At 40.6% G+C, this 72,089-nt stretch overlaps 2 protein-coding genes across 9 annotated transcripts; one reads left to right on the forward strand and one right to left on the reverse strand.

Moving 5' to 3' along the window:
* Positions 1-6,349: 6,349 nt before the first annotated feature.
* LOC142087825 (ubiquitin carboxyl-terminal hydrolase 12-like) lies at positions 6,350-38,622 on the reverse strand. Of its 8 annotated transcripts, none has more exons than XM_075162491.1 (10): positions 38,392-38,622; positions 33,743-33,793; positions 24,545-24,625; positions 20,034-20,247; positions 18,847-19,073; positions 17,548-17,624; positions 16,580-16,663; positions 15,729-15,926; positions 13,786-13,864; positions 6,350-8,719 (listed from the first exon to the last, which is right to left on the reverse strand). In XM_075162491.1, the coding sequence occupies exons 1-10, from the start codon at positions 38,437-38,439 to the stop codon at positions 8,618-8,620; spliced, it is 1,161 nt and encodes a 386-aa protein (XP_075018592.1). In that variant the 5' UTR covers positions 38,440-38,622; the 3' UTR covers positions 6,350-8,617. The 8 variants fall into 8 exon arrangements, with proteins under 8 accessions (XP_075018592.1, XP_075018595.1, XP_075018599.1 ...); XM_075162495.1 differs by lacking the exon at positions 6,350-8,719 and adding an exon at positions 8,726-11,928; XM_075162490.1 differs by lacking the exon at positions 6,350-8,719 and adding an exon at positions 8,726-11,963.
* Positions 38,623-44,500: 5,878 nt separating this feature from the next.
* Positions 44,501-55,438, forward strand: LOC142087524 (ras-like protein family member 11A-like). Its single transcript, XM_075161825.1, has 4 exons — positions 44,501-44,843; positions 46,262-46,318; positions 48,721-48,803; positions 52,750-55,438. The coding sequence occupies exons 1-4, from the start codon at positions 44,699-44,701 to the stop codon at positions 53,215-53,217; spliced, it is 753 nt and encodes a 250-aa protein (XP_075017926.1). The 5' UTR covers positions 44,501-44,698; the 3' UTR covers positions 53,218-55,438.
* Positions 55,439-72,089: the final 16,651 nt, after the last annotated feature.

Raw genomic sequence — 72,089 nt, forward strand, 5'->3', positions numbered from 1 at the left:
AGCGGACGGCAGCGAGGGTTTGTTTGCGGAGCACCCATGAAAGGTGGGACCAAGGCTGCCGGGCGAGCCCAGGGCATGGCAGGAGCCCCACCACGGCAGCCTGGCTCAGCCCTTTGGGGCTGTCTCAGATTTGGAGCCGTCCCTCGCGGGCTCGACACCCACCCGGCAGCTCGTGCCCGTGCCCCTACTGGTCTGGCAGCCACGGCAGAGGCACCCCAAGCACCTTCCTCCCTGCCACTGCATTTACACGAGCAGGCAAAACCAGGGGCATATTTTTCCCCCCAAATTACAGTATTTTCATCCTCCAAACCTTTCAAGGCGAGCGTGACCCTGGTGCACATGGAGTGTGACGCAGTCCCGGTGCCAAGTCCTCACCTTCCCCGTGTCCTGCAGCGGGACGGGTGCTGGCCCCTGGCCCCTGCTTCCCGTGGGAGCGTTTGAGGAGAAATGGCCCCAAAACAGGGCGTTTTGGCTACCCCAGATGCCCCAGCAAGGGACAAAACCTTGGTGCGGGAGCCGAGCTGTGTCTGGGCAGTGCAACCCGCTCAGCAGGATAAATAAAGGAGAGTTAATACACAACAGGAGCCGGCTGGACATCCCCCAGCCAGACCATCCAGCTCATCCCTCCATCTACTGCTCCTGACTCATCGGCAGCTCCGTGGCGGCTGCCGACAGCTTTTGAGAGCCCCGAGTAACGCTGCAGCGAGGGCAACAGGAGAAAAAGAAAATGCCCGGCTTCTCCCGGCACCCGCGGAGGAGGTGATGCCGCTCGAGCGGCGCCGGGGAAGGCAGCAGCTGACGGTGCCGACTCGCGGAGCGTTGGCTGCCGAGGGGGCGAGCGGCAGTTTGAATCCATCAAAGACGTACAAGTGGAAGGGAGACCTCCCTAAACGCTTCCCACCGGGCTTGGAGGAAAATCAGAGTGGAAATGGACGGGATGAAACCCAAAGCAAGACGGCGTAAATCATCCCTAAACATACGGCGGAGAGATGGAGAAGGGGTCTGCGGGCCAGGAGAGCGGCTGCTCGGTGATTTTGGGGCATCCCAGCGGCTCACACGAGCGCTTGGAAAAGAGCCGGATCCCTCCCAGCAAGATTCGCCAGCCCGGCGTGTTATTTTTTTCAGTGCCGAGATATAATTAGTGTCAGTTCTTCAGGAGCTGTCACTCACCATCACGCAACGTTTGCTTTTCTTAGGAATATGACTAACTGGCAAATGATTAAACACGCCCGGGAAGGAGGAGGGGGGAAGTGAATTATTTTTTTCCTCCCTGGGAAGAAAAAAAAAAAAACAACTTCAGGAGCCACTTTGTAGTCCCAGATCGTGGAATAAACTTTAACAGCGCCCGAGGAGGGATGCATGAGGCACCCGCCAGTCACGCCGGGCAGCCCACGGCTCCTCCCAGCACAAGGATGCTCGGAGCCACGGCCAGGGTGGGGGGAGTCACCGAGATGCTCATGACCACGGCTGCTCTGCAGGGACCACAACAAAAAGTCAAGGCACCTTCCTGCCAACCTCCTATTTTTCCCTTCCCGTTTCCCCCCGTCGCTTGCACCTACAGACGGTGCTGCAGAGGATGCTCTCGTTTGCAGAGCCCTTTTAACACAGCGGGTTTCTCGAAGCTCATCTCGCCAGCGTTGCTTCGAGGAAGGATGCCTCTCCCGAAGGCAGCACCGCTCTAATTACTGCCCTTTAGCTGCGACCCGCAGCCCGCGCCACAGCCGAGAGCCGAGCTGCGGCCTCCGGAGAGCCCGAAATCAGATCCCGTTCTTTCAGATGGGTTATTTCGGAGAGGTTTTATGTTTTGTTGGCAGGTATTTTTAGAAGAAGATAATGCGGTTGCCAGCTCTCACGGGAATCCTTCTGTCTCCGAGTCATTGCTGTTGAAGGACTTGGCTCAAACTGTGGAGAAACAGCGCAGAGAAACTGGTTTTCCCAAATCCAGTAACCGCCTCCTGTTGGGGGATGAATGGGAAACTTTGGCAAAACCAAAGCTTGACCTTCCGCCGGGTCTGAGGCTAAAGAAACAGAGAGGCCCCAAAACCTCAAACCTAGGTTTACCTTCAGTTTTATACCACCCATGAGAAACCAGGCAAGGAAGGATAAAACCTCCATTCAACTCTGCTTAACTGCACCTTAGGGCTAAGTTAATGAAAATATTTCAATTTTGCTCTGTCTGGTGGCTTCACGCATCCTTTAATGCCCCTTCCTGGCCTGAAGACTGGCTCTCCGATCCTCACTACCCCCCACTTGTCCCCACATTTCGGGGGACACCCCGAGCGCCCGGCAGGAGGCTTTGAAGGGTGCCAGCGAGCGCCCTCGGCGCAGGGGCACGGAGGTGTCGGGGCCGTTCCTCCATCCGCGTCGGCAGCAGGTACCAGCGTGGTTTGGCTCTTTTATGCTGAAGTGATGGCAATGAATTTTGAAGGAATAAACTGGATTTTTTCCAAACCCGTCGCCTTTCGCTTGGAGAAATATTGTGACTCAAAATCTGAAAATGAACAGTTTAACGTTTAAAAAAAAAAAAAAAAAGAGAACTTGGAAAGGATTGCCAAGAATAACACTTCCCCCCCTCTACCCCGATGCAATGTGCTGCGCCCTCGCCGGGGAGGAGCTGAGGGCTCGCTGGCACGAGGGTGGAAGCAAAGGGACCCGGAGGAGTTTCGTAGCGGAGCGATCTTTTGGCACTGACGTGTCAAGACAAGGAGGTCTCACAAGGTCTGAAATCTGTGCTGACACCGATGTGAGGTTCCAGGCCAAATACATTTTTCCTGCTGGCTTTGACCAGGGTCTATCACAGCAAGACCTCCGAGATACCAACCCTCTGCTCCCAACCGCCTCTGGGCACAGACGGCCCCGCACAGCACAGCTTCCAGACGTGGTTTCCCTTCCTTCGGGCCATCCCTTCCCTCCCTCCGTTTCTTCACGGCACAGTCCCTGCTTTCTGCTTTACAGCGCTGCACCGACTTGTAGATGCAGGCTGCTTCTCACGGAAGGAAACAAATGCATTAATAGAGTGCTAATTAGGATACTTAATTACAGACAAAGTTATTCAGCTGCTGCTGAAACCCACCTGCTATTTTCTTTTGTGTCTATACCTAGGGGTAGACAGAAGAAGTAGCTTCAGCCACATTTGACCTTATCTTCATCCATGGCCGTGGTCTGGGAGCAGGCTGAGGTTCGCTCTAGCTGGCCAGCGGGAGCTCCTGTTAGCTTGTCCCTTCTAAGTCCAGGCCTTAAAGCCAAGAAAACATCTTCTTCCACCTCTACACTCCAAATAAAAAACACCTTGAAAAGGAAACGAACTCTGGGTAGATCTGAGGACGTTCCCAACTCCGAACGCAGCTCTCAGCCCCCATCCTTGCCCTTCTCCGCTTCCTTTGCAGGCTTTCTCTTGTGCACTGCCTGTGACTTGGAAATCACCAGGGAAGACCCAGCTGGGACTATCTGAATGCTTTTTACACAAATTGCAGTGTAATCTGTGCCTCCGCTGCATGCCCCGGCTTTGGTGCAGCTCCCTGGGGCTGGATCCAGGTGCAGGCAACGTTTCTCAGCAGCGTGGCATCAAAAGCATTTTGCCCTCAATAAATCTGGGCCAACGTATCTAGAGTAATACTTTGGGGGCTCTGATATTTTAAGGCCTTCGTAAATCCTTTCTTAGCTTTGCCCTTCAGGTCCAACCTCTTGGGGTTTCTAAGCTACCCTCTATTGCAAGGCCCCTGTGCTTCACTCCCCGTCCAAGCTGACACTGGCTCATGGGTCCGGTCCCCACCATGCCACGTGGGTCTCAGGTGTGGTCCTACACCCATCATCTCCCCTGTCCCAGATCCACCTCTCCAGACAAACATATCCTGGCATGGCACGAGGTGCCCCAACAAAGGGATGAGGTACCCACCACAGCTGCTGGAGACTCTTCGTTTTCATCCGGAATTGGCACGTTCTGCATCAAGGCAGCGCAGCAGCCTCACGCTCTCCCTCGTCGGAGGCCCCTGGCAGCTCACTCTGCATTCCTCTCCTTTGGGAGGCAGCTCACACACCAGCCTCTGAACGGCATTCAGCGGTTCTGCCGCTCCCTCCGTCACCCCTTTCCTTTCGGGCACCACAGCAGGGAACCGGGCTGGCCACCTCTCACCTCCTCAAGCATCACGGTCCGCCTCTCCAGGCCCAGCTGATCTCATTACACGTTCTTTTCAAGAAAAAGCTTTGCAACCAACAAGGTCCTAAAGTCAGATTTTCATAATCTTATGCAGTTTTTAGTAGTTTCTGGAGAAAAATCCAGAAGATCAGACTGTTTCTGATGAAGGGGAAAACAATCACATTGCTGAAGTGCTGATCACCACTGCAGTGGTTTGTATTTGTGTTTGTTATTTGTGTTAAGGAGCTTTTAAAACAACTGACAACCGCTAAACGTGCTCATGGTTAGCAACCCAAACAACATACTGCCACTATGTAATTCCTCCTTCCCTTTCAGGGCTCTCCCTCTCCTGCCAGGTGCCAGCAGACACGATGCAGACACTGCGACAGGGTCACACCAGTAACACCTGATCCGGGAGGCCCAGGCTGCCCGGGCACCGACGACGCTCTACAGCCCGTGCCACCACGTCTAACGCTGCTACAGGCTCCGCTGCGCACACAGCCTCTAGCAGCGAGAGCCTCGCCCCGGCCCAGGGCTGCTTGGTTCTGCTTCAACACAAAAGAAGCTTCCCAGATGTGACGGAGCCAGCAGGCATCCCCTCCAAATGCAGCTGACACAAAGGCCAGTTAGTTAAAATGAGCAGCCAGATGGTAGAAAGGATCAAACCCTTTTCCTTTGCAAAGCGCTGGCTTCAGAATAAAAGGCCAAGATGACCCTCACGCTATCCCACCGATACCGCTTCATTTTTAACCTTACGTACTCTCAACTGTCGCTTATAGACATCTAATCCCATTCGGCTGCTGCTTTCAGGAACCGCACAAAGCGGGCTGGCTGGGTAGGTGGAAGCAAATTCTGTAGATAGGACTGATTTTGCAGGAGCGGGAGGGAAGCAGACAGAAGTAGCCCGAAGGTTAATTAGTGCAACAACAGTAAATCCTAGCAGGACTTTACATGTTGAGAATTATGTTTCAGGGGATTGTTTCCTTTTGATGAATGCCGAGGACTACAATGGGAAGGTTTTACTTGTCTCAGGGGCCTTTGTTAGTCTATTTTCTTTCTTGTACCAATCAAATATGATTTGTTTTAAACATATCCTAAACTGAGCTGGCATGGTGACTTTAAAAGCTCCGGCTGGTAACTAGAACATGCCAAGCACAAACACCAATTCATAAACGACATCTGTATCTGAAGTCTTCAGGGCAGAGCCTCTCGCCAAACTGTAGATCTACTGAACTGGAAGTGAAATAGCCACACAGGTTGCCTTTTGCTTCTGCTGCTGGTTAGCAGAGACAAATAATCATGGGATGGTCTTCACCCTCACTCCAGTGCTACGTTCTGGAGAAGCCCTGAAGTGACAAGACCAGCCCCCAAATCCTAGTATCAATCCTGCCTTACTGGTACTCAAAGCTAAACATTGCTTTCAGATGTTCTGATTTTGGTTGTTTGCCCTCAACAAAATTAATTCTGGGTAATACCCTCTCTAAAGCAACTGAAAGTCAAACTCACGTTCACTAGAGTTAAAATTAGCTCCATTTATTTATTGCTAATGTGTGACCCAGCAGGACAAGGACCAGACAGTATTTTGGATTTAAAATGTTTTTACAGAGCAAGCTGTCATTTTGGAATCTCATTTGCTTCTGCTGCATTCTGACCGAGTCCCATGAATTCCTACTCACAGGAGCAGCCTTTGATCAAATTTCCCCCATATAAAAGTGAACTCCAGAGAACAACACAGAAATGAAGACCTGTCCCGCAATGAACCTGAAAAGCTCCAAGCATATGGTACTATTTTTGCTTTTAAATGCCTCTGTTCCAGATCAGTCAGATAATATTTGCAACAAAGTCTTATGGAGTCCGACAGCAGGGGATGAAAGAGGGAGAAGGAAAGAGGAAATCACAGAGAAAGGCAACGGCAGAGCTACAGGGGATGGTGAACAGATTAAGGAATACCAGCAGTGGGATGGGTGTCAGGGGAAAAGGCCCTGTGTAACCTCTCCTTGGTTTACCAGCACATCAATTATAATCTATGACACTGAATTATTCATTTCTCTCGGTTTAAACCGCTTATGCACAGGTTATATGCATGCAAATACAGCGGGGTCAGAATCCCTCAGCCAGCCAGCCCGGAGGGAGAACCTAAGGAGAGCGAGCGACTAACCGATTACTTTTATTTCTGCCTCGGATTGCAATTCAAGGAAAAGCATTTGGGCCATGTGCCATTTGATCATACATGACCTTTATTGGAGACAGGTGGGGTCATTTATTATACAGAAGTAACATCACACCATTCTCTTCCAATTTAATTCCTTTTAGTCTCCTTATAAATCTGTAGCAAAAGTGCACTTTTAACAGTTTTTAATCTATAGTATATATCTTTCAATATTATCTCTCAGTCAGGTATTTTATTTGTAAAAATGTATCGCCAGATATACAAAATACATGTCTAGTGTACTACATTAATGTTTGTATTTACTGTTTAGATTATTTTTAACTCAGTGCTCTCTTTTTTTTTTTTTTTTTTTATTTTTTGCAAGACTTACTGATGACAGGCTTCTGGTAGTGCCACCAGGAGAGGACTCACAGCTTGTGTGTGAACCAGGGGAGAAGACTCTTAGCCAGGAACAATTTTCACACAATAGGAACAAGACGACAAGAACGTTTGCTGTTATTGAATATGTCTCTTAAAATGACAGTACTCTGTATAATAAAAAATAATTAAAAAACCCAATGTCCATATTTTATCTTCTGGAAGAGGAGATGTGCCGGGAGAATGGAACCTGTACCCAGTTGGAATACAATGGTAATGATTAATTTGCATTTTGAAGACAGGAGTAAATTGCTAACATTACGTTTCTGATCATGGTAAGAAGAAACAGATACATACAGCCACCACAAGAAACTGTTTGTGAAATGCTGTTTTCCTGAGGACAATATTTTGGTAAAATATTTTATATCCTGTACAAGCCACAGAATTGCATAAGTTAAATGTCCTCAAGAACAACAATCACTGGTTTATACCATGAACGGCTGTGCTGGGAACAACCACACAGAGGACAGCTCTTGTGTTACCTAACAAGATGAAGAAAAGAAAATAGTCATTTCCACTGGTAGTTTAGAGCCAGCTGCGACAAGCTTTGGCACGGCAACAGGACTTTTCAAAAAGAAAATTACAGAAGATTTTCTGAGATTTCTTACAAACTTCTTTAGTCTTTTCTTTCTAGTTATCCTTGAGATTATAATATATACACACGTAACGGATAATTACTTAATTTCAGTCTTCAAAAGACTAACAATTTCCCCTGTTAAGCAAGGCCTATAGAGGTAAAACAATCAGAAGCATTTTTAGGGGGTGTTATGATTCCCAGATCAATACAAACATTACCAACAGATGATGAAGAACACTTAGCAAGGTAATGTCCGAGTTGGTTGGTTGTTTTCCTTCTTACTTGCTCATTACCTTGAAGACTAAGAACAACTGGATTAGTTACATAAATAATGCTTCCCTTGGTTAACCCTTCACAATTAGTGCTGTTTCTGTGTATTAGCATAGATTCAAAATGCTAGTTGCATCAGTTTACTATGTATTGAATGAAATGTTGAACAGATCCTGTTTCAGAATGAGGGCACTTTTGGTTTACGCAATAGCTCCAAGAAATGCTGTAACTTCAAACTTTCTACAGCAACTGGTTGCCAGACATGTTCTTCAAAAGGTAACTGCTTTTCTGCTCCCCTGAAATCTGCAGCAACGTGGCTTGGGGTCAAAACGTCTGCTTCAAGAGAAAAATGCACAATAGACTAGGCTGAACAAGGACAAAGTTCTATACCTTCTGAAGAAGAAACAGAACAGTAAAAATAAAAATATAAAAAGAAGCAGTGCTGTTAGTGTTATCTAAAACCAAGATAATGGGGAAATTTACAATGCTGCAGAGAGAGTTTTTTGTCTGTTTTTTATAAAAATTACAGACTTGACATTTCCAATATGTCTTAGCTTTGTACTGCTTCTCAAGTCTGAGTCACCAAAAATATCCAGCAACCAGCTGCTGTTCATATCCTAAAATATGCCTTCAGCTGACACTGAATATTGAAATCATTCTGCTAAAATACAGAAAAACGACGATGCTAGAAACCAAGGTATAGCCTCAGGCCAACATTAAATGGTAAAAATTCTACAATGCTACTTTTAAATCTCTTCTTCAGTTCATGAACAAATAAGCAGCCAGGTTTCAAGTAGAGGTAACACAGATTTTGGAAGATAGCACGTAAAAAAAGCCCAGAAAGAAAACTGGAACAAAAGCTCTTCTTGTTACGGCAGTCAGCACTAATCCTCCACGAAATGGCAGGGAGAAACCTTTATTCGCCCTGCTGCATCTGTCCTGGTCCTACAGCAACAATGAGGAACTGCTTCTGCTGTCACAAATATGTTCCATTTGGACATATCTTGATCCCTTTTTTTCTTTTATTTGTATACATGTATCTTTTGTCTTAGTCTCTTGACTGGTAGAAGAGGATATATCCAGATTCTGAGTTTTTGGAAATGTCTGATGTTAACCCATAGAATTCTTCAATGGCCTGGGCATCAATTTTCTGAAAATTAATGAGAGTTATAATTAGCCTCAGTCAAAACACCACCCTAAGAATCCCTTTCCCAGACAAAGCATTATTCTCAGTTCTTGGGGGTGATGCTGGGAAGCCACGCAGTACAATACAACAATGTTTCAGTATCATTGAATCCAACAACAAAACATTTTTTCCACTTACTGCCTTATACATTACTGAAAAAAGGAAATCAAGATGAAATAATAAACCTCTCAGAAGCGGTGCACTGTGAAGCTGGACTATAAAAAAAGGGGATCCATGAAGATGTATCCTTAAGAGAGTACATGTCATTTTTATATATGCTTTCTCGTTCAGACTGGTGTTACCTTTCCTGACTATAGGTTTGTAATGTAAATGAAAAAAAAAAAAAGCAGTCACTGATCAGCAAAGAAGTTTTTTGTACAGTTGGGAGTACATAAGGACCATCTTGAGCAGATTTAACATTCAGCTAAAATAACCCTCTTACGTAGAGAAGTCCTGCAAGTGCTACTGGTAATTATACCATGAAATCTGTGGATCTCATCTGATGATGATCTTCCGGACTTATGAGAGCTTTCCCTCCTTAGGATTTGCTGGTACAATACCTACTGGAATATTATCATAAGGTTTATGTTTTAAGAGAAATAAATTATTTGCCATATTAATAGAATTAAATGGTCTGCTTATATTTAAAGTTGTGAACTATGTGCAGAAAAGCAGTTTTTCATTTTATACTCCAACCAGCAAGGCCTGTAGGGCATTTAAAAGGGCTTTTAAAGACGCAAGTTCTACAATCTTGATCCCGCTCCCGAGAACGATTAGCTTCACATTACTGAATTTGATTCTGCAGTCAGCAGAGAGCAAGTGTAGAAACCAAAACACTGAAATAAAATACTCCCAATGACCTGTGTTACTCAGCACTCCACTGTGTTTTAGTACTTTAAAATACCTTTAGGACTCTGGACCCACAGGGATGAGAGGCTGAAGGAGCCTGAATTTGTTGTGGAGGACCAAAGGGAGACTAATCTAAAGTTTCCCTTTATTCCTCAAGGAATAAAGTTGAGGAAGCAAAGAAATGTTCAGAATACAAGAGGCTCTGGGTTGAACACCTGCTCTGATCGTGAGAGGGAGTAGCAGAGACCAATTTGTGCTTATGTTTTAAAAGAAAGGGACCACGCTATGACTCCATCAAGGAGCCTCCTCAGCTACAGAATCCCTCTGGCAGCATGCTAAGTCATTGCTCACTGAACAGACTTTAGCATCACCAGCAAACACAAAAGCATTGGTTTCTCTAAGTGGCACTGTCACAAAACCTGCAAGTTTACGCCATCCTTTTCCCAGCCTTTTTGAAGCACAAGAAAAACATACGTAGTCAGTAAGCTTCCAGAAGATGCATCAACTGCAGGACAGAGCTGCAGAAATTCTCCCTTGAATAGTTTTGTTAAGCACTTTCTGTTTTTTTAAAAAAAGGGGGGGGGGGGCCAGACAGATGCTTTGTCTTTCTCTCTTCTCCATTCAAGGACTTCAGAGAAGCTGAAATACCATACTGAGGGCTTTTGCATTTTCACACAATTTATTAACATAACGTCTACTACAAACCGTTAGATACACATTTTAACAGAAAAATAGCAAAAGAACATTCTTCAGTCCTTGTAATATATTTAGCAGACAGCTCAAATGTGTTTTATTTTAAGTGCCAACTAACTTGCCATGCAATCAAGTCTATTTCCACTACTCATTTTGAATGCAACTCAAACATTTGATATAGATTAATTCATCCTACAGACATTTTTAGTTTTATCACAGCAAAACTGACTTCCTTTTTTAATTTCACTATCCACAGAAAACACAGTGGAACTGAAAGAGGATTATATAGACTCTACTCTTCCCATTCTTAGTTGACCACATACATTGTGGACAGCAAAGTTTCACCCAGTTGCAGCTTTAGAGTAACAACCAGTTGACGGTTTCACAACTACATTTAGGATTTTGCAGCCTCACCTGGCATTACGATGATTTTTCCTGTTAACTGAGCTTAAATATCCTTTGCTTATTTCCAGACAACTATTCTGGTTCCCCAAACCAAATCCTTTTCTTGCATACCATTCATAGCATTCAACTGAATGCTGCAAATCTCTGAACAAATATTTAAGCAAAGACATACAATCATTCTCCCCCTTTTCTCAATTTGGAGAACTCCTGGATGGACACTTTTCCCTCTCTGTCTCAGATAAACATTGTCACTGTGATGTATCAGTTAGCTGCTCTAATGACAACATGTCAAATTAGCCAGGGAGCATTACTCAGGTTTCTCAATTAATTTTGCTTGGCGCAGTATCCCATTTGGACTGATCTGCCTCCTGGATTTGATGCAGTTGCTTTTCATATATGCTGTAGTATGTTTGATTATCATCTATCTTCAATTTAATTGAAAGTTGGCCTTCTAACCAAATGCAAATAGATAAATAAATATTACTTCACCACTTCTGACATTTAGTGGGTAATACGAATAAACTACTTCCTATTGACAGTTCAGAGCTACTAATTCATATCACTTGCCAAAAATGCAACAAAGCTTTTTAACTGTATTCAAGGGGAAAAAGCCTTCTCCTGTGTTCTCTTTCAGTTGCAGTATCTGTATACAGGTACAAGGACTTTGAATTTATCTTCTGAAGTCTGCTAACACCTGTTTTGTTATGTAGCCAGTTCACACCTAGAATGTTAAGTCTCCAAAGCTTAAAAAAAGAAAAAGATTAAATCTGCTTTCATGTTCTTGGAGTCTCTGAAGAGCAGAAGAGCAGTGGTTAGCCCTAAAACAAGAAACTTATGCAGAATTCACGTTTTAGGGGCTTTCGGTTTTTTTTCCACTCTGTTTTTGAGGACAACTGTAATGTCATACACAGCAATATATTTCCTGTGGTGTCACCTTAAGGCCAATCACAAGCAGTTTGAAAATGGTACTTGGTCAAATTCAGAGTAGGTATTTAAATCTCTTTAGGCAGCAGATGGAACCGACAAAAGTAGTTGTGGCTTTACTTCACTTTTTCAGTGAATAGCCTACAGCACTCTCAAGAGCTGATGACTAAGCGGGGAGAGAGAGCACAGATGAGTAAAACTGCAGCTACTTCTTCCAGCAGCCTGTAGCATCAGCAGAGGAAGAGCAGTCTCCACTATCCTGTTGTCCTTGATCACTGAATCGCCAGAAATTCAGGTGAGTTCTAGAAGGTCGAGGAAAGAGAAAGGGTGGTACCTCCTAGACAGAGGGAGGCGAGATGTAAGCTTCATGTTCATCACACGCTTAGAAGGCAGGAGCAGCTACAATGGATAGTGAAGAGATCCTCTGGGGCAAACCCAGCAGGAATCCTTATGCTACACTCTTCAAAGCAGGTCAAGAAGCAACTGTTCATCAGAAAGGGCCAATGATCTCAAATGACTCATGTGCAAAACTCTGATGTGCAATTTTTCATGCCCTCCACCGGTAGGAAAAACAAAGTCTAAATTTCACAGAAAAGAAATAACACATGCAAACGCCAGCCAGGGAGAGTCTTCTAGCAGGAAAAGGAACTTTAAACTTCCAGATCCACAGCTGGGGTAGAGGTAGTGCGACAGGATGGGGCTACACTGCTAACCCTAATCAAGACAGTGAAAACTCAAAGAACCATGGAAAACACAAAAAGTAGAAATTTCAGATCAAAGAGCTTTATTCTTACAGCATTTTAGATTAACTCTGTAAAAGAAGATGAATTTAAAAAAAGAAAGCCAAGATTAAAGTTAGAAAAGCAACTTGAAGATAAAAAAAAAAGCATCCCTCCAGGAGAGAGGAACATTCTAGCTTACTTGTGACAGCTCCTTGAATTTACTGTGCAATAACAAACAGCACATATTTAAAAGCTATGTTTTGGCACATCTATAAAAGTGCCAACAGTGTTTGCAGATAAAAAGAAATTCTGTTTTGACCTAAAAGCTAAGATACAACATAGAAGTAACTGACAGAAAACAAATATAGAACAGCAAGATGGTTATTTTACATCTACGTTTAAAGTGTGAAGATTATTTCCTGGATGGAAAAGACAGTGAATACTTGCATTTAAAAATATTGAAGTGAACGCTATTTCCAAAATTAGCTGACACAATTACATACTTCGGCCATGACAGAAACAGAGGAAAATAACCCTCAAAATATAATAATGGGAGAAAGGCAACAGTTCATAGTCATACAACCTATCCAAATCACCAGAATGTCAGCCCTGATGCTCAAAGCTAAGCAAAGATTAAAAAAAAAATTGGAGAATGTACTACATCTTCTTTATATCAACACAAGCAAGGATTTCGCTGCACCTATTTAGACACTTAGCATCAGGCCTTAACCTTGACCAAGAGATCTCAGAAGCAAACAGTACATTTTCATCTTTATGAAAAGCAATTCTACTGTGGTATTTGTTCTACTGTGTGATATTTGCTTAATAATTATGTGAAATACATGGATATATAAATATTTTGGATATTAGTCTTTACAGATATGTTAGTAGAAAAGTTAAGGAAATATTTGCTTGAGCAGACTGTTTAAACATTATTGCCAATAGCCCAAACATCTTTGTATACCCTCAGGACCTTACTACAGTCTCCCAGAGCTTTTTTACAGTTTTTCTACACTTCAATTTGTTGGGGAAAACTGCCTACAAAAAAAGGTTAGAAGTTTTTAAATGCAGCAATGAAATGCAACTAGCACAAAGTGAATTAGCAACAAAAAGGAGCCCAAAAGGTGGGCTGAAATAAGAGCATTTCAGATCTTGAATAAGACAATTGTGGTATTTCAGTCTGAAGAGGTGCACACCACCCCATGTCTGAGGTGTCAATGCAGCCCTCCTGTTGGTTTGCCCTTTTCCACACTACTTCTATAACAAAGATGCACAAAAATGCTCAATTCACTTTTGAAACATCCAGTATTCTTCTGTGCACACGTTTTGCTGAAATACTTTCACAGATGCAAAAGCTAATCCCAGACTAATCACTCTCCATTAGCATGGAGAGTGATGCTGTCTACACTTGTTTTCATCATGTAAAAGCATACCTACCTCTACAATGTCATCATCAAACAGCAACCAAAAGCCATGGCTCTTCACAATGGTGATATAATGTCCACGATTTGGACCACTGCCAGAAAAAAGGATGAAGACTTATTACTCTTGTGCCTACAAAGGCGGGACCACTGCTTTCCCACATGATTCTAGCTATTACTGGCAGAGGTAGATTTCCTGGCTCTCAATGTTGCCTAATACTACCTATAACATTGTTTAGGTTCTTAGATTTTGCCAAATCACTTGAATTAAAATTTCTGTCTTTGCTACTTGCCAAATACAATATATTCAAAATACACAATTTCATAAATATTTTAGATAGTCATTCATATATTTCAAAAAAAAACAAACTTAAAAGCCAGTTATTTCAATCACTGTTTTGTCTCATTCACCACTGCTGAGTATTTTGACCGCTGTTCAAAGATTTTAATAACTGTCTGTCTGAAATATTTTATTTGTACAGGAGATTTTTTTTTAGTTCTTAGTTCTTTAGTTCTATGGCTGAGTGCAGTCAGGCTTTCTGCAACTGCTGTTCCCAGTTTTCCAGTGGCAGTTTCCCAGTCCAATTCTATCACCTATATCTTGAATGCTTACCTTGAAGGGAAGGGACAACAAAATGACCTAACTCAAAGGCAAATGGATCTGCAGAGTCAAGGCAGGCAGATTGCTCTGAAAAGGCAGTGTTTTGGGATAATAAACTATATGGATGGAAAACTGAGCTATCAATCTACTAACCTCAAATTCTGCGAGAACAGTCCAGGGACACCGTGGAAGAAAAAAAAAAAATTTTTTTCCCCTCTGGCTTTACTTTTTACTTAGCATCTACATAAGGCTTTAAAACAACCTATCTTCCTGTCAGCTTTAGGCAAAAGAAAGTACTTCTCTAGTCCTTCCAGAATTACTGATAAATGTAAACACACAACCTGTCACAGAATGAAACATCTTTGTTTAGAGCAACTAAATGAACAGTAAAACTATAAGGGCAAAATATTTAAAACAAGTTCTGAGAACTCAAATATTTAGAAAATATAGTTTATCTTAAGTCTTTGGTAAGTTCCTAGTAAGAATTGAAACCAGAAGAGTCACAGGACTCCTAAAATCCCCATATAAGACAACAGGTTTGAGAAGAAAAAGCAAAGCCATTTAATACATCCAAATTATTAATCACCATTGTTAAAACATGTAAGTGTAGTTATAGGTATAACAAATTAAGAATCTACAGAAGAAAATGCATAGGACGAGATCTTGAAATGATAAAAATAAATAAAAAATAGCACAACTGTACCACAGCAGAAATGACCTAGAATTATATGTAGTTTATTTATGCACTAGTGTGTTGATTATATTGTCTCGCTCCTCACAAAGATGTTTCAAAACCTTTGTGTGCAACAAAAACTCACACTTCCAGAAGGCAGTTATAAATATTTTTAGCCTTCCATGACTACTTTTTTCCTAAAAGTGCTTAAAAATTTTTCCTCCTTGCTTTTAAAAACAGAATTAAAACCACTACAACAACAAAAAAATTTAATAAAGAGAATAAGGATATTTATAAAAAATCAGCAGTACACGGTTTATTCCACGTGGTGGCACCAGCCTCTAAAAAAACTTCAATGGTTTAGCTAGTAGCAACATGAGAAGTGTATGTTAATTCTATTTTAATAAGTGTTTTTCCAAGATTTGTTTTTATTTCATTTAGCATTCCTAGAAAGAGCAAACCTGTGTACTCAGAAAGCAAAATTTAAAACTGTAAAAAAGCAGTAAAAAAAGACGAAACCTTTTTTTTTTTTTTAAAAAAAATACTTTCGGACAACTAGCTCTGACACTGCTTAGCATGCTCCCATATTGTCAGCCACTATACTGTTATAAAATGGCACATGAATGACTCCTTTTAAATTTCAAGAAAAGGCATTTAAGGTCCAGAAAGCACAAAACCAACATACCTGCCACAGTGAACAACTACAGCCACAAGGTCATACATTCTGTCAGGATTTGTAGCATCTCCTGAAGTGTTAAAGAGCCGGAGCTCCAAGGGAAAGACTACACGGTAGGAGAGTTTGGTGTATCGATGCAGCTGGTCCATGTATTTGAACCTTTTTAAGTGCAGAGCTAGAATCATGGGCAACTTTTTCACTCTCATTCTAAACCACAAAAATATGTTAAACACAGAACAAGGTATTAGCAGATCATCTAAAACAAAGCTTTGTTTCAGAACAGTTTCAGTATGAAGAAGCTTCTTAAAAGGCATCTAAAATGTTGATGAAGACTTTCAAAAGGCTGCTTTTCTCATGTATATTCCAGGGAGAATAGGCAATATTTATTCTAAAAGACCAACTACACACCTGACATCTGAATGCAGAACAACTGTCTATGTTGAAAACATCAATTTTTCATCACATCGATGGGAAGAAATAGATGGAATAAATCTGTCTGCTGCTCTGGCTGTGACTAAGTATGAGGTGAGAAACAAGCTTTTTCTACACAGCATTCATAGTGAAAGCAGATGGGATGGTTTTCAGTGGCTTTAAGCTGATTAATGCTAACTAGGGAAAATGCGAATGTCTGGAAGCACCAGATATAAGCTCTTCTGGGAGGAATACAAAATTAATTTCTTCATTTCTCTCTGATAAGGTTGCCACAAAGTTACTTGGTCTCTCCACTTTTCCTTACTCCCTTCCCCAACAGAGACCTAAACAATCTTACGTTTTCTTTTTACTGAATTCACAAGGCGTATTTTTCCAACAGCTGCCTATTTTAAGAGAACATTACATTAGCCTGAATATTTGCACCTTACCTCTTCTGTGCTTCCTGTTTACTGCGGCACTGCTCACAATAGTATTTATATTCACTGCATAGAGTTTCAGTATTACTAAACCCTCTGTAGAAATGAAAGAAAAGTCAGATAATCTAATAACGCTGAAAAAACCCAAAGTACACACAGAAGATGAAATTCCTCTTATTCATATCGCTCACATCTCCCAAACACATTTTAGGTGTATTTGCCCCAGTCTTGGGATGTAGTGTCAATGTTCAGCTGGAAAAATCTGGAAATTAACACCCTCAAGTATTAACCGCATACTTTCTGGGCAGGAGTCAAACACGATAGATAATAAACAGCAATAGGGTGATTGTGTTTTGTTTCCAGAGGCAGCCACTCCATGTTTTCTTTGGTGGCGGACACTAACTGTTAAGACCTATAGCCATTAGCCATTGACTAGCCAAAGCCTGGATTATCTTTCAACTCCTAGCAATTGTACATCCATTATCAGCTATTAAAAAGCCAGATGCTATATGCAACTTGCAGTTTCCTAGCAGCTGATAAGCCTTGGATCTAGCAGTCAAACACATGAAGCACATTTCTATCAGCAAAAAAAAACGTGACCACAAACATCAGGACCAGACAACTGAAATGCAATAACAATATTAAAATAAACGAGAATTCATTATGAAACCAAACATACCATGTTTAGTTTTGATAAAACCTGACTATATGATGTAATGAATTGAAATCCCCATAAAAGAAAGTGAAAATCAATCTTACATACCACTAAGAAATCATCGTACTCATTAATTACTAAAAAACACTAAGAAATGAGCAGCGTCAAAAAGCCACGATAAAGATAAAATGAACAGCACTCTAAACAGAACATATTTTACCATAAGTCAAAGCCTACAACTGTTGCACAATAGAGCAGCTAAGCTAGGCTCTTTCCTTCTGACAAAGAGCAGGTATTTTTTCCATTCACAAATATTTTCATTTACCTTAGACAGTGTGTAATTGATGTATTTTGTTCCACATCAACCGATAGATCCAGAAAGTCCTCATCTTTGCTACTAACCTTGAAAAAAATAAGAAGAAATATTTCATAACAGTTTAGAACGCAGATTTCTTTTAACCATTTCTGGAATGGTGCAGTATCCTCGTTGCAAGTAGAGACCTTCGTGATAAAAAATAAATATACACACACAGAGGCCCTTTCTTGAGGTAAACTAAAACCGGAGAAATAATCTGATGTGTTGTTACAATCCAGAGAGGAATATTTTTTTAAAAAAAAAAAAAAAAAAAAAGGCCCAAACCCAGAAAAAGACCCACAAAAAAACAAACCCAAAATCTTTCTTGCAAAACATCTCCCCCCCCTTATAACTTCAAGTCACAGCTCCTTACTTCACTGGCAAAACCACGTTTTTAACCACTCAGAGCTCTCAGAGCTGGAAAAGCTTTAACTGTATTCCACTCTGCTTTGTAGACTGATACAGCTTTCTGCTGCATTTCAGAGTTTAGCAGTAAATACGTACAGGAAATGCAGAAACAGGCAGATGGGTTTTCAATTAAATGGGTTAGCAGCTAGAAAGACCATCTTTCCATTTGCAGAACAGTCACATTTAATTTCAAAATTCTTGAGACAGAATCTTATTAATGTCATTTTTAGAGCTTCTATTCACCATATAGCCATAATTTTAGATTTAAAATGCCAAGAACAGTCATTTCATCACTTCTCTTTTTTTCTCTCTCCATCTGCATTTTCATTTTTTTAGAAATATTAAATCAGACATAGCACATGGGTAACTACAAATTCCTGGTCTGAAGGTGGTGTATTTCTTCTAATTCTAGACTTTGTGTGCTTCTTTTGCTCTCAAATAGAGCGGCTATAGACCAGCACCAAGAAGCAGAGACTTCCAGTTCAAGAAATTCAGTTAATCCCAGAGTAAAATAAATAGCAAGCAACTCTCATGTAGAAACACAACATAAACTATCAATCACTGACACAGGAAATAACACGAAGACAAAAAGGCAGCTTATATCAGCCAGGTGCAGACTGCTTCGATGGAAACAGGGAGGAGGAACAGAAAAAACACTCTGCTTTTTCTGAGAAACATACCTTAATGAGTATTGGTTTGAACATAGAGGTGATACAGTCATAAAATAGGCTATGCTCCATATTTTAATAGAGAGAGTGCAATTTCATCTATCCTAATAAATGAAAAAGTGTGCTTAGTGTTAGGGAAAATGATCCAGAACCTGTGAAAAATCTAAGAGGTTTGGTTTTGTTTTAAACGTACAGCCTCACAGTTAAGACATCTGGTTTCATTGGTTAGTGTTCCTTGGAAGATTTCATGGACCCACGTCAGATCAGTCTTGTCTCCTTCTTCACTCTCAATGCTGCCATTCTGGAGCTTGCCATTCTGCTTCTCCTGCTTTTTCTCTTCTTGTAGTAAGTCAGCAATAGTGTTAAGTAGGTAGTTTAGGAATTCATGTGCATCCTGCTGCATATAATTATCAAATAATTCTGGAAAGGAAGAGATCAAGGAGAATGAAAAAATACAGATACTTCATAATATCAAGTTACTATGCTTTTAGCAATCACTGCGTGCCCTTCCCCCTTCTCTACCCTATTATACAATTGTGGGTTACACTGTTAAGAGTCTTTGAAGAATTGTACTTTGTTGTTCTCGCAACGAATGGTAGGTTACCCTCACCCATTCCTCACGTTGCAAGAAACAGGCAGCTGAAAAATAACATGAAGGAAACTTAGTTCGGGCATTTCTTGGAACTGAAGAAAACCATGATTGGTTTTTAGGTTTTTTTTTGTTGTGTTTTTTTTCCTTTGGGGAGGGAGAGAAATAAAGAAATTCAGATGTGTTGCCTTCAGCCATTAGTTCATTAAGTCCAGCATCAAGGGGCAAAAATCCCCTACTATAAGTTTGTTATCTTTTCAAGTTCAAGCAGAGATGATAAATCAACATACAGAACTCTTCCTCACAAAGTCGCCCTGGGAAATAACCACTAGTTCTCATCATAAGGAATTTATCCTACCGCAAATGTAAGAAAGCAGGCTAAGGGTGGTGAAGTTTCCTTAGAGACTTTAACTCTGACCAACTCGTGAGCTCTGTTTAGCCCGTGACAATTTCTAGCAACGACCCAAAGTGTGCTGACTTGCAGCAGACCTCTACAGAACATGATGCCGACGTGGAATAACTGGAGTACTGAGACTTGTATACATGCTCTGTACTTGGTCTAAGCAAGTACAGAAACAAAGATATCTAGATAATCTTTTTATGACACAGCACAGTTCTGGTATAATCTCTGTTCCTATGCTACAGAGGTGGTGAAATTCACACCACAAATAGGAGTTCAAAAATCTTCCAGAAATCTGTTAAAACTTGACAATTTGGACTCACTTAAAAAGGAAGTTGTGTTTATGTTTTATATGCTTAAATCTGCATAAAAATTTCATTTATTCATTTACCATTTTCTTTCCTCAAACGGGAAATAAATTTCTTGGGTGGGATGACTCCCACCTTCTTCTTTTGCGTAGCAATACTGTTGAAGAGATCAGAGAGGCATGTCAGGAGGCTTTCCTTCTTTCGAGGCTGCACTTTGTATGCCAAAACTTTTTCCCGAAATGGACGACAAAAATAAAGTGCCTGTAAGACTGAGTTGCAGTAGCAGGTATTGCCGAACTGGTTAAAACAGAACAAAAGGAAAACAAACGTTTTCATATTAGGCCTGTTAAAAAGTAATAAAAGAAAGAGGTTGCTCATTAAGAACGTCACACACTGAAAATGGAAAAGTCGTCTGTCAGAGTTCATTTACTGGGGAAATACTAGTAGGCATGGTGTAAAAGACTCATCCTTGTATCATCACGGCTGGTAACAGCAAGAAAAGGAAGAGCAGACAACAGTCACAGTGATACTGGGCATACACAAAAAAAGCAGGAAACCACTGACCAAAAAAAAAAAAAGTCCAATTGAGGGCTCATCACAAAATCAAAACTTCTGGAGACAGAGCATGCTACTAATCCTGATAGGGGAGACCCTGCGGATACTGATGTGGAGGGGTGCCAATGACACAGCAGAACAGAGGGACAAGAAAACAGAAAAGGAAGAGACAGCATCCGTCTGCATCACTGCGTCTCAACTGTATTACAGTAACAAGAGCTCAATGCCTGAATTCATACGTTAGATTTGCCTGTGTCAGATACACTAAGTACTTTTTAGAGATAGTTAGCAAGGTAGATGTTAAATATTTCCTGTTCATAATGAAATACTATGAAAAGTACATGATGCAGGCAAATTCAAAGAGCAGCTGTTTTACATCTGCCATATCTGAAGGCAGTGTCATTTTAGAGAAGGAGAACAGCGATAACAACTTCCAGAGGCAGTGTTCCACATTGCTGAACAAGAAGAAACATTCAGACTGCTGAGATATTAGCGTATCATCCACAATACACCATGGTTTTTTGAGTTTTTTCTTTACAATTTATTGTGCAACTGTATTGTACAATGCTGTTGCTTCAAAAAAGTGAAATAAATTCTGGGTTTGCCAGTCCCCAATATTCTGGTAATGAGATTTTGCGTCTCAAGAGCATTGAGAGCAAAATATTTTAAATAAACAAAACAAGCATACAAATCTGACTACAGAACACAGACTATTTTGTTAAGTCCAAAACCAGGACAGGGGTACTCAGAGAATATGGCCACTACTGTTCACAAAATTCGGTGTGAGTACTGTAGCAGAATGATTTCAAGTTAATAATCAGTTTGCTGACTGAAACAGAAAATTAACAGTTTAATTCATACAGCTAAAAAGGTTACATTATAGTTACATTTACATTAATTTATACCATATGCAAACAACACGGAACAACAGTTAAAACTTATTGACATGAGGAAAACAAGTATGCAAGCCGAACAAACACGTGAATTAGGATAGAACCTAACTCATATGCTTGTTAGTAAGCATCATGAAATAAGAAAATAAATAAGCATCATGCCAACTAAATTTGCATACACCACAAAATAGGCAAGAGAACTACCAAAAGTCTGATTAAATATTATTGTTTTCTAATATATTTGTCTATAATAATCCCAGAAAATTAAAAGACAAAAGAAACTAGAAATTAGCAATCTTAAAAAAAAAAAAAAAAAAAAAAAAGGAAGGTCATGGTGCATCTTAAGTCAAAAAAGTTTACAAAGCAAGTAGTTAATGAGTTTTCAGGACTGTATTCATGGAAAAATCATGTCAAAAAGCATGAAGTCAACTGGTTATACATGTCCTGCTTTGATGCCACCCACACAGACATGAATTATTAGAACCAAACTAAATGGAAGAGTTAAAGGAGTTAAAGAATTAAAATTATCCAAATAGCTTTAAAAATTCCTGACAGTAAGATGCAAGATGCTTTGCTGTAGTCAAAGTGATATGGTGAAAAATTCACTTTAGGGCATGCTTTAGGTTTTAAAAATGTCCTTCTAAATAGTATTTCAACATTCTTTGTTTGCTACTACCTTTACATAAAGTAGTGTGGAAGAACTTTTATTCCTGAAATCAGTATCTTAGCATTTTAGGTATTTTACTGCATGCCAAGTACTTTACAAAAAGACCATGCGATGCATTTTATTTCAGCAATTCTGACTTTTTTTCATGTTAGAACAAAATCCTTCTAACTTTGAGAAATTCAGGGCCTTGGGAAAACTTCTGAATAGCTCAGTTATTGACCTACCCTTCTCTGTGTTAGAGAGAGTTCTCCACAAATAAACAGTATTACATAGCAGTGTCACACTTTTAAACTGCAATCGGTTTGCATTTAGAAGTACAAAGTAGTCAGATCTTTCCAGTCATGACCCTAACTTTGCTAGAAATTCTGCCTAAAAAAAAAAAAGAGGGCTCTAACCATTTGTCTTTGACAGAACCCCAAAAACCAGGTTGGCAAGGCAATTCTCAATGGGCTGATGAATATTTCCAAACCTGGAGTTACATGCACAGATCAAATACACAAATAGTGTATAACGTCTAATGTGACCTAAAACACAAAGGAAAAACAGGTACAAACATGTACGTTTTAAAATCTTTTTGTCATGGTTTCTCTGGTATAAATAAATATTTTAAATAGATACTAAAACATAGGGTTTTTTGCTTAAAACTGACTGTATTTAGAGTCAACATTACCTAACTTCATAAGAACTTGCAAAATTTTACACTTTCAATGTAAAAATGAAGTTTGAAGGCTTATTTTAAGATAGAAGCTTTTTAAAATGAAAACTGAGATGAAATTCTACAATGAAAACACTGTTCCATCCCTCCTGCACTTCAGTTCAACATTGCACATGATCTATTTTAACAGGCTGTCAGAAGGAGCAGTCAGACCCTTCTCCCATATACTCTGCAGTGGCTTTAGCAATAGCGACTGCAGGCAAGCTGGTTCAGCTCACTGATCCAAAGAGAAAATAAACATAAAAAAAATAAATTTAAAGCCTCCATTGTCCATGGGTTCAACACTTGATTGTAGTGCAACCACGCATTTACTAGTATCGATGCCAAAGCCATGAAACTGCCCTCTTTAAAGTGCTCCAATTAACTTCAAATCATGAAAGAACTAGAAATAACTTAGGAAAAAGCTCTGCAGAACAGCAGCATGAAAACGATCATCCTAAAGAAATTGGTTGCAAGGAATAAAGCACAACAGTATTAGTCATATTTTGTCCTTCAAAACAGAGAATGGATGTGGTTATAATAATTCTGGTTATTTTTAGAATGCTATTTTTCCTCTTCACACTATTCATCGCTCTGCTATCTATGTTACAATTGGAGATGCCTTCCATTTTTCTCATTATGATGCAAACCTCAGCAGCTTTGGAATGGCCATTAACACCATACTTAAGGAATATAACTCAATGTGTTTAGATAGTTTGGTGTCTGAGAATACAAACTGCTGGAAACCCACACAGAAGTCAATTAAATGAGTTTGTAACGAGCTGCAACAAATAACACTTTAGTAGCTATGTTAACCTTATTTGGTGCGTCAAAAGATAGATCATCTTTCAGTTTTCAACAAAATATACCTAGATGACCAGCAACAGAAGTATGCTTATGTTTCTAGTGAGTTCTGCCAAAATTGTGCTTTCACGTCATAAATATGGTGCCACAGAACCACTGTTTCTTTCTATTAACTAACTTCCTATATTCATTGGTAAAAGATGGCACAGGCGCAACAGCTGCCCTTCTCCTCTAGAAGCACTGGCAAGATCAACATCAATGCTCCATTCTCTCCATAGCTAATTTAGGTAGACAATTCTTATTGCCCAACAGATCCCAGTCAAGTCAGATCTATACAAACTGACAGATACAAAAAATGTATCTTTTTAGAAGGATTCACTGTTACACAAGGCTATCAAAAAATAAAAAAAGGAGTATTACTACATGTAAGAAAATTATCAACCAAGTCAATGTCATTCATCTCCTGTCTGCGTCCTCGCATAGAAGAACTTCCACTAATCGCACGAGTAATGTTTTTAGAAAAGTAACACATTTTCAATTCATAGAATCATAGAATCAAAAATTCAAATCATAGAATCATAGAATCATAGAATTCAAAACCTCAAGGCTCCCATACACTGCAAGCATCAGGGTAAAATCAAATCTCTCTTCTCTAGAAGAGCATATGAACAATGTACACACTTTATTAGTTAATGTCCTTTCCAGCTAAATATTAAAATCCTATAATTAGAAACATGCCTGTGTAGGCAGATTTCTTTCAAAGACTTTATAATAAATATACTTTTTTTTTGTATTTAAGATGAAATTTATATCTTGGTTAATAACAAGGCATAGCACCATCTTGCAGGATGTGGTGTCTATGCAGAGTCCCAATTTAAGTTAGAAGTGCTCATAGATAAAATTCTAACAGAGAATCCTGTTAAATTCAAAATTAGGATATGAATTAAAAAACATCATTTCAACCATAGAAAATTCACTTACATTGACCAAGCCAAAATAATGCTCATTCACAGGGAACTGTTCAGGACCAATCTCTTTCTCCAAAGCAGAGGCATTGGCGCCCTACAAAGAAACAGTATGTTTATGTTAGAGAAAAAAAAACTTCCTGAAAGAATCCAACAGCATTCATACTACTCCTATAAAAACAAAGAAGCTAAGAAAATAAGTTATTTCCATTGAGCATTAGCGTCTCATGTTTCCTATGTTCTTCAAAACGAAATCAATATGATGCCTTATTTTAAAAGGTACCATGGTTTCACTTAAAAACTCAACTTGAGAGCTATCTGATCTAACAGAAGGGGTTTTTTTTCATTTGAATTTATTTGAAAATTAACAACACCACATTTGTTCTCACTTAAGACTTCAGGTTAGTCACAGTGACCTAGAAACACCAATTTAAATTTAGTCAAGAATGCATTGTAAAAATGAAGAAACTTATAACACACAGAGAACTTCTAAACTGAGAGGACAGAAACCACATGAGCTACAAATCCCGTGACAGAAAAAATATCTTTTTGTGATATGGCTGTTTATGATTCGCATCTCATATAAAGAATTCCTGAAAAAAATCTTGCCTTCACTGACACATTAGAAATACTGTAATTTTCTAACTTTATTTCTGGAAAGTATGACGGACAAGTGGAGCATGATCACAAAAAACAAAAAGAATGGAAAGAAGGATTTTATCAGACGTTTCTCAAACTCAGATCAGTGCTTTGGCTTTGCTACCCTTAATTTGAGGGGGATGTATTAAGCTTACAGTGCATTTTGATACATCCTTGAGTCTCCAGCAATATAATGAGGATAGAACTTACTATTTTAGATACAACTGAAAAATACCACTACACATCCATATGGTCTTACTTGTCACGTAGAACAAGAACTAAAGCATACCAACATTTTAGTTTCAATTTTAACTTTGTCCACTTCAAATTCAAAGTGGTTTATGCATCTCTTTCCATTTTTTTCCCTTTTTTTTAATCCACCAATACCTTACAGCTGAGCTCCCGCTTGGGATTTGGTACCTTCCCTCATACCACTCCATCTTGTTCTCTAATGTTTCTTGCTGATCTTCCAACAGTCCTTAGCTGTATCTGTGCTGTTATCTAAGGAATTACCATCATTCAATGCAGAATCCAAGCACTTTGGATTCTTGACTTCTGTTTTAAACATCCAAGTCACTCCACCTAAAACCTTCTGCAAACAGTGAATAGAAACCCTTCTGCACAGGTGAGCCGTCTTAAAACACCTCAGAAAAGCACTAAACAAACAAAAATTACAGTCCAGCAAAATTCAATTAATCTATTTCCCTGAAGCTAGCAATGTTTTTTAATTGCTGAGCAAGTATCTCAATCATTTCCATTAGCACTCTGCTATTAATATAAACCACAGACAAGTAGAGACTGTATAGACAGTTCCATCCAGATTGTCTTTAACAAACAAATAACTAAAAATTTTCTAAGAAACAGGAAAGAAACCAAGAAATAATTTAGTTTAACAGGAGGAATGGAAACTCTGTAGCTGGATCTCCCACGTCAGATTTACAGTGAATTACATATATCAAAAAAGACAGAAAACGAAGAAGGCTCAAAATTGGGCACTATAAAAACCACAAAAATATTCACTAGATACTGACAGATTTACAAGCAAGACTCTTTGCAAGCAGCAGTTACACAGAAATTTTTTGAGGCATCAGTGCCAGTTCAAGCAGCTCCTCTCATTTGCGTCCCTACATCCATTCCCTGCTTCCAAGTACCTCTTTTCCCCTCCACTCCCTCCCCCCAAAAAACCCAAACCAAACCTAGACATAAGAACAGCTATCTGCAGGGAAGAATTACTGATACAGCTCTCTCCGAATGCTACTTCAGCTCTTCACTCATATTGTTCCGATCAACACTGTGACTTTGGGTAACAGCGTAACAGGAGATTATAACCTAGGTGCTCTAAAAATTCAATGGTTTTGAAAAATTTTCAGTCTTGAAATCAGAACAGACTGCTAAGTGAGGTTCCTTTACTTTTACATTCTGCATGTTTCAAGATTAAGGAAGGGATATGTGTAAAATCTGCAAGCTTGTGAAGCTCAGTTTAAATTTCTCTGAACTGTCTTCTCACCTCCTCCATGACCTCCCATACTGTGCTAGAGTCGTACTGGAGAAACAGACAACTAAAGCAGGTACCACAACTTACAGAACTAGTGAAACTAGACAACACTCCAGTCTATAAAGCAACACATGGAATAAATATCTGAACAAAGAAATAAAAGCATAAGAATTGTACTTTTTAACAAAAGCATGCTATAAAGAATTTAATAACCTACCATAAACCAGTGTCACAATTCAACTAAACCAGCAACTCGTACCCCACATATATCTACCCATCTAATCTAACAGGTTACATGTGCCTTTTTTCCAAGTGCTTCCTTGTATCTACTGCCCAAACTCTGTAAATTTGGGTAAGTTAACTGCAGAGGCAGATTAAAAATTAAGATTTCCTTAATAAATTAAATGCTAAAGTTAGTCAATCAGCCACAGAAGCTAAATTAACCTAACATTTAGTTGCAATGTTTCTGAAGTTTCTTGTCAGAGAACATTTTAAATTAGCATACCAAAATCATGAAAACCAAAACAGGACTCAAAGTAATTGTGGGAGGAATTAAAATCACAAACTAGTCATAAATAGTTCTGAAGATGCAAACTTGCAAATTAAATAATACGTAACATACTGAAGAGGCTCTAGAAAATGCACATGCTTAGCATACCACGATAAAATAACTACATTGCAAACAGTAGAGTGATTTATCATGGCAGTCAATGCCCAGGAGAACTACACTACACAAGTCAACAAGTATGTAGGGGAAAAAAGCACCTTATGATGACAGCACAAACTGTCCTTTGTCATGTTTCAGGATGGAAATACATGCCATGTTTGTTAGTAAGGCTGCATAACTGGAGTCGACATTCAGCTACTCACAATCCGTGATCTTTGCAACTAAATTTGCAAATAGCAAATGAATGGAGATCAAATCTAGTGCAGCATGCACTGCGTCTTGCTGTAATGAAGCCTAATAAGCAGCTTTGTTTTCAGACTGATAGGTGTTATACACATTTTCCCACCCCCGCTAAAAGATTTTTCCATCTGGATAAATAACTTCTGCCTCAGATCACATAAATATTTGCTCACAAGAAACAATACACACTTGATAATTTTGGAAACATAAAAGTCACATTTCTCATCTAGAAATAAAATCTAACGAAAGCTGCAAGCATCCAAAGTATGAAAACTTATATTTGGTTATTTGGTGAATCAAGAGAGATGCATCTCTTCTGGGGTGCCACAGACAAACTATTCTGCATCTTACAGTACTTTATACATCTAAAACCGTAAGAAAATCAATACTGTTTTGCTAAACTATGACACACATTGTGGGAGCAATAAAAAATGACAAGAAAAAAAATCACTAATACATACCAATTGAGTTTGCTTGGCATATAAAAACTAAGCAAATAATGTACATTAAAATACAGCTACATATGAAGCTTAATGCATGAGATTAGAACTGACTTCTCATTGCTAGTGCAAGACAAATAAATACACCTTATAAAAAACCCAGAAGTACATCCTTGAGACTTTTAGGAGGTCCAAGGCAATGCTCTCAAGGAACTGCTCTGCTACTCCGGTTCAGGAAGAGACGATAAAACTTTCTGTACACAGCTCTGTGAGCAGGAACAAAACACAAATTTATACAGTCAACACATAATTACCCGACGAGGAAAACATCCCCCTAGTTTAACTAAAGCGGTAATACTGTTTTACTTATATAATTAGACTCTCAGAGAGATGCGAATTTAACACTTCCATATTGGTGGGGGAGGTGACAACGAAAGTTTCAGCAACTTGTAATCAGGATTTGTAATTTTCTAGACATTACAGTGACTTAAAATGTTGGTTGGACTTTTCAAGAGCTTCCCTATTCCGTTCACACCCCCACTAGCAGAACTGACTTTGAATCTAGAGAGCGAGCAAGCTTAGCTCAGTGCGCTTCCACAGCTGTGGCAGTATTAGTCAAATAGAAAAGTGGAAAGCTGCCTGGCCCATCTGAACTATCACCATTTTAGCAATTCAGAATAACAGATACAGCTAACAATGGCCAAGACAACCCCAACAGACCAACAATAAAATATTTTGTCATAGCTGCAGTAATTGTACTTTATGCACATTAGCTAATTAAAAAAGAATATTTGTGCTCACTGATTTCCATCAGAAAAGACAAAGAACACCCTTAAAAAAAAAAATCTCATATACTGAATTTTAAAGTATCAAACAAAAGCACAGGGAATTGTTAATATTTGAGTTTTTCTCATTTTTCTAACCAACTCAGTGAGGACATCACACCAACTTTAGATACATATGAGATATAAGGAAGATAGTACTAACTGAGTAAAACTAATATTTACCCAAAGAACACCAAAAGGTCTCTAAGGCAGGTTTTTTTGAGTTTGGGAAAGCAAAAAGGGATGGTAAAGTAAAAAGGGATGTGAAAAGACCAGTTTCAAAAACTCTTACTTGAGGTAGCTGCCTAAGCAAGTCATCACAGATGAAGTGAGCCCACAGTATAGCTGAAATTTTAACTGAATAACCCATCAAAACCAGAATAGAGATCTATCAAGTCGTCCGACTTATAAGCTGTGAGTCCTTTTTGCTCAGTAGAGAAGACTTAAAGATTTATTTCTAGTTCAGTACACCATGCAAGTGGAAAAAACAGCAGTAGACTTCTATTTCTTAGCCAGATTACACTACTAACTCATCGCATCACCAAAACTAGGTAAGAAAGTAGTATGCTTACGCATTACAGTCTCTTAGAAGCTGTACAAACAGTTTGCAACTGTTCCTGCAAAGAAAATGAGTATTTTGCCTGGTCTAGATTTAATTGATTTCAGAAATTGGAAATGTATCAACAGTTTCCAGAGGCTTAAATAGTTCTATGCCCTTAAACTTATTTAAATTTGTAATTATTCTTATAGACAAATGGCTTATAAGATTGCATTCACTTATCTGACAAGAATCATAAGAAGAAATTATTGTTGGAAGATGAAGAAAAGTTATCACTTTTCTGTTCAACTATACCTAAGTAGCTTTACGGTAGAAATTGTAATAAGGCCCAGAGCTGAAGAGTTCTTCTGAAGCTATTGATGAACAGAAGAACAGCTGGGAGCGATTAATAACAAGTACATAGCTCAGATCATGAACTACGGTCAACTGATAACAGAAATCCACATGTCCGGCATCCACACGGTTCTTGCTTCAAGTTTTAACTTCTTCCTTTTTTAGTACTATGAGTTTTACTAAGTTTCAGTGAAATCCTGATACTCCACAAAACTTGGCTGAGAATAAGCAGACTATTATTACAGACTAACTAATGTTACCAGTCAAAATTTTTTATCCTGAACTAACACTTTCACACTTCGAATGAATTCACACTTCCATTTATACGTATCTACTTTTTTGCTGCTATGAAGGTAACTTTGCAGAGGTGGGAATGGTTACAAAAGCAACGTTGTACCATCTTGATAGGCATGCAAGCAGACCTTACGAGCACGAAGCAGCTGCTGCTCTAGCTTCAGTAAGAAAAGGATCAAATTTAGCACAACGTTGGGTCAGTATCCTTGCTGTTATTTAGAACTCTTGTCAAAAATAATCAGGTCAATGCTGTGCTCTGCTGCTTGAGCAAACAGTGAGCAGAGAAGCACTGAAGCTATAAAACGAAGAGAAAAAAGACCCACAAAGCAAATGATGGGAAAGGGTTATGAGTGGGAAGATCCCACTCTCCTCTTTGGAACAGCCTCGAGATTTGATGAAGGGAAGCAGGGCGTTTACTGTTGCTAAGCTGCATTTCTATCAAGGATTAAGACAGCACAGAAGGAGGGCTCAGGCAGCTGTCCTGCATGTTTTGGAGGGTGCTGGTTTCACATCTGCTTTGACTGAATGTTGGAGTGTCTCACATTAGCACGATCCACTAGCTATTAGCAACTGGGTGTATTTTCTAAACTGTAGAAGTGGATGTGTGACACATTTATGCCATAGGCTGGAAGAGAGAAAGAAGTCCACTAAGACAACAAGAAGAAACTATGGTGAAAGAAGAGGGATACTAAGTGAAGATACAAAAAAATATAACCATTAAAATTATTATTAAAGGTGGCTACAGTGCAACCAGCATCTCTGATGTGCTCTAATTATACAGTGTTGTTGAAATTACACAGGAAAATCCATGCAACAGCAGATTGTCAATGGATTTATAACCATTTTATAACCATTCATTACTAGCTCAACATAATGGGACAAAATACTAAAGATTTGTCTGGTTTCTTAGGAGGACATGGAAATTTAGAGATACCTAAACAAACAGTACACTTGTCAAACAAACGATACTAGAGTTTTTTAAATGCTAACAAGGATGAAGCAGTTGCCTAAAGTACAAGAAGAGAAAGTAACTAGAACCATGAAGCCCTTCTCATATTTTCAATAAATACAACCAGAGACTTGCAGTTTGTCTCTTTTTTTGATACTAATGATCCTGACAAAATCTACAAGAAGTCTGAGTAAGTCATTGCTGTGCTTATTTTGGGGCGCTCCGCCATTTTAGATGCTCCATTTACAGTTCTTTTATAGACAGCAGATTTTCAGAAGAGAACTCTTAAAATCTGTGTATGTATTACTGCTCCCGAAGTTCCAGAAAAATTCCTCTCTGTACGTTGTATAATGTTTAAACTGTAGTTTCCTATGCTTGCCTATATACTTCAGCTGCTTTAGCCCTATCTAAAATACACACAAGACTAATCTCATCACCAGATAACTTTTAACAAGCTAGAGAGAATCAGTTAATTAAAAACACTCTCTATACAGTCCATGGAAATCTGAAGATACAGTCTCTCTTCAAGGATAAATTACTATTTTTTTAGCTCAGTGCAAAATATTAATTTCCACATTACATGCTTTTTACACAAGCCTTTTATCCTTCTCTCATTGCAATTAATACCATTCAGTTCAAATGAAGTAATTAAAGCATTGCAGCGTAGGATATCTCTAAACTTTTTTTACAGCTGCATGCACACCCAGAAGCTGCGTAGCATGGTTGGTGTAACAGCCTGTTGAAATAAAAATCCCTTATGATATACTAGCTTGGGCTCAACACCATACTAACTCAGCTGCTGGATTGGAACCAGCTTATTCCCACTGAGTGCACAGCATGCACCTGCCTGCAAAAGACATTTCCCTTAAAGAAAGGCAAAAAAAGGGAAAGATATCTAGGAGATATTTCAGTGTTCAGAACACAACTGGTACACAAGTCTTGCTGAAGTCTCTAATTATTCATTTGACTCTTTCTTTTTAACAAATTAGAGTAGGATAAGATTTAGCATTTGAAAAAAACTGGGAAGTAGCTTTCAAGTTGGGCAGAAAGGCTCCAAGGAACACCATCATGCAGCCCTCAAGATTAAAAAAGCTGGTTAAATATACTGCGTGTCTGAAGAGTGATTTTTAAAGAGTGAACAAACAAACCAAAACAAAACAAAAAAAAGGGAAAAAAAGAACAAGTAGGCCAAGCCAGAGCTACTCAAAACCTTTCAGGAAAGTCATCTGAATGAGATGATGCATTTCATAAAGCCTGCCTGCACTTACTTAGCTGTACTAGCTGTGATAATAGTTCCAGTTTCATAGAATCATAGGCTTTTTTTTCAGGGCTATTAAAATTACCATGTGGGGGAATGCAGAAAGAAGCAGAACTGGGGTTGTATTTCTGAAAGTTTACAGAACATACTGTCGTGATTTTCTAAACACAGAATTAGATATTGCTTCCCCATCTTTTAAAACTCCTTGGTTGTGTAGCACTGAAGTCAGATAAAGTGTTGTCAGCTCAGCTATCGCTCACTACGATTTACATTTTGAAATTACCCCTTTTCATGCATCCAGGAAGGCTGCCGTTCTAGGCATAACAAATGACAGTAAATTGAACTTTGGATTCCAACACTTAGTGTGCTTATGAAGGCAAAACAAACTGATAACCTTGAAAGGAGCAGGTATAACAGTGTCGCAGACTTTCCAAGACTCCACACTTCCAAATACTACAGAATCCTCTTAACCTGCACAATCGTTCAGTGCACGCAGGAAAGGCAGGCTTTGCCCACTCTTCAAAAGAGAGTAAAGCTTACAGAGCGCTCTGGCTACTGCCAATGTCACGGAAACCACAGTGAAATTAGAAAACGCTGTGTTTCAAAATAAAGTTACTACTATGAAGTGTTTAAAACCTGAAGTCTTAATTAGAGTGTTTTTAAATAAATGAATACAGAATGCTTTGTAAACTGCTTCATGTAAATGTTTATTCAATTAGGAGCTGGTCTTGCAAGGTCCACAGGATCTATGTCTCACTTACAAAGGTAAAGCAAGTCATATACACTTGTGAAATTCTGTAATTTTATGCTCTTTAAAATTCGATAGTAAAGCTAGGCTCCAGTAAAAAGAACATATGGAAAGGATGCTGGATTAAGGGTAGAAGTACAGAAACTACTGCTTAAGAGTCTTGACCTTTGTAATGTGGTCCTGTAAGCAACCTATTTCCCCCTTCTTAGCCACTGTCTCCAAGATTACCAAAGTGTTCACAGCTAGTTCATCCACCTGCAAAGAGCTCCGCAAGACTTCTCCTGACCTTGCGTCTCTCTCAAATGACCTTGTAACACACGTAATAGTAGATGTCTTGCTAGTATGGCTCTCAGGTACTTTACAGCTCTTTGGCCCTCTGAAAGAACAAACACAAACAGATCTACAGGTGTACTCAAGGCCCAGCGTTTACCAATACTGTTCTTTTGTGAGTTGGTAGTAAGATTTTATCATGACCTTCACACATCAAGCAGTGGAGGAACAATACTGTAAAAAGTGAGGAAGTGGATGCTGATGGAAGGCAAACCATAACACTACAGATTTATGAACAGGTTGTAACTTCAGACATTACACATGTACAGGTTAAATAGGCACAGAGGTATGGCAGTAAAATTCAGCCACAGGGCCCATCAATGGATCTGAGTGTGTATATATTCACAACTCGCTGCACGAGAGGTTAAGTGGATAAATCACTAGGAAAGGAGCTGAAAATATAAAATATGACATAAGAAACAAAACATAATGACCTACAGTGCAGTCCTTTATTTTGGCAACAAGCCTAGGAATTTCCCAAATTGACATCTGTAAGAGAAAATACCGAAAGCCATTTATTTTTAAATAGGAACAACATACTAAGTGATGTGCATATAAATACATATGAATTCAATGTATTAAAAGCATTCGCTCTAAACCCTGATTAAAGAACAAAGCAAGAAAGATTCAATAATATAAAGCACCTCTTGAACTATGTGCACTCTGCTATTTTAACATCTTTTCCCAGGTATTCATACCTCATTTTTAAATTGTAAGAGCTCTGTAGTAGAGGTCCTCTAATATAAATAATATCTAGTTTCAACTAATGAAACGTACACGGCCCATAGTTTCCTCAGTACTCCATGGCACAACACAGTTAGGATCTCTCATTTTCCCAAGGACAGTGAAGTCATGAAATCTTAAAGTTTATAGACAATATGGATCAAACCAGACACCAGAACAGCAGAAAAACTTGTCCATATGGTAGTTCAGGACTCCTGTAAAATCCTAAAAATAATTCAAAGGAAACCTCTGTACTATCCACCTGAGCTGGTTGTTTGCTGCAGGCTGGCTGTCTACTTTGCATAGGCTTACATCTCCAAGCTGCTACAAGTCCAGAATCTGGAGAATGCATCAATAACTACCCATCACACACAGAATATTAAACTAGAGTACAAACAGCATGTGGAAAAACCTTGCACAAAGTGACCTACTAACTGGTTTTGCAAAGGGTTACACAGGTTTTCTCCCCTAAAACAAAGCAGGTTATTCTCAAGCTGGGTTTTAAGTGCAAAGATGAGTATTTGTTTCCTTTAGTTTAACAAGTCAATCAAGAAGCAGAGCACTGCTGGAAACAGAAGTCTGCTTAGCTAGCTTTACTTTTATCTTCCCTTCTCTCCACTTCCTCAGTGATATCCTCCCAGCCATAAATGCTATTTCTTTGATAAAGCTAAAATAAAGTTCTACAAATATAGGTGAAACAGCAGTAAGGCAAACATTATACACCAGTGACATGAAAGCCCTGCTTGAACTGAATAGTGTAAATTATTCAGGTGGCAAATGGAAATGCATTACTTACAAATGATTCAGTCATCTCTTCTCTAGCACTGAAGTTAATAATTATATCCACGCTGTACTGATTCAGGAGTAGAATAAGACTACCACCAATTTGTATACTGGATTTGAATTCTTCAGGCATGTCTTACTGGTTTAGCAAACAATTAGCCATGGATCTAGGGGAATTGTCCCTATTAGCCTATCAGAAACACCAATATTTCTGCTAAGAGCTTACTACAGACTTTTCACAAAATTAGCAGTCAGAGAGAAAAAGATCAGATCTATGCTTCACACTTTGCTCCATCCTAGTGTTCTGTTTCACTTCTCCAACCAAAAAAGAAGTTGTCAATGCAACAACAAAAAAACCACAACAATTCCTGACTCAAAAACTCAGTTCTACAACCGACTGTCTCAGCCCCCTGGAGCGCAGTAGGCATATTCTCTATTAGATGATTCAGTGGAAATTCATGGAAATTCAGCCCTCCTTGCTCTCTCTCCTCAGTCAAGAGAGGATTCGCATCTGTCCATGCCCATACGTATGCCACAGAATGACAAAGATATCACATTTAAATGTTTTTGAAAAAAGAGCTATGCATTTTTCATGAAGAGTAACAAAATGCCTCAATAGTGCTTTCTATTTCATTCTCGTAGTTAATTTTGCAGTTGCTGGCAAAAAGAAAACAAAAACTCCTAGAGTCCACGGTAAAGATAAGGGCTGAGAAACAAAATTAAGTCAAAGGGACACAGCAGAAAACCAGAGCTCTAGTCGGTAGCTCTTGGCTATGGATGTGTCTTGCCATATGGTGTCAGCAGCTTTACCAAGCAATGAATCATATTCAAATGAACAAGTATTTTCCTACGAGTTTCCAATCTCCACAATGCTATAGGTGCCACATGAATGTTATGCAAAGGCTGGAAAAGGGATGGTGCTCACATCAAGGAAATGCAATGATCATGAGGCACAGAAGAGCTAATCCACACTACAAAAACCTGGAAGTTATTTTAGAGAGGGGGATACGATTAAAGTTACATTACTGTCTACTAATGAGTTCGGGCATTGAATTTAATTTTTAAAGAGATATTGAGGAAGAGTGGAGTGTCCGAGACTGAAAGTCAGGAACCCCAGTCCCTGTGATGTTGCTTGACTGAGGGGTCTGAGAATGTCATAAACCTGTGTTTCAGTTTTCCAGCCTGAAGCACAGATGATGACTAGAAGTGCTGGTAAAAACTGCGTATTTTACTAAAAAAACTGTAAAGTACTGTACACACAATCATTACATATTAGCATAATCCTGAAGAAAGTAGTTTCCCAAAGGGACTTTGTTAATGTAATTAAATGTTTTTATAAAGAAGGCTGAGGTTTTTCATATTCGCATTATGACAAAGCAAACAGTATTTTTACTTACTGGACATTAATTGACGTAGATGCAAATAAACTGATTCAATTTTAAAATACAGCACCCAGACCTTAATTTTCCTGGGCTAGCTGAAGAAAAAAATAGTAAGATTGACAGTAAGTTTAGCTAAGCTATACATGCACCTAAAACACTGAGGCTGAAAAATTCCATAGCATTTGATTAAACAGCTATATAAGAAATTTGGAAGCAAGTTTCATAGAATTATTTAGTGCACTGCTCAACATTTTCTGCAGAGAAATGAAACAGTAAGTTCTCCAACAAAACAGTAAGGAGAAACAAAACCAGTAAGGAGAACCTGCTTCCCCAAAGCTGCACCACTGTGAAAAGTCTCCTCTTGAAAAAAACCACAGTACTTCAGAAGGGACATTAGTAGGCTACAAGTATCGCTTAGCTTTCATCTATCATTCCAACCAAAATCAAGGTAAGCGCAGGAGTGAAAATGAATCCAAGACTGAGTACGTACAGCCAACGTCACTAAAACAAATCACAAACACTGGAATGCCTGTATTCAGGTTTGGCTACATACTCATAGGAAAATGCATTGCCTTACATTTCCCTTTTTAATCTGAGGCTCAGTCAGCTGATCTCAAGAATGCATCCAAAATATTATATGGGATTGAGTCAATCACTTGCCTCTGGGGTGCAGAACTCCACAACGAAGTCATGATTCAGCCACTTCTCATGACCTTAATTTCACCTCTGTTTGTGATGGGCAATTGAAAAATACAAATTATGTTGAAAAAAAATCTAGTGAGATTAGTGAAGTATGAAGACTTCTGGAAAGTCTTCTGCAATACCAAAAACTTCAGGATCAGGTATCCATTGCCACAAATTTAAAAAAAAAAAAATTTAATCTCTCTTGTTAAGAGTATTGCTATGAAAGTCCAAACACTCAGCTTTGTACAGCACCACTGTTCAACTGGATCTCAAGTTAATCAAAACTGGTAGTCAGCACCTACAGGGAAAAGAAACAGAAAATCCCTGCACCCTTCACACACATGAAATCAGTCTCAGCAAGTTGGTATGCAACAGCCTCCTTTGACGCTGCAGCTTACTCTCTAGTTTGCAACTGCTTCAAATGAGATCTAAAACTGAAGTTTGACCACCTGGAGCAATTAAGATGTGGAACTGAAAAACAAAATACTAAAATTGAATACCCTTAGCCTGATTGTAAGTTGGATTTTGACAATTCAAACCCCTGTTATCGTTTATACTGATTAAACTCCTTACAGTAAGAATCTTTGTGAAATGTTTAGATGGCGTATCATCAAGATGCAATATTTTATTATGAGTCAGCTGTGTTTTAGTGCTAGACAAACCACTTACTGGCTTCTATTTACGTAGCAATGTAACTTCATTAAAAATTCTGCATAATCATGCAATTATCAGTCTCCTCTTGCTAGACTTTCATTGGCAATACGGATGATACCCTGGTATATGCATTCATGTGAAGTGATTACAGAGCTTTTATAAACTAGTATAACAACCTTTAAATTGAGCTTAGTTATCACAACAACATGACTGTGAGCTGAGACAGAAAAACAATTAATGTTCAATAATTCCCTTGGTTCCTCTCTCTCTGAAAGCAAGCATCCACCTGCCCTAAACATATTCCTGCGAACAGGCCGGCACCCGACACATCCACCAGACATCAGCGAGTTCTCATTTCTGCAGAGAGCTCTCCGCTCCCCCAGCCACCTTTCCCCACCAGGGATTAGGGCCAAAACCGTCAAAATAGCGGCGCTGAGCGGCCAGGCTGGCACTCCCCGCTCAGCCTGGCTCCAGCTACCACCGCCTCTCTTGCCCCTTCCCTGGCACAGCCCCTCCCGCTGCGGCCCCCCCGGCGCCTCACTCGGCTCCCAGCGCCGCCGCGGCCCCCTGCGAGGCCGCCCCGCTGCCGGCTGCGGCCCGGCCCTGCCTTCCCGAGGGGGTGCGGGCAGCGGGGCGCCCCGCCACCTCCCACAGACACCCCCCCTACCCGGACAGGCGGCGGTGCCCCCCATAACTCCTGTTTTTTCATTACTTTTACTAATTCTTATTGCGCCCGGCCGCGGCGGGGCCCTCCTCAGCCCCTCAGCGCGGGGCCGGGGCCGGCAGCGGGGCCCCTCGCCGGCCGCCCCCGCCGCGCCCCGCGCCCCGGTACGGCGGAGCCCGGCGGGCCGCGGCTCTCACCATGGTACAGATGGAGGCGAGTCTCCGGACCGTCATCAGTATTTCCATCCGCCCGACGCGGCCCCGCGCCCCGCGGCCGCCCCCGCTGCCGCCGGCGCCATGTTGGGACGCAGCCGCCCAACTGACAGCGGCAGCCGGAGCCGCAGGTGGCGCAACCGCCAAATGGGGCCGGGCGCCGGCGGTGCGGCGCCCAAACGGCGCCGGCTGCGCGCCGCGCCGCGCCCCGAAGGGTTCCCGTCGCCTTTCCGTCCCACTCCCCGCAGCCTGCCTCCTTCCCCGCTCTTCCCTCCTCGTCCCCGGCTGCAAGGGCCGGGAGGACGGCGTGTCGCAGGCCGACGTAGCGTCGTCCCGGCAAGGCCTCCCTCAGGGTCACCGCAGGGCTGGGCGGCGGCTTCCCCCTCTGCTGAAACGGGGCCGGGGACGCCCTAGTCCGTGCGGCTCTGGGGGTGGCGGGGGACCAGACGTGCTTCGATGTCCCTCGGCCCAGGGAGGTGGCCGGAGGCCCCGGTGGGATGGGCGCTGCATGTGTCAGCAAAACTGGAGGAAGGCACCATCCCCACAGGGATGGAGCTGGGGAGCTGGGGGACATCGCCAAATCCCCCAGTGAGGGAAACCACGGCCACCCCGGAGCCCCGAAACGCCTCGAAGGTGCATGGTGAAACTCTGCGTTTCCCGAGACTCTTTTCAGTGGTAGTGAGCACCCACAAACGGGTTTTTACGACGATGCCCGGAGCAACGATGGAGTCGGACAGTGGTTTTGCACCAAGTAATCCTTTGCCGTTCTGCACCACATCCCCGTTTCAGCAAATTCACAAAAAGGGCTCTTTCAGAGCACAGCGCTACGAATGACAACAGCGTCTATTGTAAGCCCAGGAGGAAAAGGAGTGAAAAATGTTGCCGAGTCGCCATATAGCACTTCACGCAGTGCATACCAAAAGCAAATATGTATCAGAGGAAAACATCCCTCGTGAAGCCAGGGATGGGTAGAAATGTTTCTCATCTGACTGATGAAGATCTACAGAATTGTGTCAAACTTGGAATGAGCCTGGCTCATATTTCGTATTAACCATAAATTCAGCGCTGTTGAAAAACGCTGATGAAGGTGGCTGGAAGCCCTCTGTTCGTGCTGTGCATGAAGCGCACCGTCGGCGGTGATAGGAGCGTTACCACACGCCGCCCCTTACTCTAGCCCTGACCTTGTGGGAATATCCACGGGGAAGGGAGGATGGTTCAGTTTCCAAAGCACAAACTTTTTTATGAGGCCAAGATGTTTCCATTCTATTTGAGTTGCTCGCCTGCCGCGATGTTCTCTTATACACATTGTACTTTCCACGTCATCTACTACAGGCTCCCGAGGGAGAGTATTCCGCAAACTAAAAAAAAAAATCCTTACAAAATATGCTAAAAGTGAAAAAGGACACGTGCTCCTTACAGGGTTTCCATGAACAGCAATGCAACAAAATTAGGGACAGGAAATACAGAAATAGTGAAATCTGTACAGTATTTAACCAAATTTCACTATATATTTAAATGATCGCCTCCCTTACATCCCAAAATAGAATCAAATATGATTTATTGCAGCTGTCGCAATAGCATCTGAGGACACTTCCTTCCCCTTTGGCCTCAGGATCAGAACAACTTTGTGCTGGGTACAATTATGGTGCTAAAACGGCAGTCTTGTCCCCAGACAACATCTTCTGAGGTTACTGCCGAACCACACGGCCGAATTTTTAACGCATTTTACCCATGATCAGGCTCCACATAAGGTGAAATCCCAAGCACACAGAGAAAGGCTGGTTCCTCGTGCACATCACATTCCATTCTGTTCCTTTCTTATCTCCTCCAAAGATGCTTTTTATTTGCTTTTCTCAACTGTGAGGGTATTTAATTACTGAGAGCAAAAAGGTGGTTAAAACACTACTTTTGTTTAGTGCAGTGGAGAACTGGCCTTTGGGCCCCAAATTTGCAACAAAGAACAAAGATGGTCAGACAAAGCTGCAAAGATCAATCTGTTGTTGTTTGGAACACATTCAGGAGCCGCCAGCTACGAGTTTTATCACAGCATCTGCCAAAGCAACCGGCATTTCCCCAGCACTACATTTAGCATTTCTGCTCAGAAACGAGCCGTACTTCTCCAGCCATGTTGCCATAACTTCAATATATGGTGCAAAAACATTTGAGATATACTGGAGGCAAATGTAACCATTACAAATAGACTTTTAGAAGAAAGATCATTTTTGCCAGTGCTAGGCAGAAGGGGAAAGAGTGACAACAAACGCCATTTCCCAATGTGCTGGGATCTTAGCAAGATCACTGGCTCTGTTCATCTGTTATTCCTTCTGTAAAATGTATGAGGAATAATTATATCCAGTTTTAAAACCAATATGACATCCTCATATGAAAAGCACTATGGTAATGGTAAATATTTTTATTTTTAGAATGCTTCATCTCTGAAGATGTGTAGGAGTGCCAACAACAATAAAAATAGAAAATCTTGTAAAAACCATAGCCAAAAGCAACATAGACCAATAAATAAATCTGTAAAAAATTTGGTGTGGAAATAACATAATCTCTGTGCAGCATGCAAAGGCACGTATCTTTGCATGGAGCAACCCAAGGAGTGGTTAGTGAAATCTCCAGAATCATCTGAATGTTTTCAAAGTTGCTCTGAGTTTTGCAAACATTCTCCCTCTAATTTAAGCTATTGTTTTTCCAAGAGAATCTGAATTTAAAACATGGTTTTCTTAGCTAAATATAAGTCCATTGTGCACAAACAATGAAAATCTCTTTTAAAAACAATTCTTATTCTACATGCCAAGGGTTATACAATCTCAAATAGTGTGAATCCTTCTGCATGGTTTCACTCAGTGAAAAGACTATTCCAACAATCTAGATAATCAGCTAAGGATCATATCTGAAAACCTCTGGCTTTGATTCTATATCTTACTCAAATGATTTCAGAATTAGAGCCTAAAAGTTATGACTGGGGGGGGAGGGGGGGAGAAGGAGCTTGAGAATAGATTTAAAGCTTTTGGAGAATATGCTGCTTTTTTAATTATTACTAAAACCCATTCTCTCCGGACAGAGATTTCTGCACACAGTGGAAACAAGCTTTGGTTAGAAGCACAAGAAGCCTGGGCTAGTGCATAAGAAATTTAGATTGAACCATATTAGCAAAGGAACTAGAAATCGATTGGTCTGCTTCCAAGATGCAGTCTAAAACTGCTTTCACATTTGTTTTAAGCAACCAGAAGCCATCACAGCTGCCAAAAGAAGCAGTTCAACATTTCCTCCACCACTGGTCTTTCATTCCTGCCCCCACGCATCTCCTCTCTTGTGTCAGCACCAGCATCCGTACAAGCACATGGTAAACAGCTTTTCCAGACTCTCCTCGTGCAGCAGCTGCTCCATGCCTGCGATCATTTTTGGTGCCTGCTCTGTGCCTTTGCAGACTCCACTATGTTTTTGAGATGCAAAGGATTGCATGCCGCACGGGCGATGGGGATGCTCTGACGGTTCATGTAAGCAGCAAAATGCTACCCTGTGTCTCCTTCTCCATTCCCCTCCTGAGGATACTCAACACTTCGTTGGCTTTTTTGTGCTACTGTTGCACACTGAGCTGATGAGTGTGAACTGCCAGTGATGACTCCAAGCTCTCTTTCCTAATTTATGAGTGCCATGTCCAAGTTCAGCATCATTTAAGCATAGTTTATATTCTTTTTCTCTAGGTGCATTACCTTACATTTATCTAGACTAAAGCTCACCCGCCGACTTTATGTGCACTCACTCGTTTTTGTAAGATCCTTCTGGAGTCCCTCAGCACTGGCACAACATTTGGTTGCCCAAAAGGACTTTAACTTTTGTTTCTGTTGATTGTGTGGTCTCTCTTTTGGAGCAAGCCAGCAGATCTGTATTCTTCTAGGAATCTCTTCACTCATATAGAATATTCCCCATGATCTTGCTTAACTTACCTGGCTTTTTTTCCTGGGCTGAAACTCTTCTGGCCACCTAGAAGCTGATAGATATATCATATTGTTTTTATAGGAAGACTATTGTGATGAATAATTTTATATTACTCACTAACATATGCTTTTAATAGCAAACAGTAACAAAGGTTCCAACATCCTACACTTAGAGAGGCGGACAGTTACACACTAGCTAATCCCAAATTTATAATGTGTCCAGCTCAATAACACATTTTGAAGTATCCTGTTAATTGACCACAAGATTTTGAGCATTTTCCTATTCCTCCTCTCATTTTGCCTGTCCTTACAAAACTTGTGTGAGATTAAAGCACCCTGGTAATGAAATTTCCTGGAAAAGATTTTTCAGTGTTTGGGTGTTTGCAAAAATCTGGAAGAAAATTTACACTGGAAGTTTTGAAAACCATTCACATAGGAGCCATGTCCCAAAAGACACATGATCTGGTGGCTGCATCCCAGTACCATGAGCTGGGTAGCCCTCCAGACATTTTGTTCCACCTCTTCATCAGCTGACTGTCATGATGGTCAAAGTAATAACAGTTGGTGCTTACACAGCAACTCCGCACAAACACTGCTTCAGAAGTAGTTTTTAGAGGGGAAACAGAGCCTTAGAAAAGTGACACATCCATAAATCTTCTGAATCTTGTGCTTATTTCACTGGACTGCTGTGCACCAAAGCTGGATTTTTCTAAAGCCAGTTCACACTCAGCACGTCTTCTGTGATGCTGGTGTGGAAATCGAGATCATTTGACAACCTGGCCCCCAGTGCTTTGGGAAGGGGTAGTAATCTAGAGACCTGGCCTGATTTCCCATCCTCTTGTGCTAGCTCGCAACCATACCCCTGGCCTCTAAAACCTGCTGGGGAGAACTCATGTGTGTGCTGTGATTGAAAGCAGTGGCGTGAAAGCAGCTGGGCAGAAAAAGTCTTTTTGGTGGCTGCAGCTTCTACGTAATGAACCATGCCTACCTTCTGCCTGCTAGGAGCGTGCAGATCAGAGGAAAAATCTGCATCCTCAGGTCTCCATGATCTGTGGTGGATTAGCTGCGGTGCCACTTTCCGTTAAGATCTATGTCTCCCACGCAGCGTGACAGAGTACACGTCTCAGAAGTATGCTGCCTGCACCAGGCTCGCCTCTTCCCACTGTTGCCTAAAGCTGCTCCTGCCCCTCGCAGACCTCTTTTGAGAAGTTTTTCAAAGATGAATGCTCTAACTATATTTTCTGTAGTTTAATTTACATCTGTTTTATATTATTTGCAGTTTTGCTTTATCTGGGTCGTTCCCTCCCCACTGCTCTTCCCTTTTTCTTCCCTCCCCATTATCCTTGATAACAGAGTTGATTGTAGCTAGTGTACGGTTACATGCTGTCATCCCTACAGACCTTGCAGCCGCCAGCTGTCTTAAAACTACGCTGGGTTTTCCTATAGAAGTAATTCTTTCTTCATTCCCTCTATCTGGCTCGCCCCACTGAAGGATACCGAGTCCTTCCTCAGGCTTCCCAAGTCTGTTGCCAGCCCTAAATTCACTTTTCCATGTTTGGAGAAACTGCAGTGTCCCAACCCAATGCTAACCCACATTCCAGTGGGCCATTAAGACTAACAACATGTATAAACCAGCAGATCAAATGCATCCTGGAGGATACATATGTGAGCTAGTATTTTGGAATAACCCACAGCTGCCTGAAACCTCGGGGGGAAAAAATGTGTTTCTTTTCCTGAAGAGGAGCGTCCCATCAGCTTCAGCACTCTGAAGGGGCCCAATTGCAGGACACAATAGGACAGGGAGAACAACAGAGCATGGAGTTGAAGCCAATTGAAAATGCAAAGAAACTAGACAGGCAGAACGGGATTATTCAAAGTGGAATTAGAGCAAAGCATGGGGGTGACTGTATCCTGCTGAAAACGCTACCGTGATGACTGTAAAACAGAAGAATCTCGTTTTAGCAAAGAGCCAAGGGACAGCACATAAAACAGGCAGCGGGGAGATAAAGCGGCGAGCGAGCGAGGGAGCGTGGTTGATGGAGGCACACGCTCGGTGCCCGGCTGGAGGAATGTCATGGTTTCACTTGTGATTGGCTGGGGAATGGAGGAGTCAGTTTTCACGGGGGCTGATCAAAAAGTTCCCTTTTGCTTTCCAAAGTTGCTGTCTGAGCAGAGGCATCGGGAAGAGGAGGCCAGTCGCTCTAACATTCCTCAGGAAAGCTACTTAAATGAAATGAGAAGGCTTCTCTATCCAAGGATATACAGCCAAGAACAGACGCCGAGAAGCTGTTTTCCTTCTTTTCTCCCCCAACTCCTACTGGAGTTGAACAGCTCTCATTTCTGGCATGCGTCTCATCTCTCAGGATACTATGTCACAGTATTCTACTAACTTTCTCTTGCTCCCCATACCAGAGTATCCTGTATTAGACTGCGTGCCCAACAAAATCATCAAGCTCGTGGTACTGGGTGGCAGTAGCGTTGGCAAGACAGGTAAGTCCACAGGTGTAGTTCCATGCGTTTTCTTGCTGCTGCACTTACCAGCTAATTTGCAGCTCAGACAGACCCAAGGCTATGAAAACTCTTAACTGTTGCAGCTTGAACATTTTAAGTTACTTCTTTTTTTTTTGAAAATGCACTGAATAATTTGTGAGGCAGATTTGCTGTAGCCAACGTGAGGCGGCAGTTAAGAGCAGAGGGCACTGTGTTGGGAACTCCATACTCACAAATGATTCTCCCTGGTCTTATGCAAATTATTTAACCGTGTCTAAATTTCCATACCCTGAAAATGGACTAGTGTTTTTTATTCTCCTGTTGTAAATGTTTTACGCTCTGCAGACAAATAACAGCGTACAAGATGTGTCTTCCTGTATTATTCTCCAGAGGAGGGGAGAAGAAAAGAGGGTAGAGCGAGCATTATTGCTTTTGAACATATGGTTCATGATTTCAGAAATTATTAAGGCCAGATCTGTTTTACTACATCTGAGGTTCCACAGCACTCAGTAAAACGTTTGATTGTTTTGGATTTGAAGCAGCCACATTTTCATATTATTTTTTAGTAGTTTGTTGAATATAGCTGCACAGTCAATTTCATTTAAGGGTACTAAAGAGGTGACCCAGTATCCACTGTGAGAAAAATGATTATTTTAAGTGAAATCTATGATAGAGTTGTTTGCAGAATAAACACTTTTATTTAGCTATTAACTAAGTGGTTTTGCAAATTATTAGGAACCTGCTGAGATGAAAGCACTACAGGAATGTAAGTTACTGTTGCCATGACAGGATTTTAAGTGTTACAAAGTGATCAAGAAAAAGGAAGATGTTCTAATACAACAGTATAAGAAAGCACCACAGGTTAAGGTGAATAAGAAGGCCCAGGGCGCTGCAGCATGACCCATGTATGCAGAGCACAGGCAGTTTGTTTGCTGTATGTGATTAGTTATCACTAATGGGTTTCATGAGGAGGACTAAGGATTTTTAAGGCTGGGAAGAACCATTACATCCATCAGCCTCACTTCTTATATGACACAGAAGTCTTAAATGTGGTATGGGATTAGTTTCAGTTTACTGGCTTGTTACTCTCTTTCTGAATTATTTCAAACCAAAGGTGAGGCTGTTATACCTGCAATCACAACAAACCAACCTCTGTGTCCTACACTGAATAGCCACACTGAATCTAAGGGGTAATTTCCAATGCTAGTTGCGAAAAACTCTGCATTAAGTATCACAGCCTGGCCCCAGATCTTTTTCTGTGAGTGTTGAGAGAAGCATTTGCAGAATAATATGCGACCAGTTCAAAGATTAACTTGGTTTCATATTATACTAACTCTTCCAGTAAGATATTACATGTGTTCTGCAAAGATTCATTTTGGTTCACATTAAAGACCCATATTTTTTTCATTGTTTTACAGCCCTGGTTGTGCGCTTTCTCACGAAGAGATTTATTGGAGACTATGAAGCCAATACTGGTGAGTCTGCTTTCTACTGCAGTACTGCAGTTAGCTTGAAAAGAAATCTACTCTATTTTGTGACTGGTGCATATTACAGGAAAGCCAAGCAGTGTTAGATGTCCATAAGGTGCATATTTTCAGTTAATAGCCTCAAGCTATGAAAGCAATAAATCAAAGGCTCATTATTTATGATCCTTTTAGTTATTTTTTTTTCCAACTTGATGGAAAAGGATCAGAGTAAAAGGTTTGCTTGGGGACATACCTATACTAAAATGCAGACTCAAGGAACAACTTGCATATCAACTAAACCGCGGAAACCCAATGCTGCTCTTTCTGCAACCCCAGGGAAGCCAGAGGAATTCCAAAGTGCATAAAAGTCGGTTCAGAACTTTTCCTGTGTACTCCCTTTTTTCAATGGCTTTTATGACAAGGGAGACTTCCAAACTGAAGTCTTCTTTTCATCAGATAAGCAAAGTGACCATGCAAACTGCTTCTACTGCATTTCTTGTTTAGTCCTTAGAGGATGTGTTTATGTGAACTGTTTAATTCACAGCCTCTGTTCCAAGAAAGTGCCAACTGTATTGGCCAGTGTTGTAGAAAGGATCTACATACACTGTGCTCATATCTACTAGCACATCCCACATGTAAGCCATCTCGCAGTTTTTGGGTGAAGGAGGACAGGATTCAAAGCAGTGATTGCTTCACTTCGGTGATGCATGCTGAATTTAGAATGATGAGTTAGGAAAGGAGATGGCAGTACAAGACACCTTTGATCTCTGCCTGTCTGATGAAATACAATCTGAAAGCTCCTCCTTACAGCTCCCTCTCACTGACCCTAAGTAACCTTGATGGTTGGCTGCACTATTTCTCTTTCTTTTCCTTCATCTCTTCTATGGGAGACTGTACATCAAGTTAGACTTCTGAGCTTTGCAATGGATTGCTGCCAGAGACATTGCTGAGAACCACATGCTTTTCTCATTAAGCCACCAGCCCAACAGCCATGCTGTAGAAGAAACAAATATGCCAGAAATAAGAAACAGGTGGCAGTGTATTTGTGATCATTCAACCATGCTTCTCCTTCAGTTGGGTCTAAGGCAGAGCACAGTCAGCGTCTGGAAGTACCTGCTCTTTTTTCTGCAATGCATTACAGAGTAGGAATAATATGTTGTCTGGTCTTGGTTCAGGGGTGCAGTATCTTCCCATAAAACAGTAACAGCTTTTCAGCTTAAAATCTGATGTGTTTTCCAAAAAAAAAATCCCAGAAGGGCTATATCACCTCACAGAGTCAGTACTGAAACATAATATGATAATGTTGGATTCAGACGCAGCAAACTTTGCCATACTAAATTTCCTTATATTATAAATGTTTCTATGAGCTCAGACTCTCTTCCACTGGAATAAAAACACCTGTTTCCTTGAACCAAAGATGATTTTCAGAAGTGATGGCATTATTGTCACTAACTGACCTCCCTGTTAATCTGAATTCCTTACTCTCCAATAGATGGGATTTCTCTACATTTGAGATGAAGTACATCGTTTTAGACGCAACAGTGACAATTGTATTTGGACAAGACTGAAAGGCTGTACACAACAGCTGTGGCTATAGCATTTCTTCACATATCCACGTGACTTGTATTAAGCTCTAAAGTAAAATGATGATGACATCAATCTCTGAAGCTGTCCTTATAACAATCACGGATAGTTTGTAAGATCTAAACTTAAGTTTTCATTGTCACTTAACCCGCACTCCAGTAACAAAATAAAGTTCAAGCCCAGAATAGTGATGGTCTTATTAGAGCTGGATCAGTCCTAGGTGTTTTGAACTAGCACTTGGCCCTGAATATGTGTCATTCAGATTAACCAAAAGTCAGATTCAAAGTGTCCGGTCTTTGGGGATTCCAACCGAAACTCTGACAGCTAAGGTCACACAAATCCCAAAGAGCATCTAGGTGTTTTGTATACAGTCACTTACTCTGTGTCCAAAATGAGAATACTTTCCTTTTTTAAAAACTTTCAGAAAAATGCAATAGGAAACAGCTCACTCCTTTTACAGGCAACACCTGTATATCTTGGTTTGAGATTAAAATATATGCAGTCCACATTTTAAAAAGTTAACAATATGGATTGAAAACCTGAATGGAATTTATGCACCCACTTTGACTATTTGATTCAATACAAAGTGCCACCTTTCCCAGATACCATACTAGGTATACATTCAAAACATCCAACCACATAGTAAATACAAAACCACTTTACTTAAGTAAACAGCCACACAACCACTCTGGTTCCATTCACTTTTCTATAGGCAGCTACATATCATAAGCCTCAAAAATCTGAATTTCAACAGTTCCATTTTGCATTTATGTACTTTTTCTTCTTTTTTACAGTCACTGACTCTAATGATCTTACTTTTCCACCAGGTGCTTTGTATTCAAGAAAGTTCACCATAGATGGGGAGCAGATCTCTCTACAGGTGCAGGATACTCCCTTTGTTTCATTGGAGGTAAAGCATCTGCTCAGTGCATCGGTACAGCACAGTTACTGTCTCTTGTTTGTTGCCAGCATTTCCATTTGTAAGTAACTCCACTTAGCAGAAGCTCAAACCCAAATGAAGGCTAACAGGGGGGTACCTTAAGCCCCGCCAAAATGAGCCCTTGAAGAGGTTAAATCAGGCTCCTTTAAGAGTAAGTCAGAATTAAAACAAATCTATTTCAAACACATTACTGCATCCCAAGCCTAAATAGCAGTAAAATCATAGTCTGGCTCGCTCCTGCCAACTCCTTGATTGTTTTATTTCCTATCAAAGGGTTTCTGTCCTTGCGTGGCAGAAAACTCACCTGCCTAGAGGCCCAGCTGGCTCAGCTGAGGCCTTTCTACACACCCAGAATCTTTCTTCTCTAGAAAGGTGTTTCTTTCCAAGGGGACAGGCCTCACAGCAGTTGTCATTTCCAACGAGGGTGCTTTTCAGTGCTTTCCTTACTTTTAAAAAAAAAATTATTTTTAAGGTGTTAGCATTTATCTACACCCCTCTTTCTATCAGTGTTTTAGATATTCTAGATTTAATATTTGACTAGGAACCTGTTTCTAGAAATATTTTTCCAAGCAGGATCTAAAATTAAGATGTCTTTTTTTGAAGATCTGCTTCGCATGCAGAACAAGAAGATGAAAATAGTGTCAAAGCAGCAGGAAATGTAATGAAATTTGTTTTTAAATGAATGGTGGAAATCTCATGAGAGTAATAATTCCTATAGAACAGCTGAGATTTCAGGATAAAATTAGGTATCCTCTTGTCACCATCAAACTTAAACTTCTAGGTTTGGCCTTAACCTCAGTCTAAGCTCTGACTGGGCCAAATATATGTCTAGATGGGAACACCATCTTCTCTCATCCTCTTTCAGGCTAGCTCTGGACAGCTTTATATACCTTGTTTTGTCTGCACGGACCCATGCGTCCGTGGGTTCATTTCTGTGCTGTAGAACTGTCCCATCCTGAGCTTACAGAACAGGATAAGCAAAGCTCCCACAGCCTCAGTTTCTATTTCCTTTTTTCTGATGACTGGAAATAGATTTAAGCAGAAATCCTTGACAAAGTTCCACACTCTCTGCTGCTGCTGGGGTTGTGCAGAGCAGTGGACAAGACCCCTCATTTACTTTGGGCACTAAAAAGCAAACAAAAGCTGCTATGGAAGTCCTCCAAATATTCAAATGGGACTTAATAGTACAAAGGCCCTACGCCAGCTTGCTTAGAGAGGACCCGCAAAGAGAAGCTGTTGGTGGCGATTAGGCACAATTGGGACTGCCTGATAAACACTTAACAAAGGGAATCCCCTCTCTGTTCTATCCCATGGAGAAAGGAAGGAGTGAAAGAATTTAATTCCCTCTTTCGTACCAGATATATGTTTATTTTCTGCTTTCCCTGTTTTAATTAAGACTGTGCCCTAAAATTCTGTGACTGTAGCCAGAGCTCCACAAAATTTAGCAATGCCAACAGCTGAGGTTTCTTAGTGAGAAACGATTTTAATTTAGTTAGGATGGCGTTTCATTTTCTTTGTCCCAGTCAAAGGTCTGCACTGTTTCAACAGTTCCCACAGACACACTTATCTTAGCCTGTATCTCTGTTTGCATCAAATGATGTATCTGAAATCATTTCAAGGGACTGTTCCTGAACAGGACTTGTTAAGACTGAGAATAGGTTGGGTTTTCTGTTAAAATCCTTAAGGAAGAGAGTTTCTTGCACTCTGCAGGCTGAGTACAGTGTTTTAGGAGGAAGTCATGTGTAATCACTCAGGATTCTAGCCACACCGGAAATGTTAATGTTTAAGAGAGAAACAGAAGCAAACAGATAACTGGTTTTGTTAGGTGATTCATTGCTGCTTGGTCTATACAAGGCAAATGACTGTGTGTTTCAAAATTCATTCTGGAGCAGTGATTTCCATTTAAAAAGTAGCCTGTTAGCCTTTGATTTTCCTGAATAAAGCATTCCGTTGGGGATTATCCATCCATCTCACTACTGGGTGGGCCTATCTGGAGTAACTGAGAATTTCTGCTCATTAGGGCTCTCTGAATGTACATCTTCTGCAAAAACATTTTCAAACGCTTGCCAGAGCAATTAGTTCTTTTTCCCCATGAAAGGAGTTTGCTGGTGAAAAGAGGCTAGCAGGACATGAAGGGTGGCTAATTATCTACGGATTGGCTAAAACCCAGACACCAACAGTGCAAATTGCCCTTCTTCCCACAGTCTGCCCTGTCCTGGCTTGAGTTCACTCTCATTAACCTCTTAAACAAGGCTGCTAGTGAGGATCCCTCTTCATTCCATGTGCAATTGGGTTTTTGGGTTTGAGGGTTTTGGGGATGGAAAGCAGTGATATGAGCATCTGTTAAACAATGTCACTGCTAAGAGGATTTAGCGTTACTGTAAGCTGGCAAGGGCAAAGAAGTACTAGGTAGGATGAGCCAGTGTCTCTCTGGGCAATACTGAAATATTTACAAAGGGCAGTTAGTTAGCAGAATTCCTGTTGAAAGTTGTAAGTCTAATTTATACTCCGAGCCTTCAGAAATTCTGCTTCCTTCTTCTCACAAAAGTAGTAGTGAGAAGTAGTCCTTTTTTTACTGTCCGATCTACCATAAAAGAACTAATCAGTTTTACTCATTCTTTTCCACCTCTGCTTCCTGAAATTAGGCTTTATCATTCATATTTAGGTGTCTAAACAAAAGTGATCTGTTTTGGGAGATCGCTGAACACATGCCAATTCTGTTAAAATGAATGTGAGTGGCAGATATATGTTCTATAGATAAATAGATAATGGAGCATATGTTCTAATAGTCTTACTGAAGTTGATGAAGATTTATTGAATATAATTTAGCAATAATAATAAAAGTTTGGGCTTTGTATTCATGATGCTGAACTCCCCCTAAAATACACAAAAGCCTCTAATTCCTACCAACTTGATCAAGAGCTGAATACTGAATATGCTTAGTGCCTTGTTGGATATGAAAGAAATTACAAAGTTCCAGAAAGCCTGTAATATTGCAGGAATGTCAGTTCTTACAAACCAAGCATTCTGGCAACAACTGCAGCAGTGATCTCCCTATCTGGTTGGGTTACATGCCAGCATGGATAACAAAGAGTAGAGGATTAGCTGGAAATAGCTTCATCTTGAAAAGTGAGCTGATCTCTTTTCAAGCCCCATAGTATTGTATTCAGTTTTATATTCCCAAGCTGGTGATTGTTATGGCTGTCTGAGTAGGAGTGGTGATGGACTGAACAAATCTGCGACTAGCAAAACAATAATATAAACCCATTGCTGCTCTACAAATGAGCAATGAGATTTCACCTCATTTTCAGTTCCAGTAATTGGTTGTTTGTAACAAATTGCTTTTTTGAAGTAACTTTGCCTTTGACTATCTGGAGACCCACATGGCAGAAAAACCTGCCAGGCTTCATCAGACAGAGTTAGTGAGAACCCCCGCCCATGCAGACATTGAATACAGAATTGGAAAAAGCCCTAACAAAACATGTTGGGGAACAACTGTTCACTTGCAGTAGTGTGACTAGCCTGCTGAATTTTATAACGCTCTTACCGTGCCCATCACAATTTTGTCCACAATAAAAGCGCGGGTTTCTGTCACACTGTGACAGTGTACTGTCACTATTGTTTATTACAATAGAATGCAGAACAAACTTTTCAATATCAGTATTTTGGCTGTTCTTTTAGTTTCTACTAATTTGCTCTGACCCCTCTCCACTCCACATTACTGCTTACCTGTAACATGTTACTGACACAGTGGAAATTTCTCCTGCTCTGGTACATTCCCCAGCAGTCAGAGAGGTTTCTGCCTGTACATTGAGAAACAGCCACGCATTAAAACAAAGCTCTGAGTATGACTGTTTGCTCTGTCTGCTCCCTGTTCTCAGTTTTCTAATCTCACACCTCTTGGTTTTGACGGCAGGATGATACTGACAGCATATGCTGCCAAGAGCAGATAAACCGTTCAATCTACTGGGCAGATGGCTTCGTTTTTGTTTACTCCATCACAGACTATGAGAGCTATCGAGTCATCCGTCCCCTACACCAGCACATCCGCAAGATTCACCCGAATGCTAACATTCCCCTGCTTCTGATGGCGAACAAAGGAGACCTCCTGCGAGCCAGGCAGGTGTCCTCCAAAGAAGGACTCCAGCTGGCCGGTGAACTGGGAGGTACTTACTATGAAGTCTCAGCCCGGGAGAACTGCGAGGGAGTGCATGAAGCCTTCCAGCAGCTTTGCCAGGAGGTCAGCAGGATGATCGGGAGCTGCAATGGAGAGAAACGAAGAGGCCTCCACCTTGTCCGACCCAAGTCTCCAAATATGCAGGACTTAAAGAGACGTTTGAAACAGGCTCTGACTTCCAAAGGGAAATCTGCCACTACACTTTGATGTAGCCGACAGAAATTGCTTTCCACAGCCCTGAAAAAAAGACAAGAAAATAAGCTGATAATAAGGGACATCGCTGAAATGCAGCAATCAGGTTGTGTAAGAGGCTCTTTCATTTTGTCTTTACATCTTCCTTAAAAACCCCATGCTCATTCAGCAAAGGAACTTACAGAATTTGCTCTTTGGGGCAAGAATTTAGAAACTGTGATTTAAAAAATAGATTGTCCCAAATGATTTCCTTTTTGAAAGGGACACAGTCAAATAGTTTAGGCTAAAATGTGGATTTTATTAATAAAAATAATTAAATCCTACTTTTAAGAGAAGTGACTTCTGTATTTCCAAACATAGGCAATAAGCTACAGCAAGACACGAGGAGAGTGATGTAAGCTATACTGAACAAGCAAAATTTACCAGATTTGCTTAGTCACAAGACTGGAAAACAAAGGCAAAAAGTAAATGAAGAGCGTAAATAGTGAAAAGTAGTAACTGAAAGCTTTTAAATTGCAGTTTAGAAAATGTTCTTAGCAACTTCGGGAGAGATTTGCAAGCTTTAGCCTTACGGTGTCTCTTTAAAGGGAGGTTTTTTAAAAATCACTATTTTTTCAGATTATTTTTCTTTAAACACATATTGACTGTTTCTGAAAGTGATTAGATGGCAAAATACATACTTGTAGCAGCATTTTGTAGTCAGTTTCTCAATGGCGTACTTCTCATTTTTCTGTAGGTTTCCTACATGGTAATGAGAGAGGGACAAAGAGAGAAGTGTGGTTTAAAACCTGCAAAAAAATGGACTACATTAATCAAGAGCAAGGAGGTGACCTAAAACTATTTAATTTTTTTTTTCCAAACTAGTTAGATTTCAAGTTCAAGATGCTGTTTTAAAGAAACAAGGCCTTCACATAAAGTAAATTTAATTCATTAGATCTTTTTTTCTTGAAGAAGAAGAAAAGGTTTTATGATGCCTGAAATTTCTGGAATTCATCATTTTGTCATTTGCCTTAAGACCAGCCTTTACTCAATACCTTGCAATGCATCCAAATCACCAGTCTATCAATACATATTCCACTGGCAGCATCTCACTGCATTGTGTCTCAGCATGTACAAAGGGATTTGAAGCCGTATCCTGTGAACTGGCCTGTTTTATGGTAGCAATAACAGCAACATGAAGCATCCATCATTCTATTCTCAATAAGAGTGGAAAGAAACTGGGTTGGACCATGTAAAAGTCGTGATGCAACAATCTTTTGTGTATAAACAGACCATATGAGCAATTCACAGGACCATGAAATGAAGTAAAGCTCAATGATTTACACTCAGGAACACAGAAGGGAAAACCCTACTTTGATGCATAGAGAAAATACTCCCAGCTGCAGTTTCAGCTGGCAATATTGAGCTAAATCACCCTTTTACTCATTATGAGCAGCAAAAATGTAAATTGAGTCTGATGAGTATTTATATAGCTCAGGGCTTGAAAATGTATTTTATATTCTTCTTGTCCCTATATTAGACAACTCTAGTCATGATTTTCCTTATCACCTGGATTTGCTCTATCTACAGCTCACTTTCTGTTTTATTTATTGTTTTCCATAGCTGGTCATCTGAGAATGTCTTGTGTTTTGATTAATTTAAAATTCTTTTATTCACACAAAAGAACTGCACCTTTTTTTAAAACTAGTTTCAAGTGGTAATAGGAGGGGAAAAGGAAAGTTAGATCACCCAAACAGGGACTCAAACAATATCAGAGGATTTCTACTTTAGCTTATGGTTAATTAACAATTTGATGTTTGAGCAGTGTCATTATTGCAGCCACTTTGGTATGGCGTTCATTAGCACAGAATTTCAATATTTAAAATTACTAATATCATAGCTCAAATATCGAATCTGAAGTTTCAATAACATGAAATAGAGCAAGCCGTTTGCGAGGCACACACAAACTGAAAATTGTTTACATTGGAAAAGTGATCACCAATTTTGAATAGCAATTAAATATTTTACCATCCCAGTACTGTATAACAAGGGCTAAATTTGCTGAAGACAATTTGCTGACAACATTTGTTTTCATAAGAGCCTAAGAGAATTAGGTGCTCTAGCTTGTTAAATTTGTTTGTAACTTACTCTTTCAGCTCTAATCCTTCCTTATTTGGGAAGAAAGTTCAACAGATTTCAAACCTGTCAATGTTTTATCTTCAACAGTGATTAATAAAAACGTGCAAGATCTTTCCTGAGTAGTTCATAAAATGGCTCCTTTACGTCTCACATCTTTAAGTGTTCCTTGTTTATACTAGACAAAAAATATATTTTTTTCCCTTCTTATAACCTAATACACCCTGCTTTGGAAGTATACACACGTGTTCCTACATTTGTACTACATAAGTAAGTATTCCCACATTCCTGCGGCACTGGTGGGGAAAAAAAAGTCTACATTTTGGCTAAGGCCAAAAAATATTGAAACATTTAAGTCTTCTCCTAAATACTAACATGTGGCAAACATTTATTCTGCTACAGAGACTTGAGTATAGTATTTCCTTTGTTCGTTGACCAGCAATACAAATCCTGTAATAGCTTTGATACTGGTTTTAAGCCAGGACATACCATCTACAGAAGACAATAGAGCTCAGCATTTTTATTAGCAGTGCAGTACTTAAGCACCAGAACACACCACTGCGCCACTGAAGCTAAGCAAGGCTGAGGAAGGAGAATGGTAGCATGAAAAGCAGGGAGAAGAGAATGCTATAGAATTAAGTGCCTAAAAATAATCATGTAAAATATCAAAGATTAGTCATGTAGAACTTGATCCTGAATTAGAATCTTCAGGCTGCCAGGGAAAAACATATTCTACTGAAGGTTTTAAACTAAGCCTCTAGAGAGAAGGTACTTGACATAAAGTCAGGAGAGGAAAGGAAAAAAAGATTTGAGAACGGGGTTTTTTTTTTGTATCAAGGCAAATTCTCTTCTCAGTTATATTGGTTAAGTCCAGATTAACTCCATTGGAAGCAATACCAACAGCAACAAGCTGTAGAATTCACTTTTTTTTTTTTTTTTTCCCCCACCTCTCTTCATTCTCCTGAGCAGTTTAAATCTTGTGCACCATCTGGTTTTCAAGATGGTTTACAGCTGGGTTTACTTGGGCACAAAGCAGTTGAGTGATTTGCCCCAAGGTTACACAGCTGAGCAAGTACTTGAGAGGAACTGAAAAACTGTGTCCTTTGTAATTAATTCCCAACTCTTTACAACAACTACCAGACCATACCATCTCCCTCAAGGTATGTGCAAAGCACAGTGAGTTGTATTACACAAGAATATAATTAAAAGTTGGAAAAAGTTACTTAAATTACAAGCTATGTTAGGAACTGACTGAGCAAAGTATTACTGACATGCTGGCACCATGCACAATTATAGTAATACCAAGACTGGCTTATCAGTTATTGAAGATATTTGTAAATGGTTATTTTCTGCAGTATTTCTGTCAGTTGCATTTCTCACACGTTTCCAGTGGTTCCCCATGGAAATACAGTGTGACCTGGGAGGCGGGAAAATCAGGCTCCATTTTTAACTTTTCCTGTGACTTGCTTGATGATCTTGGCCAGATCCCTTAATCGAAGTTACTGTGTCCGTAAGTAAAAGGGAGGATATCAACACATATTTGCCATGCACTTTAGCATCCACAGCAGAGAATCACCAATGAGAAATAAAGGAATTGTCCGCATTTACAGTAGGGAAATCTTAACATCAGAATTCAGATCTTGATTCCGGATTCCTTAAACTCAGAGTTGTTTGGATCCCACATTTACACTTGAAACATAGGAACAAAATGGAAAATTCAGATCTTGATTTCAAGAAACAGCTCAAACAGACATATTTGTATCCAGGGTACCTGGCTACTCACAGGATTTATGTCAGGTGTACAAATGAAGGGGAAAGAGTAACTTTCTGAGACATTGAAAGAAACTTAGTCTGTACCAGAAAACAGTTGTCTAATTGTTTTACAGGGCAAACTGGAAGGCTGCCAGCTTATTTCCCTCTGCCCACTGGCAAGCTAGAAGACTTTGGGTCAAAATCACACTGACTCTGCTGGAGCTGCAGCTATGTTTGCAGAGCCAGAACATGACCCTGAAGCAGCAGAACATAATGACTTATTTGCGAGTATTTAGTTGTTCATGTATTTTCAGAGTTTGTATAAGCTGTCCCTGTCTCCTCTGGGGCTAGCACAGGAAAGCCATGCAATTAAAAGTTAAAAAAGATCTCCAGGTTCACTCTAAAAACCTCAAAAGCAGGGACAATGGTGCCAGAAAAGACAATCCAATCTACCACCTCTGGGGACAAAGCAAGACTCTTCCTTTGATAATTTTTCACCCCTGTTCTCACTAGCTCTGCCCTTCCTTGTCCTCTCCATTCATGCCTTTGTGCTCATTTAATTTAGCAAGCAAACTTCTGCAGTTGTTCTTTCTTAGGCTTAGAAATATTTTTTGTTGTTTACGTAAAAATTTATTTCCAAATATTTTAACCTCAAACACGGTTTATAGCAAAAGAAGAGTGTCTGCTTAGCCTTTTGACCTTATTTACCTGAAGCATTTCAAAGCACATCTAAATGAAGTCAGTACAACTCTGTATTTAGACAAATGTTTGAATTCATGCCATTTCTCCCCAAGTGCTCTCACTGGCTTAGCCCAATATTTCCTTCCCTTGTTTTGTGCTCATTTGAGTTGCGTAGTCATTGCTTACTTAAACCTGTTTAGTTCCTGTAAAGTTTTGCTGCTCTTCTCTGAAATCTCTTCGGTTTTATCAGGCAAGTTCTCTTTAAGCAGCTGTGCAAGCAGTAGATGAGCTCAGAACAGCTGGTGATTTTCTGCTCTGTCAGATTTTTGCTCATTATTGAAGATTTTGGAATAAACAGGAGCAGGGAGAGCGATGCAGCCAACCCAGTTCTAGTCTCCTTTCATCTGTCAACCTCCTTTGATGACAATAATTTTATCCATCACAAAGTGGACAAAGTTTATCCTAAATGATAGTGTTTCAGCACGGGTTCCTACAGATAGAAAAAACACCAAATATGAAGCAGAGAGATGAGTTGATAGGCTCTGTAAACCCTAGGATCCAATTCATTCAGGAGCTGTCATAGCAATCTTCTTTTCTTTAGAAGATACATTTTTTACATTTTCCTTTTTATCCAAAGGGGTTTCAAGACACAGCCTCTGGATCTCGTCACACAGACACTTACTGTCTCCTCTGTAGCAGGTCAAGGGGAAGCTGCACATTTTCTAAATATGATGGGTGAAAAGTATGCATGCCTTGTGCTGTTATTATGGATGATTGTGGAGACTGTTCCTAAGGATAATGTTTTTCTTCCTTCTGGGCAATAATGCAGAATGCTAGCAATTAGTAACTGGTCATTTTGAAAAGATATTAGTTTTGTTTGCTGAATCTGGAGACACACTGTACCTTCTCTGCTGGTTAGAAAGCTCACCAGATAAGCAGAGGTTGGGCTTTTTCTGATGTACCCTTTGAACTCTCACAAAGAGAGCTGAATTATGTCACCTTTTGACTGTGATCCAGGCTTCCAGATGCTTGCAGGAGCCACCACTCTTCACAGTGTTCTGCATTGTATTTCACTTCAAAACTCTCAATATTTTCCTATGCCAAGATGAAAAAGCAGAACAACTTTGGAATATCACACTGAAGTGCAACAGCCTATTCTCTTGCCTCCCTATTTTTGATGAAGATCATGGGTATTTGAGCTGGTTTTACCTTTGTTGGGGACTAGAACTCATGCTCTATAAGCAAAGGTGTTTGTCATTTCAAATGAACAAGACTCTTCGTTATTTAACTAGCAGAACAAGATGTACTGTCATACACCTCAGCAGTTCTGTGACTGTCAGTAAAGAGCAGTGGAATAGGGGAATGAGAGAGAGGCATAAAATCTCTAAATTATGCTCCTGTGTGCCATTTGATTTTCAGTAAGAGAGACTAACTCTCCCTCAAGCACTGGGAAAGAGGCTGGTGGCAGTGCTGAATATAGAGAAAGTGGTGATGGCAATTCTGGCTCAACAGTCTGTGCTCCAATCCCTCCATTTGGAGATGGTGGGGGAGGTCAATGTTTGTGAGAAGAACATCCCAAGAGCACAAAAAGGGGTCACTGGGAAACCATGGGTTCTCTGAGGCAGAACCAAAATGACGTTTCTGTGAACTACACATCTGGAGGTGCTCTGCTGAAATGGAAAATCAGAATCCAGGCCTTGGAGAGCCATTAGCATTTCCCATCTACAGAGCAGCGGTGAAAACCCCACATCTTCATCACGTTCCAGCCCACATAGTTACATTATGCCTATGTCAAAGTCACTTCTTCTCCTAAAAGGCTACAGTAGTATTGCTGGTCTCTGTGTAGATACTGGTACAGCTCCAGCAATGAACGGAGGGTTTGAGTTGCCATTCTTATCCACCCTTTTAACTGCCAAGACCACCTATGAAGTCCAGAGTCCAAGAGCTAGTACCAAATACCAAATATATCTGACTAGTGTTCGCCAGTCTGTGCTGGAGAGCAGTAACTGGCTCTCAGGAGAGCCATAATCTGCCAAAAGAGCAGCTTTTCAAACCCAGAATACATATTTGTGTCAGGACTGTGCAATGATATATTATATATGTAAGTGTTATTCTGCTAGCATTATTTATTAGGCAGCTTTAAAGAAAGCAAGAAGTTTTGTTTCTAAATCCTGAGTGCTAATCATTGAGATTCCTCATTTTATCTATTTTTGTATTTTTAATTTTAGCCATTTGCACTTACGAACCTCGCACTGGGGAATGAAGAGAAACAAATGGAGCCAAAGGTTCATCTCTTTATATGTTTGGCAATGCACATTTTCCCCACACTGAAAATATGTCTCAACACTGGAAGAACCAAGAATCATGAACAAGGCTGAGAGGGTACGTTCAGTCTGCAAAGCCCAGGCACCCCTCAATCCCTGTGCTGTGGCTACTGATAAGAGCTACTGGTAAGACAAGAATATACACCTAAAAAGCATCAGTGTTCACCTATTCACACATGGTTTGCAAGGAGCTTTAAAACCTGAGGCTTCACAGGATGAGGGGAGATGGCTGTCGAAGGGTTAAATGTTTCCTGCCTTTAATCTAGAATCACGTAATGTGGAATGAATGTTTCAGCTCAAAATGTTTCCTCACTCTGACAGTTTCATGGTGTGAGGTCAAAGTGTGGGAGAGATGGGGAGAAAAGAGGGGGAGCATGGAGTGGTGAGCTAGTAAACCTAGAGAAACACAGACACCCAGAGAAATAAAAAAGATGGTTTCTCAAGCAGCCTCGACCCAGCTGGAAGGGCTGTGGTGGAGCCATAGGCGAAGTGTGTATGACTTTAAGGACTTCCTGCTCCGGGCTGCCTCTGCTTCTCCCATGTGTGCATGCTTCTGCTCTGGGCACAGTTCCCACGCTACATTGCAAAATACGCCTTGAGTTTCTCACAGTATCTCTGCCCAGACACAAACTGCAGCTTCAGTCCTTCCTGCACCCTGCATATTCAGGAGATGGGACTTCTTTGGGGGTACTGCGTGCTATATTTATTTTTCCTGCCTGTGTGTATCTTTTCCTATGCTACCAGATCTGTTTCGTACACCAAAGGGCTCTTCCCAATGCGGCAAACTTCAATTTAAAAACTCATCAGATTTCAAATTAATTTGATTTTTTGGACCAACCTGATCTCAGATCACTTCTTACACAAAGAGAGACTGGCCTAGTTTGATTTCATTTGCAGGCCTTCCTACAAGGACCCATTCATGACTATCACAATGTCAAAATATATTTCTACAGATCAGTGCATCACATATTTTTCTGTTTCCCTTGTAGTTTCCACCTCCTCTGCTGTGGGCAAAAGTTTCCGTTGGGGGAATTTTTATTTATTTAATTTCTTGCCAGTTAACATAAACTTCTAATCACTGATACAGGGATTGAGAAAAAAAGAAAACATAAACAATTACACAAACACTTAAGTAAACACATTTTGTTACCTCTCCCCCTTAAGCCAAACACAACAGTCTCAACCTCCCTGTTTTCATCCTGGGTTACACTCAGTCCACCCCAACTCCTTGCTTCTCTTTCTTAAATACATCTGAGCAAGGGCATCACGTGCTCCTTTGGTGGGCTGATGTTTTGGTGTTGCATGTGTGTCAGAGCTGCTAGTGACAGGCACATGGCACTTCATGGTCACCTCCCCCATGGGTCACCTCTGCAGCCCCTGGCATGCACTAACTGGATGCTTACACATCAATGCAGTAAATCCTACAATTTATGCCAAATACACTCCTCCCAAGTAGCAAAGAAAAGGACCCCCCCCTCCCCAAATGATGGCAGTAACACAAAGAGATTTGGTAGATCAGCCTGCTGCTGAGAATAGTAAATTCTGCATCTTCCCACCAACTGATAACAAACGTCTGAAGGGAATCAGCTGACAAATCCTCTTGCTCAACACCACTCACCCCTAAGCTGCATGAAGAAAACAAACTCCTTTCATGGCAGGAAATCCTCAGGCCAGTTTGTCGCCAGGATTCAGAAAGATCTAAATAACAGAGCTACTAACAGTAGATTTTGACGGGTGAATGATACAGCCAGAAAAGCTGGTCAGCAAGTATTTCTGTGGGCTGACAGGTACAAATCCTATTTTAAGGCTATCAGGCAAACGTGGGTTCTAATATTTTCAGGATAAAGATGCAGGGTCCTCCAAGGAGGAGGACTCTAGAACTCTTTTTAGGAGTTCTACATGAAAACAATTTCTTATGATTTAGGAAAAGGTCAAACTCCTGCCCACAGCCCCAAACACTTTATTTCTAAATCGGGCCACATGAAAATTTCCTGGGTCAGACCTACCAGTTTTCAGCATGCAGTTTCGAACTGAACTGAAAGATCCTAATTTAAGTCTCTTCTTTAATGCTACTACGTGTATTTTTGAACGTCCTTTGTGGGACACTACCAGTTCCTCTAGTCCCATATCTTCACATTCCCTGTCTCTCGGGCATGTTTTCCTGCTAGTGCAAGACGTAATGTAACCTAAGGGACCAAGAACACTGCAGGGTGTTGCTCAGGTTGTCCCAACCCTATGCTTCGGTTCCCATAAAATTAAAATTGTACTTCCTTCCTTTGTAAAGTGTTTTGAGATCTATTGATTAAAACTCCCGTGTGTAAGCCAGGTGTCATACTGTTTTCAATATTCTATTGCTGCACCCTTGTGTGGAAAGAGCTGATGGTTTGTTATTAATAGAGCAGGAAGTGGGGATTAAACTTTGCTCTCTAATCACAAACAAAAGCTACAAGAGCTCTGTAGCTTCTGGGTAAACCTAGGAATGAACAACTGTTTCTAAGGAAAGTGAATCCCAGAAGTAGAAACCCAGATTGATGTCTCACAGGGAGCTGAATTAAAACAAGGTCAGGCTTGGCAGCCTGCCTCCTCTTCACCTTGTGAATATTCTCCAAGGGACGGATCTGGAACATAACTGTTTTGACACAGGGTTTCCTGTTGCAAATGCTCTGTGCAGGCTCCACATCAAGCAGCTGGGATTTTTTTTTATATGTACCTAAGCCACATTTTCAAGTGGTGTAAATTGCCATAGCACCATGAGAGTCTTGCGGATCAAAAGAAATCCAGCTGTCAGTTTTTATTAGCTGAGGATTCAACCCAGCCTAAAAATCGCCCATAGCAGAAACCATTTCTGAGGCTAGGCAGGTAGCTTCACATACGCAGACAAAGTAGGACAGCCATCTTTTCAAAGCCCAGGTTACCTCTGAAACTGCAGAGAAAGCTTTGCAGAGGTAGCCTTTGTGTCTACTGGTTGTCTCCATTAAGTCACATGGAAAAAGTTTTGAGAGTTGTGTAAACAAAAGCTCTGCATTTTTAGTGGCCCTCTGATTTGCTTTAAACTTTAAATTTCGTGTTCACTTTCCAGGAATAGCCCAGTGAGATTCATCCTGGCACAAGAGTTCCTAGCGACTAGGATTGATGTCTTTAGGATATCAATTACCCTGTTGTGCAGCGTCAGACTACTACAATGCACGTGGGAGTCCTGACCCACCTGTGGGCTACCAGAATATCATAAAACAAATATGATATTACAGCAACAACCAAATAGATTATTTATAGATGCGCCAGTTCCTTCTAGCATGGTACAGAAGGTCGTGAGCTGCCACTGGCCATGTTGGTACATCCAGATAGCACAGCAATTGCCTCTGCAGCCATACCAGACCCAGACCTGAAAGCAGCATAGCTCTGTTAGCACAAAGCTGTATTCTAGCTAATAACCCTGCTTAACTGCAAAAATGTAGCACTGCGCTAACACAGCCCTGCTGCTTCCAGTTCTGAAGCTGGTTTGGTCGGCATTAAGTGAGGACTCGCTGCCCCACACTCTATTGTGTGATGTGGACATGCCCTTAGAATTATACAGCTGGGTATTTGTTCTGGAAATGCTTGTACGCTCACCCACTCGGCACAGAAACAATGCAATGTGATTTTTTTCTAAGTGGTCATAATTAACAAAGCACAACCCATATAATCATACAGCACTGCTCAACATCACTGGAGAAATACACAGAAAAAGAATTACCTCCCCACTGTTTTTGAATAGCACAAAAAAGTAAATAATCTTACCACAAGAATTCAGTGAGCAAAACAAAGCCTAAATTCATCAGCAGTATCATCTCCCTGCCTTTAAAGTTCAAGCACTGTTTAATAAATGCTCTATGGTATGAGCAGCCTTTACAATTGCTGCACACTTACTGTGCTGTGAATTGGAGATGTGACAGACACAGTGTTCTGTAAACATCTAAACTCACCAAAGCATGTTCATTTATTACAACATCAATGGTGGCGGTAGCTATACCACTGCCATGCATGGCCAGAAATCCAGGTCTAAGAAAGAGCTATCACATAAAAATAAACAGGACTCTCTAGTCCAGTTATTTAGCAGGGCATAAAAGCAATTAAAGAGATACTGAGGAAACCAGTCATGGAAAATTTAGGTCATACTATTCAAATTCAGTTTTATGGTTATGTTCCTTCTCAGTGTGTTTCCCTCCCTATGCTTTACTGTTGTTTCTAATGATGATGGCAGCTACATAAGCATCAAGATCTTTGAGTGCTCTTCTGACTATCAATGCCCAATTTACCTTTCAATATTCCAGTAAGTCTAGATGCCCCAATAAAGATATCATCACTACCTGTAAAGTAAGGAGCAGGAAATAAAATGAACTATAAGGAGCCACTCAGCCTAGGTCCATTATGTGAGTTTTATGAAGTCCAAAAATTTTAAAAACAAACCATAAATTTAGTGCCAGCATATTTCAAGCAAATGTAGAGCAAAAAAAGAGCCTTGCCACTGTAAACCTGTTTTTCTAATACTAGTACTTCTGTATGGATGAGATTTGCCATTTTATTTCAATTGATCACCTTGTTGAATACCTTTTTTGCCTTGAAATTCTAGCCTCTTTTAAGGAAGATACTTTAACCTCAATTCTAAGAAGCAGGGAAAAGGAGCTTGAACATCATCCAGTGCTATAGCTGTGGTTGCCAGATCACTGATGGTTTACAAGGCCATGATAAAAGACCTGCAGTTGCCCTGCAGAACCACATTGTCTTTTTCAAATTTTCAACTGAAAATACCGGGCAGGTGCATGGCAATCTGCAGTCATTTCTTTATGGCTAACAGCACTCTATAGCCCCACAAGTCTGGGAACTGGTAGTCTACAATAGATTAGGTTTTAAAGGAAGAATAACACCAACAAATTTTTGCATTCTAATAAGCCAGTTAATATATTATATAATAAATTATTATTCTCAGTTCTTCATTTGTACCTCGTTTCTTTAACATCCTCTCTACAGACTCTATGGAGGCAGTTATGTATCACTGAAAACTCAGTTTTATATTGTACCACTTCTGAGTGACAGAAGGGCTGTGTGGAGGGGCATGCTTTATACCAGACTTTAGGGCCAACATTTTCCACTACCGAAGTCCCAAACTATGTGCTTTAGCTGCCCCCACCCAGGCATCCAAATAAGCATCTGGGGATTTAATGAAAGAGGATGGCTGTTCACCAGATGTCCATGGACATATAATTGATCTAGGCTATATGAACATCAGTGTAGAATTTGGCAAAATATTAGCTGGGAAATTAGTAGTTAAACCACAGGAAACAAGGCTTGGTATAAGGATTTCGCTGTAGATAGAAAACTATTTAAAAGGAAAATGATAACAGAATGGACTGAAAAGGATTGGACTGGTATGGGCCAAATACTAGAATTTCTAAAGAATCAGACTTGGAACCAATCTTGTTAAATATTTTTATGAATGACCCTGGCACAAACCTTCAGAACATGCAAGTAAACCTTCTGAGGAGGTAAAGCTGGGAGGCACCATCAATATACAGGAGGATCAGAGTGCCCTACAGGAAGAATGGCATTCCTCTAGGGAATTGAATCATAGTAATAGGATGCAAGAGCAAACGCCTAGGGACCGAGAACAAGAATTTCTCCTCTAATCAGTCAGAAACAACACAGGAAGAGAAAGGCCAAAGTATATTACAGTAGCATGTATGGATATCAATGTGTTGCAGCTGTGAAACAGGAAATGTGTTCTGAGGATATGTCGGGCAAAATAATTACAGCAAAGGCTGGGCGTATAAGTGGCACTGTACACAGGCTGCCTGAGACCTTCCCCTGAGTACTGCACACAGCCCTGGTCACCCATATTCATTATAGGACAGGTGCAGGCAGAGGAATTACTGAGGGTCGGAAACCTGTCATATCAGAGGAGGCTGAAGCTGTGATTATATGTTTATATGTCTGACCTCCAAAGATCCTGGAGCAGGCTACAAATGTGTTTTTATGTCCAGATTGCATAGCACATTGCACATGGAAATATCAGCTCAGATGTGATAGGATGTTTGGTGGTAGGGCTACATACACAGTTCCTGTGCCCCTGCTAGAGCCTCCATCTTCTTGTTCTTGCCCCCTGGGCTGCTTCTCTCCATTGTGCTGACACAAACATTTCTGCAGTCACCTGGGAACGGAGTCAGAAAATTGATCCACCCAAAGAAAAACGCAGCAACAATAAAAAGGTCATTTTTCAAGATCAAGTCTCTAGACAGCCAAATACGTCTAGACTTCTTTGAAATCTGAGATTTGCTCAGTCAGTGGTGACTTGGGAATTTTGGGGAAATTGCATTTTCATTGTACAGGCAGGCCTTCACAAAGATGCCCTATTTGGGCTTGCAGAAAGTATACTGAGAAGAGCCAACGTTACTCGGTACACACCCATTAGAGCGGTGAAGAAAAATTTGTTAGCTAAGAAACAACATTGGGCAGGAATTACTGAAGAAAGTGGCTGTGAATTCCCAGTAGTCTGGGAATTAGAAGCTGGTTTCTATCCGTGGGAGCAGGTGAAGTTCTGGAAGAGCCTTCCAGTGGGGAACAAACACTTTAACTGGTTTTAGGAGGAGGTTTGCCCCTTAGGGACTGAACGAGACAGCTTTAAAATAGTTGGAAGCGTCCTCTGTGTCCAAGGAGGTCCCTTCTGGCACATACAGAGCCAAAAGTTAAGTGCCTCCTCCAACAATCTCTGCCACAGAATACAACAAAACGTGTGGCAAAGCATATCACATTTCTCTACACAAATAAAAAATCTTGGCCATTTCTCTCCACTTTGTACCTTTGCAATACAGTGCAAATTTCGCCACTATTCTTTATTCCGCACTTTTCACTCAAATATCTCAGGACAGATCAACCACACAATGTGCAAGACAGGAGAACAAGGCTTGAGACACTTTCATTTGTCTTGGAAGGAACAAGTCCTAAAGTAAGTGGGAGAAGGGCATATCCTAATCTTCTGTGCTGAACTGTTGCTCAGCATTCATCCCTATACCATTCCTCACTTTAATATTAACGTTTTCTATCCTAGGAGATTGACTCCAAGGGTTTTAAATACACAGAAAAGAGGAGCTGGCCACTATGGCTAAAAATAAATGGTTGTAATAAGGATAACTGATCCTAACAGAGAAAAATTCAACTCAAAATGATAGATGAGGAATAAACCAGGATTTTCTTCTATACCACCCTAAAGCTGCATAAGCATAAAGTTGGGATGATGCAGAGGTTTCCTTTAGTGCATGCCTATCCAAGAAGCATGGCCATGGCCTGCGTGCATGTCACAAGTGCTGGGGCCCCAATGAATTGCCACTGTCCGCAAACCTGCAATGACACCTACTGGTAACCAATCAAAGATGTTCCTGCTTACAAACAATGTGAGCCTGCAGGTTCCCAAACATAAAAGATTTATTTTTCTACCCTGGCTTTCCATCATCAAGGTTGTCCACAGTGGTTTTGTACATTCTAGTGCAGGAAACTGAGCTCTGTTTAGCCTGGCTTATTTGCAAACCACTCATTTACCATTTCTGTCTTCTGTTCTGAGCTGAATAACCCATGTTGGAATGTGTGTGCCTAATGTGTGTGGGCATTGGGACCTCATTACTCCTCTTGCCTATGGCCAGGTCAATCAGGTGTGTATGGCATGGACCTTCCTATACTTCCACACTAACAGTTCTGTTATTTCGCAGGACAGGAGTTGCCTTAAACTGCAGTCCTTGGCACCTCAGCACTTCATTAACTGCTCTCTGTAGGCCTTGGAAGGTGACCCTCTTTATCTGCAGTTGTCAGCAATAACACTTACAAAATCACCCACGAACTGGTGAAATGAAGCAAGCATCACTTCAAATAAAATAGTCCCACTGCAGACAGCAAGGGAAACCAACAGTATTTGATAAAAGTCTTGTTTTAGAACCTAACGCTGGAAAGTTTCAAAGCCAGTGATAATACATTTCCTTCAAAAACCTTTGTTTCCTCACCTTAAAATGAAGACTTTGACAAAATATATCCACCAAATTTGTGGAGGACTGACGGTACGCTAAGCACTTAACAAACCAAAGGAAGGTAGGAGATCTGACCAAACTGTGAAAAGTCTCAATTCTCAGGTCAGAGTTAGCATTAGGCTTTCTAATTTTGAAGAAATAACACAGAAAGAAAGGGAGGAGTGGTGAGGGAGAACCTGCATATGTTCTGAAAGCTGGGTGGGTCTTAATATGTATTCTGTCAGTCCATTGGAACACTGCAGAATGATTAATGCTTGTACAGGGTGCCATAAATTACAGGAAAAATACAAGCAAAGTAATTAGACTCAGGAATCCCACATGAGATTTTCTTACTGAATTCCTCGGATTTGTCCCAAATTTTAAATTGCCTCCTTTGTCTTTTTCTGTCTTTCTTTCTGGGTGGCACTGCAGCCATGCATAAATAATGAAAGTTCCCTAAATTGTTTCTAAGACTGTAACAGTTGATTGAAATGATTCATTTGCATTAAAGAAAATCCGCAGCGAGAATGTTCCTTATTTGTAAATAGGTGAAGAGTTGGACAGACGGATTATCTGTTGGCATCCCTGAAGAGTACACAGCCAAGACTAATCTCATTAACTTTGGATATCTACAGAGTAGACATAAATACCTGAGGGCTAGTTTTCTAACTTCCCCCTACAACTAAGAGAAACAATCACTTGAAGGGCACACTTTGTCTCATCTTGGACATCTGGAAATATCTCTGCCAGGATGAGATGAATTGTGCCTCAGAGAAGAACCTATTTTTCCCTTCTATGGAGACACCATATATATACAATACATACAAAAACCTTGTATAAAAGATCCTATAAGGAGGGTCTGGACAACAATCTGGTGTGGCAAATACCTGGCAAATATCTAGTGTGAAACAATGAAGTCTCTCCCCTCATGTTAAGAGAGAGACCTTCTTGCAATGGCCTTTGCTGTGCATAGAATGAACTTCTACTACAAAGGCATAATGAGATGCCTTACAAATTCCTTTTATGAAGGGATTACGATTTTTTGATTACATTTTCAATTGAAGTAGGTATTGCATTGTGATATCTTATGATCACATTAGCCCACGTATTTTTAGGCTTACCTTTACCTCTTCGATTAACATGGATGAGACAAATAACACCCGTAACGACAGATGGTTCAAGACTGGGCACCCAAAGCCCCCAGTGTCTCTTACAGTGGCACAAAACCGCTCAGCCAGGGGTGCACCAATGAGTTGTCACAGTGACTGATGAGGGGTACAACTACTGGAGCCCATTTTGTTTACATCATATTTGTCTTTTTTTTTTCTATCAAATCACTCCATGGTTAAGGGTCTCTCTTGTTTGAGACATCAGGAGCAAAGTCAGCTGCAGGTATAACTTCCTACAGCAGTTCCTACATGTTTTCCCTTGCATTAATCATAGTGCTTCTGGGAGCTATATAGCTACAGTCACTGAGGGGCAATTCCTACCCAGCGTAGAATGCCATCACAGACTGCAGAGCATCATTTGAGCCCTTAATTTGGGCATAAGTAGCATTTTGCTCATCCAAAACTTTCTATGGTAAAATAACATGTAGAACACACTATTTTTTATGTGTCTCCAGAAAACAATTTAGCTTCCAAATAGACTAGTTTGTCCATGGTTATAACAGACAGAGAGCTAATGTAGTATTTACTTAATTTGGCAAATTTTGAAATCTTCCTTTAATTAGAGCTAAATACAGTCTGTTCTTGAAATTCATTTATTTATACTACTCGGCATCCTCATTGATATAATCAAATGAGAACTCTGCCTGCAAATATATTTTTCCTCCTGCATTTAGAACCATGGCATTCCACAACACTTTGAGGCCAAAGTCTGTGACTTAAGAGAACCAATTCTTTGGCAGGAGTCGCTTCTTGTGAAAATATTTTTGGCCCAGAACGACAAAGCTTATGTAGCTCCCCACGATTCCCTATCACTAAAATACCACAAGCTATTATGGAATGAAAAGGAGTCACGAGGCTAAGCCAATGTCCTCCGGATCACTGAAAATCCAAGAAGCTGATCCAATTTAAATCTGTCCTAAGAAAAGATGGATTTCTTTTTTCCCCAAAATCACATTATCATTAAAACTTGTCTAGCCACATAAGACGATAGCATCTTGAAGAGTGAAAGAATAACGCTACCTGTTACCTCACCTGCCTGAATCGCCAGAATTCAAATGCTTGTGTTTTCATAGCAGCAGTTAGCTTGACAAAGAGCAGTCACCATCAAAAAACACTCAAGATACACAGCGTGATTTGATTAGCTGTACAGAAAGACTGGATTAGCAGCCCTACTGAATTAGCAGCTGATGAGCTATTACAACTTGAGCTGCTGCATCCCCACTGTGTGTAGCACTTGAGCTTGAATTCCCCTCTCCAATAGCCTAGCTGGTGCAAGCTTAAAGGACCAACTAATTTGGACTACAGCTTAATGTGGGGACAGGGTGTGGTTAGTATTATAGCCAGCTCAGGTACCTGCACAAGCCACTGCTGTCACTTCAGGGATTGCTGGATAAATGTGAATGAAAACAGAGTATGACGGGGAGCTAGCTGTGTCAGGGGGCTGAAAAGACAGTGGGTTTAGTCTTAATGTCACTTCAATGAAAGTTGAAGATCTTGAAAAGTTTTTTTCCAGAGATCTACTAGATGTGAATTTAGTGTTCTCAGGGTTTGGGAGACAAATATCCTTCACACAAAACTCATCAGGACAAATGCTGTCAAAGAGTGAAAGTACCTGGGTGACGGAAAAACTCGGTTCTTTATACAACTGCTGCAGACGTGTTTCTCTTCGGATCAATTCCTGAAGCACATAAGTAGAGGGATGCCCAGTTACTATCCCTGCGCGTGACTGGGATAACCAGGAGATGCTAATCTCATGAATTTACACATGGTACCAGCATTCTCACACATACACAAAGGCTGCAGGGAAAATGAGTATGTTTCTTATTGCATAATGCCCTGGAATGTGGCAGACACCTCCAAAGAAACTCTGTGAAAAGTCTTATTAGAGGCAATACAGCAAAGCACCCTGAGGCACACTACAAAAACAAACAAGGCAAGGCTGGGAACTGATTCAGGAGAACCGGACATTACTTGGCAAAGGCCAGTACTTCACATAGTGCAGCACGTGCCTCCAACCCTTTTCAGGTATTTTCTCCCCTCAAGCCCCAAACCTGAGCATTATTCTTTTGCTGTGTTGTAGACAGAAGGATGGTGTCCCGGATGCTGCCATATACAAAGATAGGCAGTTTCTGGACTTTCTCAGGGTGCAAGACTTGACACAGAAAAACCTAACATGCAAAAGTCCCCTTTCCTCCACCTTTTGTAATCGTTTATACCTCTATAGGTGAAACAAATGAAATTTCACCAATTCAGCATTGTGGCTTTTTATAGCCTTTTAGCAATGTAAGTTTTGGAATTTTGTAATTTTAGCAACAGAAAGTTTTGGAAAACAGAGAATCAAAGCTGCTGGATGCCAATATGCAATTAATCTGTTTTCATTTGCTACTTCAGGTTTCATTAATATACCAGAAGAAGAATCAGGGAATCAGAGCTGAATCAAACACGTCACACCAAGAAGATTCAGAATTTTTTTCTAAAATCTTGTTATTTTCGAGCATACAATAGAAACCAAATGTCTCCATCAGGATTAGGCCACAAGCCACCCGCAAAAAATAAGCATTGCCAAATATAAACTGTCCCAATTATTTTTTTTCTGTCAGCAAACAAAACACCATCAGCTTGTTTACACAGAACAGTAACTAGCTTTGCAATTAAGTAAGGCAAAAATTCAACAACCGATTTGCATTATTTTCCATGCAAATGGAGCATTTATCAAGCCAGCAGAAAGGTAGGAACAGCCAATTCTCTCCAAGGAACAACACACGGCAGGTTAAATTGCATTGCTTGTTGATATATAAAGAGGAACCACAATAAAAGAG

Source organism: Calonectris borealis, chromosome 13 (genome assembly GCF_964195595.1).
Source record: "Calonectris borealis chromosome 13, bCalBor7.hap1.2, whole genome shotgun sequence".
Taxonomy (NCBI): Eukaryota; Metazoa; Chordata; class Aves; order Procellariiformes; family Procellariidae; genus Calonectris; species Calonectris borealis.

What these genes read in the sequence shown, in the direction of transcription:
- LOC142087825 (XM_075162490.1), bottom strand. Translation starts at nt 38,439, where the DNA reads ATGGAAATACTGATGACGGTCCGGAGACTCGCCTCCATCTGTACCATG. An exon ending in TCGCCTCCATCTGTACCATG is followed by an intron (nt 33,794 to 38,391) that starts GTGAGAGCCGCG and finishes TTTCTCTTACAG; the next exon opens with ATGTCAATTTGGGAAATTCC. An exon ending in TTGATGATGACATTGTAGAG is followed by an intron (nt 11,964 to 13,785) that starts GTAGGTATGCTT and finishes CCCTCTGTCTAG; the next exon opens with GAGGTACCACCCTTTCTCTT.
- LOC142087524 (XM_075161825.1), top strand. Translation starts at nt 44,699, where the DNA reads ATGCGTCTCATCTCTCAGGATACTATGTCACAGTATTCTACTAACTTT. An exon ending in CAGTAGCGTTGGCAAGACAG is followed by an intron (nt 44,844 to 46,261) that starts GTAAGTCCACAG and finishes ATTGTTTTACAG; the next exon opens with CCCTGGTTGTGCGCTTTCTC. An exon ending in AGACTATGAAGCCAATACTG is followed by an intron (nt 46,319 to 48,720) that starts GTGAGTCTGCTT and finishes CTTTTCCACCAG; the next exon opens with GTGCTTTGTATTCAAGAAAG.